Here is a 72089-nt window from a genome sequence, read left to right on the forward strand (position 1 = left end):
AAAAAGCTGAGCTGCGAGCAACTGCTCTTATAACAATACCAATTTGGCAACAAAAACAAACAAAAAAACGTGCTCCACATAATAACATAAAGCAAAGTATTGTATGTGAATCTATGTTTGTTTGTGTGTGTGTGTGTGTGTGTGTGCGTGTGTGTGTGTGTGTGTGCATGTGTGTGTGTGTGTGTGTATATATAGGCTACCTGTTTGCATGTGTATACTCAATCTATAGTGGAGACTTGGGCACATTTGCAGGATAAAGCTGTGGAGACTTACTTTAACAAACTCTTTTAACTCAACTCAACCCACAGTAACAAAAGAATAAAGACCTGACGCGTGTTAACTGTATTCCATGCACCAGAGACGTCGCAGGCATCAGGCCAAGGATTGGTCTGGGATGTCACCGTCATACGGAAGTACTTCTGTCGGCTACACAGACAGTTCCTCTGTGCATGGCGCTGGCGTCACGTACCTATCCTTAGCAGTGTTATTCCAGACCACAGCAGAAAGCTCTGCTGCGCTTGAGCTTTAGAAATGCTTTGGAGAATGTAGCTTTTTGGACGCTACCGCATTACTTGATCAATAAAACAGTGTCACTACTTAAAACGCTATTTGATAAAAACAGTGACGCTACCACCACGCTACTGAGAAATGTAGTTAAACTAGTAGCACCGCTACTTGTAGTGACGTTACTGCCCAACACTGTAATAACCAGCTTATCCAAACAGCTAGCATCCCTCTTAGTGATGTTCCTTCCCCAACACACACAGGCATAAAAAATGACACTAACCATAACACTTTGATAAAACATAAAAAGCAATTTGTTGCATACATTAAAAGACCTAAGTTTCCTAACAAAGTACAGCCTTCTCTGACCTTTTTTGTACGCTGCCTCTGTATTAACAGTCCAGTCCAGCTTGTTGTCAATGTGCACACCCAAGAACTTATCAGACTTCACAACCTCCACCTCAGCATCCTGAATGGAGACAGGTGTCACAGAGCTCTTTTTCCTTCTAAAGTCCAGAACAAGTTTGGTTTTTATTAACATATTTTTTTATTAGCAAGTTGCAAATGGTTGCAATGAACAAAGTCCTCAATGAGTTCCTGGTATTCCCCTTCCTCCCCCCTACTGATGCGTCCAACAATAGCTGTATCGTCTGAGTATTTCTGGAGGTGGCAGCTCCCAGTGTTGAAGCAGAAGTCAGAGGTATACAACGTGAAGAGGAATGGAGACAGAACTGTCCCTTGTGACGGTCCAGAATTACTAATCAACACATCTTTTGGCAAGAGCCAAGACAAAAAATTGGAACCAACTTTGATAAAGTTTGTTCCTTTCATGATGATATTTACTGATTTAGAGATGTGTTGAGGCTCTGGAAACTCTATCTCTATATTCTGCTGAAATCTCAATCATTTTTTACCTGTGGGTTAAATTTAACCCACATAGTCCCTTTGTACAGTGAACGTTCATTCTCCAGTTTCACCAACAGTAACTAAGACACAAGTGCAAACCAGTACTATCCTCCCTGCCTGTGAGGAGGAGTCAATGCAAAACTTAGGTGTCTTCCATCTCTACTTATCTGACTGCAGAGAGGATGACAGAGAACAGTGGCCACACAGTTTAACATGATGGGCTATAGGACAGGACTGCTGCTTTTAACTATCTGCTGGGCAGGTGAAGCTTTTGACTAATCTTGATTTGACGTTGTCTTCATTAAAGTTACTAACTTAACGCATTTGATGGTTTTCTTTGTTGTCTTGACAGGTGTTGATGGTCAGACTCTGACAGAATCTAAACCAGTGGTTAAAAAGCCTGCAGAATCCCACAGATTGACCTGTACAGCCTCTGGATTCACATTCAGCAGCTACCCGATGAACTGGATCAGACAGGCTCCTGGAAAAGGACTGGAGTGGGTTGCCACTATCAGATATGATAATGGTGAAATCTACTACTCTCAGTCAGTCCAAGGCCGGTTCACCATCTCCAGAGACAACAGCAGACAGCAGCTGTATCTCCAGATGAACAGTCTGAAGACTGAGGACTCTGCTGTTTATTATTGTGCTCGAGATCCACAGTGACTGGAGTTGGTTGAGCAGCTGTACAAAATCCTACAGTACTCATCCTTACTGGGCTGTTAGACCCCCTCTGTCTCACATGATTCATCTCTTAGCAAATCCATGGAAATTGTATCTTAATATATTTGTATGTACAGACTTTTACAAAAGTTAATCAATGCTCAGATATCTGTCTGACTAGCACTGAAGTATTACTTATTACTATAAGCACATTTCCTGAGATAGCAAGAACTAAGATCCAGGAATTACATTATACAAGAGTAGAATACATCAAAATGATAAATAAATAAAAAAAGCTTCATAAACACAATTCCTGAGTTAAGACGGTCACTGAACAATTAACAATGAAACACATCAATTAAAAAAAAATCTAAAATCTTGACTTCATCATTATCAATTTCTTACAAAACTGCCAAAGCCAATACAACACTCTGGTTGCTGAAATCATCATCCAAACAATAATTACAGGAAATTCTAGCTCTACAAATTTCAACCACAACCATCTCTATATGGGGAATCACAAGTTATTTATATTATGTTGAATATGTTACAGTTCCTCTTTCAAAACATTAGAGGAAAGTCTCTCTCTTCCATCTATAATGAGATGCTCAGCTCCGGTTTTCTCATTCATTTCAACTGACTGATACTGGAACCAAGTGGATATGAGCTGGCTGTTTAATACTCATACTGGTCATGGTAAAGGCCATACATTGGAAGTGGTGATAAGTTGTAATCTTTCACACATTTTGTAAAACTCAAACAAACAGATGGTTTGATATTATATTTCAGTCAATGAAAGACACTGACTGAGTCTGGACCAGTGGTTAAAAATCCTGGAGTATTAACTAACAGACCTGCACATGTTCTGGGTTCACTGGCCATTATTAAAATACCTGACTCAGACTGGCTCCTGGTAAAGGACTGGAATAGGTTTTTAAGTATTTCTTTTTTATATTAATGCACAAAGATAAACAAACACTTGAAACACACAAACCATTGTTCAGAAATTATTTTTTTTTTCTGTGGCAGGTCAACACAAGAGGATTTAGGCCAATGTTCATTCAGCTCAGTCTTGATCTCTCTGATCTTTACTTCTCACCAAAACATCTGACTGGTAAAGATGCAAATATGGACACTGAACCACAATCCCCACCCATTCTGCCTGTATAACATATAACCTTTGCTCTCTCAGTCTCCACATTAGCCTCTCTCGGTTGCAGACTCAGCAAATTTCCCACCATGACAATTGTAGAAAGTGTCTTCCTCTTGGCTCTCATTTCAGGTGAGTGAAGTGCACTTGTCTGTATCCAGTGGAGGAAAGAGGAGAGGAGCTTTGATTGTCTGCTGGCTTCCCATCATCTAAACTCTGTGTGTCTTTTTCAGCTGCTCAGAGCCAGTCCCTCACCTCCTCAGAGCCGGTGGTCAAGAGAGCTGGAGAATCAGTCACACTGTCCTGTAAAGTGGACGGACTTTCTCTTGCTTGGCTGCATTAGATTCGTCAGAAACCAGGGAGAAGATTGGAATGGATTGGGCGCATTAATGATGGAACTGGTACAATATTTACCCAAACTCTCCAAGGCCAGTTTACCATCACCAAAGACAGTTCCCAAAATGCAGTGTACTTAAAGGTGACGAGTCTGAAACCTGAAGACTCAGCAGTTTATTATTGTGCTCGAGAGCCACAGTGACACAGGAGCCTGCAAAGCTGTACAAAAACTGATCCACACTGATCTCTGTTTGAGAAGCACTGGAGCATGTCAGGGCTTTAAAGTCCATATGTGTAGAATATTAACCTCAGTATATCATTCTCAAAATCTGACAGCTGTTGTTAAATACTATCACTCAGGGACTCAAGGGGGCGCCAAAGTCAACAAGTTTCAAATTCTACTGTCAGAATTGCTTTAAAAACACATTTCCCAAGAATGGATGACCACTGAACAATGAATCACATTACAAAATAAAATCCATTTGCCGATACACAGGATGTGATGTAACAACTCAAAAAACTCTGATATACTGATATCTCATGTGTTGATATCATATGTCATTAGTAAGTAAAATGCAGCTCATTAAAATCAACTGTGAAGAAAATACATTCAAAGTTTTTCCTCTACAAAGTGTTGTTTTTTTTTTGTAATAAAAAAAAACAGCACTTTTCAACATGAGTCCTGTATTTTAATACAAACCACCACATAATGAAAGCAATGCTGAAATTCCATTTTTATCATGATAATGAAATGTAGACTATCTTTATTCTTTTGTCTCATGATTCTTCTGAATCTGATGATACCTTCAAAAACACAGTCAAATTTAATCAATAAGCAGTGGTGCCATGGACTTTGCATCATTCACTGAATAGCAGTGTTAAGACTGTGATCAAAAAACAACTTTATATATATTGTGAATATGTAATGAAAAAAATCACATGTATGACACTTTTATGTTATTGTGAGGGAAGGATTAACATTTTACCTTTTAAGCTGTTCAATTCATTCAAATATAATTCAAGTAATTAAAATATCCTCACCAATATGCAAATTAATCTCATGTATTGACACATAAGGAAGAGAAGTGTCTGTCTCTCTATCACTCAGAGGACAGAAGAGCTCACATCAGTCCAGCTTCAACATAAACCATGTTCTCTGTAGCTCTGATACTGCTGCTGGCAGCTGGATCCTGTGAGTAGCTTTCAGTGGATTAATACTAATAAACACATTATAAACACTGAAGAGTGAGATGAATGATCTAGATCATCTTGATTTGTGTTTTCACAGGTGTGCACAGTATTGATCTCATCCAGCCAGACTCAGTGGTTGTGCAGCCTGGTCAGTCTTTGACCGTCACCTGTCAGGTCTCTGGCTATGCCTTGACTGATAACAGCTATGCAACAGCTTGGATCAGACACTGTAAAGGAAAACCAATGGAATGGATTTTCCATCAATGGGGTGGAAGTGGAGGCAGCTTTTATCAAAATAATGCTCTGAAAAACAAATTCAGCTACAACAGAGACACTTCTAGTGGAACGGTGACTATAAAAGGACAGAATCTGCAGCCTGAGGACACAGCTGTGTATTACTGTGTACGTCGCCCCACAGTGATACAAACCACCAGCAGACCTGCACAAATACCCAGTACCCCATATGACTCAACCACACACACACACGCACGCACGCACGCACGCACGCACGCACGCACGCACGCACGCACGCACGCACGCACGCACGCACACACACACACACACACACACACACACACACACACACACACATATGTTATACTGGGCCTAAACCTGAATATCAATCAAAACAATACTTTTTTGCTGATTTGTGTAAGAATGACTGCTGGTGTGATTTCCTCCAATAGGAGATTTCATTGGTCTTGTCCTCAGTGTGGCCAGTTAGTCCCTGATATATAGAGGGATGAGTGATGTGAGAGTATTTAAGTTTGTTGTTCATCTCATTTGACAGCATGGTGAATTCACTTGTAGCCTACATGAATACATAAGTATATTTTGAGAAACTTGTTTTTCTCATTTAAGAAGGAGGTATATATTATATAATTGTTGTGTTTGTGCTTCTGTTTTCACTGGGGAGCCATGGCTAGAGAACATGTGGAAAGACTATTTTCTGTGTCCTGGAATGAGATACGCAATAAAGTTTTCCGAATATAAATCTGACCAAAAAGTAATGTCACAGGCAGAAGTGACATCACATATATGCATTTCTTGCAATAATTGACATTTTGCTAATTTGGCCACAATTGAAAACTACCTGTAAACTGATTTTGCATGATATTAACATCTCTGAAAATGAGTATCTTTTTTCCCTACACAACCATACCCACAAACAAAGATGAAATTCAGACAATGTTCACAAAACAACAGTTTTTGAGTTGAATTTAGGATTAGGATTTGGAAAATATCTGTCCAAGTTGCATCCAAATGTTTTCCAATACAATGGCTTTGTTGTCGAGCATTAGGTATTCTTCAGTGTTTTTTGCTCTTATTGTTGAAATGAGTTACTTATGTAAATCTTTCCTCAACCATTGAAGTACAACTGTCATTAAACAGCAGTCAAACTACATCTGTGTTACATGTTCCCTATTTAAACCTGTAGAGGGCGGTCTATGCAAAGTCTTCCTTCCTTATAAACACACCATCAGCACCACTCAAATCATTTGTGGCAGAATAATTGGGACGGTTTAATAAACCTCAGAAAGACATTGATCAGAAAGCACTGAATTGCAGTGTGTATTACATAATGGAACATACGATTGCCTGGAGTTTATTTTTAGTAGTCACTATACATGGTAAGAAAAGCAATTGGGCTGTTACACACTTTTCCTTGGTAAATGTCTAACATGAGATTTAGATGTCTGATGACTGATGATCACCTTTTCTTTGTTTACAGGAGTGTGGAGTGAGATCAAACTGGACCAGTCTCCCTCTCAGGTGAAAAGACCAGGAGAGACAGTGAAGATGTCATGTACCACATCTGGGTTTGACATGACAAGCTACTATATGCACTGGGTACAGCAGAGGCCAGGGGAAGCTCTGGAGTGGATTGGGAGAATGAACGCAGGTTCAAACTCTGCTGTCTATGCCAGCTCCTTTCAAAGCCGTTTCACCCTGACTGAAGATGTGTCCAGCAGCACTCAGCACCTCGAGGCCAAGAGCCTGAGAGCAGAAGATTCTGCTGTTTACTTCTGCGCTCGAAGAAGCACAGTGACTGAAGACGGTGGAGCAGCTGTATAAAAACCTCCACAGACAACATGCATCAATGAGATCTCAATGACATCTGCAGGCTTTTTCTCACACTCACCATATTCACAGAGTATAAGGCCTACATTTATGAACAGATTACATTTCTTATTGTATGTATAACAGCCAAAATAGCCAATTTGTCATTTTGGCATTGTCTCTGTTTTGGTGATTTTGCTGTCAACAGTTACAAGGGAAACAAGCTGCACAAAGGCTTTGTGTGAGAAGATGGTGCAGATGGATCCAGTTTACTGAATGACCACACAGCATCACAGTCAATAGTTTCTACTCAAATAATTTGCTGTAATTTAATATACAATATCTTTCTCATTTGTTGTTTGCAGAAGAGATTAATCTCAGAATCAGATACATGTTTCCCATGTGGCCCTAATCCTCTTCCGTAGCAGTTATATCTGACTTTTTTTTTTTCAACCATCCACAACTACCTTCACCTGATTTACATTTTTATCCCATTTTCACCTGAAGAGAACTACACATGGTGGTTTGGTGTCAGCATCAAGCCAGCTAACTTGCCACTCATCCATTCACTCACCATCACCTGCTAGAACAACCTTGAGCTGACATTGCTAACCTCAGCCCACATGGCTGATGGTAACTTTGTTGCCAGTGTAGCCAACACAAATCTGGGAAAGATGCATACGAGTATCTGTGTCTCATGAGTGTCTCGCTGACCCTTTCTAATGTATGTTTTTATGTTTTAATTTTTTTTGCATTTGTTTTTCTGGCCCTGCTTATTTTATTGTGTTGTATCTACCACACTTTGTAACCCTACTTACCCTTATTTTATTGTATTTTATTTTTTATTTATTGTATTTTATTTTAATGCTGAATTATTTTTATTCTGCTGTGTTTTTATTTTGCTTTGTGCTTGTAAAGCACTTTGTAACTATGTTACAAAAAACAATGTTATATAAATATAGTTTATTTTCTTATTATTATTCTTTTGTGTATAATGCTCTGGCTTCCCACTGCCTTCCCTTCACCATCGGGTGGATTTCTGCCTCGTCAACAAACTCAGTGCAGCTCAATTCGAGCCTACTGGCGACTGGTCGGGTTACGATTGCTTCTTCCACCATCTGGAACTCCCTCATGAGATAGTCAACCATGTTTCTGCCCTACTGATACCCATAGAGAGATATGAGATTTCCACACTCGACAGTGGAGGGAGCAAGGAGGAGAACGAGGGGGGCGTGAAAGAAATGCAAAGTCTTGTTTTACTTAATTTTGAGCTCAAGTCCTTACTTATGCTATAAGTCTGTTTCTAGAGAGCACATAATGAATAGTTTGTATAAAACCACTCACGAGGGAGACATGGAGGAAATGCATTGTGTTGAGGAGGGAAAAGATGAGGCCGATAGAGAGGTCAGAGAGTCTCTCAACAACGCATCTACCACAAATAATTTCTTGAGGTCACCAAGCTAGACCTCAGAGGCCCCTTCCCCTCTGTCCTGACATTAAAGCTGAACTGAGATATTCTTGGGGAAAGCCAATGTGGACCAAGTCTCCCGTTCAAGGCTTCGGTCTTGTCCCGTCTCAAATCGATCTCCTTCATAAAGAAACAGATGGTTGACAGTTCACCCATGCAATATCTTAAATACATTCCTTACACTTGTGTGCTCCAGCCCTCTGAAATGTGCTGCTCTCTATAGTGAAGTTTATAGCTGAGTTGGGATGACAGTAATGCCTGGATACATCCTAAAACAACCTGCTGTTAACATTTACCTCCTTGTAAATGTAAAAAAATAAATAAATGTGGGCTATAAAAGTAATACGTAACATTCATACATAGACACTTATTTTATACGACTGCAACAAATTCAGGTGAATTCTGTAATTTACATTGGGGGAATGAATTAGATGCTTGGAGCCAGAGGGGTGAAAGTAAGTTTTGGCAAACTTTACAGGAGAGCTAGGACAAAAAGTGAAGAAAAAAAGTAGACCTATCCTTAATCAACTGGGGTATATTTTAATGATAATGATACTCACACAAATACACAAATAAAGAAATTACGAAATACTTCTCCTCAAGAGCTATTACTCAATATACAGATCTCATTTGCCCAAAATGCAACTTACGCCAGTCTGGCTCCAAGTCCTTTGAATGGTAAGATTCAGCCATTTTCCAGATGATAAAATTGTTTGATTTCATATATGATAATTACTTATGAAAATATTTTAGGAGGTGAGGTGATGGTGTCACCACCTCAGCACATGTGGGGTAGAAGGCAGATTTAGAGGTGTGTTGAGGCTCTGGAAACTTTATCTCTATATAAATAAATATATTATAAATATTTATAAATCTCAGTTCAAAAATCATTCTTTACCTGTGGGTCAAATTCAACCTAAATAGTCCCTTTGTACAGTGAACATTAATTCTCCAATTTCATCAAATAATAATTAAGAGACAAGTCCCTGTGAGGAGGAGTCAATGCAAAACTTAGATGTCTTCCATCTCTACTTATCTGACTGCAGAGAGGATGACAGAGAACAGTGGCCACACAGTTTAACATGATGGGCTATAGGACAGGACTGCTGCTTTTAACTATCTGCTGGGCAGGTGAAGCATTTGACTAATCTTGATTTGACGTTGTCTTCATTAAAGTTACTAACTTAATGCATGTGATGGTTTTCTTTTTTGTCTTGACAGGTGTTGATGGTCAGACTCTGACAGAATCTGAACTAGTGGTTAAAAAGCCTGCAGAATCCCACAGATTGACCTGTACAGCCTCTGGATTCACATTCAGCAGCTACTATATGGCCTGGATCAGACAGGCTCCTGGAAAAGGACTGGAGTGGGTTGCTGCTATCAGCAGTGGTGGTGGTAGCAGCACCTACTACTCTCAGTCAGTCCAAGGCCGGTTCACCATCTCCAGAGACAACAGCAGACAGCAGGTGTATCTCCAGATGAACAGTCTGAAGACTGAAGACTCTGCTGTTTATTATTGTGCTCGAGATCCACAGTGACTGGAGTTGGTTGAGCAGCTGTACAAAATCCTACAGTACTCATCCTTACTGGGCTGTTAGACCCCCCTCTGTCTCACATGATTCATCTCTTAGCTTCAAGTACATGGAAATGATATGTCAGTATGGAGAAAAGAAAAGAAGACACACACACACACACACACACACACACACACCTACACACACACACACACACACACACACACACACACACACACACACACACACACACACACAATCACACAAATGTACAACAAGTGAATCACCATTCACATATATCTCTGTGTAGCACAGAAGTATGACTGGGCTGAAAGAGCAAGAACCAAGAACAAAGAATTACATTCCAAGAGTAGAAAACATCATATTAGTAAAATAAACAAAACTACCATTTTATTGGGTGATATATGTATATGGGTATATATATGTTTTTAGGAAGTTTAAGTAACACGGTTGCTAAATTGCACAAAGTGTAACTTGGAATTTGTTTTACACATTATATTATTTTTCACCATTAATTTAATTATTTTCAAGTGTTTTGTGATTTTCCAGTGTCAACTGGTTGTGACTGCAGTGCTCTAACCTCGTCACCGAATGCATGAAAATTGTTTGAATTAATAGACACATTTTCTTTAACATGTATCTTAATGAACATTAGGAATTAGGAATAAAATTATCTTCACCGAATGCATGAAAAAAAAAGACTTAACCTTGAAGAGATTGTTTGAATTCATAAACACATTTTCTTTAATATGTATCTTAATTAAGGAATTAGGAGTCAAATTCTCTTCAACCCTTGAATGCTTGTAATAGGACAATCCCTCCTCCTTTTATAGCATGTCAGTGTCCTATTCTATGCAAAGTTGACTTCCTTACAGTCTGCTATAAACAGTTCATGTCACGCTGTCAGTTGAGGCAGATGAAGAGAAGCTTCAACACCAACCATGTTCTCTATAGCTCTGCTGCTGCTGCTGGCCGCTGGATCCTGTAAGTCTCTTTGAGGGAGAAACACTAACAGTTTGATCTCAGTACACCAGTTGTTCATTCTTACTACACTGTAAAACATTGAAATATTCAATATGTTTTCCTCCACAGGTGTGAAATGTGAAACGTTGACACAGCCAGCCTCTCTGACTGTCCAGCCAGGTCAACCTCTGACCATCACCTGTCAGGTCTCTTATTCTGTTGGCTATTACACAGCTTGGATCAGACAGCCTGCAGGGAAAGGACTGGAGTGGATTGGAAGCAAATATACTGGAGCTGAATTCTACAAAGATTCACTAAAAAATAAGTTTAGTATCTCCTTAGACTCTTCCAGCAAAACAGTGACTCTAACAGGACAGAATCTGCAGCCTGAAGACTCTGCTATGTATTATTGTGCCAGACATCCACAATAACACAAACCATCAGTAGACCTGTACAAAAACCCCTCAGTCCCTGAACACTTGTAACATGAAGCCACCAGAGGAGGCGCCATCAGCTCACTAATAAATTCAAGGCCAGTTCTCTGAGAAAGAGGAAAAATAATAGAATACATATAGAACTGACAAAGTGGAATGGATATTAAATAAATCCTAGATTCTCTAAATAAATATTTTCCTGACTGATAATAATAGACATCCAGCTAATCTGGATTACTGATCTCATCCAAATGTATAAATCACTCAGTGTGTGGAAAGATTTTGCTCAGATATTATGTCAAAACCATAGATAGATAAATAGATTGTGCAAAGATATAACCTTGTTGCAAGCAAAAGTCTCAAGATAAATCCTAAATTTAACAGCAATCAATAAAGTGTAAAAAAAAAAATGTTCATGTCAGCAACTATTTTATGTGAGACAAGTTTCTCTTTAGTGCTGCTGCTGATCATTAATGTAATTTTCCTTCATGTCAACAATTACTTTGTAAGAGAAGGTTGTGGTGTATGAGAAACAAGAGGCCATGATAGCAAATATTGTGTTTACTAAAGGTTCAACAGAGTGCTGTGAGTTGTTCAATACCTAATTGATGGATGCTGATTGGCTGCGCTTCAGGTCAGCGCTAGGTCAAGCCCAATCAGAGAGCCAGTTCCAAATGGCATCTGAAAGCGAGTAGACATTTTGGAAAATAAAGCAGTGTTAAACTAAATAGCTCGGATCGTGTGTTGTTTTGGTACCTGAATCTGTCTAAACATATTCTGTTCGGACATAACAAAGGTGAGATTTATTTCAACATAGTGGATAGGCTGATCTTATTTTGGAATGAAACTCTCCATATTTTAGCCCTCTGAAGTTCCCACCAGTTCAGCTAAAACACCAACAAGTTTCTCTGTGCTGCTGCTGGTATCCAGATCCTGTCGCTACTGTAACTTCACAGACATGAGGACTAGATAAGATGCATTCTTAGTGTATGATAATATGCCTAATCTATTTTTACTCTGCTTTGTCAGCTGTGTTCAACCAGGTAACACTGACCCAGCCAGACTCTGTCACCCTGCAGCCTGGTGTCTGACCTTCTTCTGTCAGTCTCAGGATATTCTATCATCAATAATAGTTTCTGTCCAGATTGTAATAGACCACCTACAGGGAAACCATGAGTGGATTTGAGGGATGTGTGGCAGCAGTAATGCACATTATAATGACAAGCTGAGAACATTGTTTAGTATCACCAGAGACATCCAGTGCAACAGACACTTAGAGGACAGAGTCTGTGGACTGAAGATGCAGCTGTGAGTTTCTGTGGCCAAGAGACTCTGTCCCCTAGAGACACAGTGGTACAAACAAGAGGCACACATGTAGAGAGAAGATCAGCCCACACATGCAACAAGATCATATTCATGTCTATAAGAGGGAAGCCAGTTTAACAAATATGTAATTCAACAAATGCACATTGATCAAGAAAATGTACTATGATTGCATGTAAGTTAGAACAAGAACATGTATTTTAACAAGTAAATTTTGGGCAAAGAAATCTGTCAGAACATTAAATAAAAGAATATATAATAATAAATTAATCAGAAATTAACTCAACTCATCATTGTTGTGATGGAGGTAAACATGTCATAATAAACTATGCTGAGTGTTGAACTGTATAAAACCCATCTTACTTTGTACTGTGTTCCTAACTTTGAATTTCATGACAAATACTGAAACTGATGGAAGGAGCTTACAGTAAGCAAATTCTGAGCGGCAGTGATCAGCAGTCTGAGCAGCGTAGCAGCAGCATGGCAATGCGAGAGAGAGTGAGCAAGTGCATTTGGTAGCTTAAATAGACCGCCTTATTGCGAGGGGGGCGCTTGATATGAGTTGCCATGAGTATTGAGTGTATCACGTGTCTTGCAGCGCGATTCTGGTTGTCTCCCTGAACTAGCTTTGCAGGCTTTACTTCATTTAAACTCATGTAAACAGATTATTGGGAATGAATGCAAATAAAGATATAGATATAAAGTCCAGTATGGCGTCTAGGGTCTGATCTTGTCACTCCCTACAAGCATACACCTAAGTGAGCCAAAATAGAACAGGGATAGGGACGAAAGGGAACTTCCCCACCCAAAGCCACACCAGATACAGAGCCAGACACCAGCTATTCAAATTTCAGGTGGAGCACCCACCATGTCCCGTATCCCAAATGCAAGCTATGCATCTTAGGATCAAGCAAGGTCATTCTAACATTATGGGGAACCTTCTATGTGTGGGCCACGCCATTCCCCTACTAGGCACCAACAACCATTGAGAGGAATATACTGTACTATCTAGTGAAACCTTCTGGTGAAACATTCTTTGTGCGGGTCAGGCACTAGCCGCCATGTGGCCATTCCCCTATAGGCACCATGGGCCATCAAGGGGAATATAGTATCTAGTGAAACGTTCTATATGTGGACCAGGCACTAGCTGATGTGTGGCCATTCCCCTACCAGGCAACTCCAACCATTGATGCATATATATATATATATATATACATAATAATTGACATTCAAGTCCAATCCAGTACTTTCCTCCCTGCCTGTGAGGAGGAGTCAATGCAAAACTTAGATGTCTTCCATCTCTACTTATCTGACTGCAGAGAGGATGACAGAGAACAGTGGCCACACAGTTTAACATGATGGGCTATAGGACAGGACTGCTGCTTTTAACTATCTGCTGGGCAGGTGAAGCTTTTGACTAATCTTGATTTGATGTTGTCTTCATTAAAGTTACTAACTTAATGCATGTGATGGTTTTCTTTGTTGTCTTGTCAGGTGTTGATGGTCAGACTCTGACAGAATCTGAACCAGTGGTTAAAAAGCCTGCAGAATCCCACAGATTGACCTGTACAGCCTCTGGATTCTCATTCAGCAGCTACGGGATGCACTGGATCAGACAGGCTCCTGGAAAAGGACTGGAGTGGATTGCCTATATCCATAGCGGTGGTAGCAGCACCTACTACTCTCAGTCAGTCCAAGGCCGGTTCACCATCTCCAGAGACAACAGCAGACAGCAGCTGTATCTCCAGATGAACAGTCTGAAGACTGAAGACTCTGCTGTTTATTATTGTGCTCGACAGCCACAGTGACACAGGAGGGGGCAACGCTGTACAAAAACTTAACAAGTCAAACCAAGTCAGAGAGTTGCTTTCTGCACTTCATTTTCACAGAATCAACTCCGTTATACGACAATATCAACACACTTAGAGAGACACAGTCTCAATAAAAACACTACTTTATTGTCTCTGACATGTTTTTGTGAATAGCCTTGAATAAAGTTTTATATGCATACTTAAAGTATATTTAATAAACAAAATATCTTTGTGGGGTTTCCCTCTCTGTGAGGAGGCGTTGAGGCAAAACTGTGATCTCTTCCATCTCTGTGGTTCATATATCTGTAGTCCTGTGGTACTGTACAGCTCAGTGAGTAGAGCATGGACCTAACCTCACCAAACTTAGGCATCTGATTCCCACTGGGGCAGTCCATGCTAAGAATGCATGCACTTATGGTACTGTAAAGCACTTTGGATAAAACTGTCTGTCAAATGGCATATGTTATATCTATATGCAGATTGGAGGAGTGACTAAAGGTTGGCCAAATTTATCTTGAATAAAACAACAAAGGTTCTTAATAAAAAATAAATCAAGCTAACAATATACAACACCTAAATATCTCTTGTTTCATTCAACGGTCAATAAAACATATTCAAATGGTAGAGGAGTTAATCTGAAAAACAATGATCCAACCCCATGTTTCTATCATGTATATTTCAAAAGTTATGACTGATAACATCTTGGCATATTTAAGTGAAGTGATGGAATTAATTGCATTGCTACCTGTAATGAAAAGGTGCTCATTTACCTGCTACAGTGTAAAACCACAAATAGAGACATTTAGGAGTATCTTCTAAACTATCCATTAGTACACAAACCAATATACAGTATCATTCTATTCAGCTCTTAAACACATATTTCAATAATATATGGACAAACTAATCTTCACACTGAAAACCAATGATAGAAATATGAAAAATAAAGTCATCCTCACAACTGACATACTATGTACAGCAGTCTACAAATAGACCAGTTCCCTGATTAAATGAAAACAAACTAAATATAAAAAAAACCCAAAATGGATTAAGAGCAGTGATGAATTTAAATATTAAATATTATTAAAAATGAAGTAAAATAAAATATTTTACAATATAATTTTTGTGACAAAATTTTTTTCATTCATTTTCCCTTTATATGGCAGATTAGCGGTTAGGAAAAAAACAGGATGTGTATATACACACCTATACACAAACACTATAAAAACCTACATACACATATACTGTATATGCACACATACCGGTACATTAAATCATTTGCTAACCTCCCTTTCTCCCTCAATCTCCCAACCCAGGCCCTCTACTCCTCGAAACTTGAATTCAATAGAAATGTCTTTCCAAAGCTTACCATGGTATTTTAGCTCACTCATTCTATCAATTCATGGTTTAAACTTTAAACTTCAAACTGAGCCTAGTTGTCTGGTTGTAAATCCTGGACAGTCTTTCACCAGACAGACATATAAATAATCTGTGGCAAGATCTGCTGATGCTTGTATGATTATTACCAGAGAACCAAACTAAGCATTCCAGTGTTACCTGGTGCTCTAAAGTCTTCAGTGAAACATATGAATGCAAAAAAAAAGACTTCACCATTAAGAAATAGTTTGAATTAATAAACACATTTTCTTTAATATGCATCTTAATGAATATTAGGAATTAGGAATCAAATTCTCTTCAACCCTTGAATGCTTGTAATAGGACAATCCCTCCTCCTTTTATAGCATGTCAGTGTCCTATTCTATGCAAAGTTGACTTCCTTACAGTCTGCTATAAACAGTTCATGTCACGCTGTCAGTTGAGGCAGATGAAGAGAAGCTTCAACACCAACCATGTTCTCTGTAGCTCTGCTGCTGCTGCTGGCCGCTGGATCCTGTAAGTCTCTTTGAGGGAGAAACACTAACAGTTTGATCTCAGTACACCAGTTGTTCATTCTTACTACACTGTAAAACATTGAAATATTCAATATGTTTTCCTCCACAGGTGTGAAATGTGAAACGTTGACACAGCCAGCCTCTCTGACTGTCCAGCCAGGTCAACCTCTGACCATCACCTGTCAGGTCTCTTATTCTGTTGATAGCTATTACACAGCTTGGATCAGACAGCCTGCAGGGAAAGGACTGGAGTGGATTGGAATGAAATTTACTGGAGCTGAATACTACAAAGATTCACTAAAAAACAAGTTTAGTATCTCCTTAGACTCTTCCAGCAACACAGCGACTCTAAAAGGACAGAATCTGCAGCCTGGAGACTCTGCTGTGTATTATTGTGCCAGACAGCCACAGTAACACAAACCATCAGTAGACCTGTACAAAAACCCCTCAGTCCCTGAACACTTGTAACATGAAGCCACCAGAGGAGGCGCCATCAGCCCACTAATAAATTCAAGGCCAGTTCACAGAGAAAGTGGAAAAGCAATCTTTGGATAGATATAGCACTGACAAAGTGGAAAGGATATAAAATAAATCCTAGATTCTCTAAATAAATATTTTCCTGACTAATAATAAAAGACATCCAGATAATCATGATTAAGTCACTCAGTCTGTGGTTTTTGCAAGCAAAATTATTAAGGTGAATCCTAACTTTAACAGCAATCAATAATGTGATTTTATTTCAAGTTGTTGTGTTTGTGTACTTGTGTATCTCTAAACTGTTAACGACCTAAAAAAATAAATGAAAAATAAATTCCCTGCACCACCAAACCCACAAACAGAGATGAAATTCAGACAGTGTCATAGTTGCAAGTGTTTTTCAGTTGAATTGTTTTATGCTGTTATAGTTTGCAACACCATGGATCCACTTGGAATTGCTGGCTTTGAAAAATATTTTATGCCGTGGCCACGATTTACTGTAATGTGCGCACGATATGCAATTCGAGCTCTCGTTTTCTTTTTTCGTGCGCACGAGATACAATTCGTTCCCTCGTTTTCCTCTTTACATGCGCACAAATTGCCAAAACGCGACCTCGAAATAGTGACATCGTGCTCTCGATATACAATACATGCGCTCTTCACAAGCTTATAAAGAGTCAGTGCACATATTGGTGATTATGTTTAAATGTGGCGCTGTGCTGGGTGTGTTGCAGCCACCTGATTGTGTTTATATGGCCTGAAGGTTAAGTGGCTAAATATGTTGCAATATTTGGGGGATATGCCTATTCAGTGTAAACAGACAATGGATATTAACATACCAAATCCTTACTAGGCCTATCTGCAATACCTAAAACGTACCTTTTAAGTTGCATTTTTTCCTAAACTACACAGTTTAACGAAATCGAGGGAACGAATTGTATCTCGTGCAAAACGTGCTCGATATAACTTTTTTTCTCTCCCAATGGTAACTCCCGGGCTCCGTAGTCATCTTTGACTGTGTTATTGAAAAAGGCGTCAACATTGTACAATGGAAAGCACAGAAAAATACAAATGAATGAATGAGGTGCTTGGAGCCACAGGGTGAAAATAGGTTTTAGCAAGAGCCAAGAGAAAAAAGTGTAACGAACTTTGATTAAATTTGTTCCTTTCATATATGATGATAATTACTGATGACAATATCTTAGGAGGTGACGTGATGGTATCTCCACCTCAGCACACGTGGGCTAGAAGTCAGATTTAGAGGTGTGTTGAGGCTCTGGAAACTCTACCCCTATATTCTGCTGAAATCTCAATCATTCTTTACCTGTGGCTCAAATTTAACACAAATAGTCCCTTTATACAGTGAACATTCATTCTCCACATTCATTCAAGCACAGCTAGTTCTCCTATCTACTACTCCCAGTCAGTCCAGGGCAGATTCACCATCTCCAGAGATGACTCCAGCAGTAAGGTGTATCTACAGATGAACAGTCTGAAGACGGAGGACACAGCAGTGTATTACTGTGCCAGAAGAGACACAGTGAGAGACAGTAATAGGAAAGACATACAAAAACTACTTCCTCTATTTACCGCCACCCGTAGACTCAGTTCTTCCTGGTGACACTGGGAGCATTCAATTCTCTCAGGATTGTTTTGTGTACTGATTTTAGTGAATATATCATTCAGTATCCATTCCACTAACAACTATCCATTTTCAGAATAGTAATTTTTAGGTTAGCAATAACCATCCAAATCCTCCACTGCTACCGTTTAAATGCTAGTCTTGAAAATCTAATCTTTACTGTAAATTCCATAAAGGCTGAATACAAATTCAAAGTCAAACCTATATCTATAAATATACAAATTAAATGTTTCGTAACAAAATCCAGTACTTGAAGGAAACACGTAGTGTTGAGGAGGTAAAAGATGAGGCTGATAGAGAAGTCAGAGTCTCGACATAGAGAGTCTCTCAACAGGGCGTCTATTACAGAGAATTTCTTGAGGTCACCAAGCTAGACCTGTCATGGCCGGACCCTCCTCCTCCTCCCACATCCATGCTTCCTGGTCTCATCTATGACAGCAACAGCTTCGCCTCAGAGGCCCCTTCCCCTCTGTCCTGACATTAAAGCTGAACTGAGATATTCTTGGGGAAAGCCAATGTGGACCAAGTCTCCCATTCAAGGCTTCAGCACCTGGTCCAGTCTTGTCCCATTTCAAATCGATCTCTTTCATATAGAAACATATGGTTGATAGTTCATCCATGCAAAATCCAAAATACATTCCTTAGATTTCTATGCTTCAGTGCTCTGAAGTTTGCTGCTCTCTTCATTGAAGCTTATAGGAGTTGTGATGACAGTAATGCCTGAATATGACCTAAAATAACCTGCTGTTAACATTTACCTCCTTTTAAATGTAAAAATAAATAAATGTTGTCTGCAAAAGTAACATTAAAAATTCATACATAGACATTTATTTGAGACGTAGCATGATATATTAACAATGGCTGCACCTCAGCACATGTGGGGTAGAAGGCAGATTTAGAGGTGTGTTGAGGCTCTGGAAACTCTATCTCTATATTCTGCTGAAATCTCAATCATTCTTTACCTGTGGCTCAAATTTAACACAAATAGTCCCTTTGTACAGTGAACATTCATTCTCCAGTTTCACCAAACAATAACTGAGAGACCAATCCAGTACTACCCTCCCTGCCTGTGAGGAGGAGTCAATGCAAAACTTAGATGTCTTCCATCTCTACTTATCTGACTGCAGAGAGGATGACAGAGAACAGTGGCCACACAGTTTAACATGATGGGCTATAGGACAGGACTGCTGCTTTTAACTATCTGCTGGGCAGGTGAAGCTTTTGACTAATCTTGATTTGATGTTGTCTTCATTAAAGTTACTAACTTAATGCATGTGATGGTTTTCTTTGTTGTCTTGACAGGTGTTGATGGTCAGACTTTGACAGAATCTGAACCAGTGGTTAAAAAGCCTGCAGAATCCCACAGATTGACCTGTACAGCCTCTGGATTCACATTCAGTGACTACTGGATGGCCTGGATCAGACAGGCTCCTGGAAAAGGACTGGAGTGGGTTGCCTCTATCTATAGTAGTAGCAGCATCTACTACTCTCAGTCAGTCCAAGGCCGGTTCACCATCTCCAGAGACAACAGCAGACAGCAGCTGTATCTCCAGATGAACAGTCTGAAGACTGAAGACTCTGCTGTTTATTATTGTGCTCGAGATCCACAGTGACTGGAGTTGGTTGAGCAGCTGTACAAAATCCTACAGTACTCATCCTTACTGGGCTGTTAGAGCCCCCTCTGTCTCACATGATTCATCTCTTAGCTTCAAGTACATGGAAATTATATGTCAATATCTTTGTATGTACAGACCTTTACAAAAGTCAATCATTGCTCAGATATCTGTATGAGTAGCACTGAAGTATTACGTATTACTGTTTTTTAATTTCCTGAGACAGAAAGAAATAAGATCAAGGATTTACATTACACAAGAGTAGAATACATACAATTCATAAAATGAATAAAACTTGTTTATTCCATGACACAGCTTCATGAACACAATTCCTGAGTTAAGACGGTCACTGAACAATTAACAATGAAATACATGAACAAAACAAAACATCTATATTCTAAATCTCATGATGATCAATTCCTCAAAAAACCACCACAGCCAATACAACACACACACTGAAATCATCACCCAAACTATAATTAAAGGAAATTCTAGCTCTGCAAATTTCAACCACAACCATCTCTATATAATATGGGAACATGGGAATCACAAGGGAGTTACATTCTGTTGAAGCAGAAAATATGTTACAGTTCCTCTTTCAAAACATTAGAGGGTAGGCAATGCAAAGTCTCTCTCTCTTCCATCTCCTTAATGAGACGTTCAGCTCTGGTTTTCTCAATCATTTCAACTGACTGATACTGGAACCAAGGAGATATGAGCTGGCAGGAGTTTAATACTCATACTGGTCATGGTAAAGGCCATACATTGGAAGTCGTGATAAGTTGTAAACTTTCTCACATTTTGTAAAACTCAAACAAAACAGATAGTTTGATATTCAATTTCAGTCAATGAAAGACACTGACTGAGTTTGGACCAGTGGTTAAAAATCCTGGAGAATCCCACAAACAGACCTGCACATGTTCAGTGGCCATTATTAGAATACCTGGCTCAGACTGGCTCCTGGTAAAGGACTGGAGAAGGTTTTTAAGTGTTTCTTTTTTATATTAATGCACAAAGATAAACAAACACTTGAAACACACAACCATCGTTCAAAAGTTTAATGTTGTTTCTAGGTGGCAGGTTTTAGAGGATTTAGGCCAATGTTCATTCAGCTCTTGATCTCTCTGATCTTTACTTATCACCACAACATCTGACTGGTAAAGATGCAAATATGGACATTGAACCACAATCCCCACCCATTCTGCCTGTATAACATATAACCGTTGCTCTCTCAGTCTCCACATTAGCCTCTCTCGGTTGCAGACTCAGCAAATTTCCCACCATGACAATTGTAGAAAGTGTCTTCCTCTTGGCTCTCATTTCAGGTGAGTGAAGTGCACTTGTCTGTATCCAGTGGAGGAAAGAGGAGAGGAGCTTTGATTGTCTGCTGGCTTCCCATCATCTAAACTCTGTGTGTCTTTTTCAGCTGCTCAGAGCCAGTCCCTCACCTCCTCAGAGCCGGTGGTCAAGAGAGCTGGAGAATCAGTCACACTGTCCTGTAAAGTGGACGGACTTTCTCTTGCTTGGCTGCATTGGATTCGTCAGAAACCAGAGGATTGGAATGGATTGGGCGCATTGATGATGGAACTGGCACAATATTTGCCCAAACTCTCCAAGGCCAGTTTACCATCACCAAAGACAGTTCCCAAAATGCAGTGTACTTAAAGGTGACGAGTCTGAAACCTGAAGACTCAGCAGTTTATTATTGTGCTCGAGAGCCACAGTGACACAGGAGCCTGCAAAGCTGTACAAAAACTGATCCACACTGATCTCTGTTTGAGAAGCACTGGAGCATGTCAGGGCTACCCGGTACCGGGTCCACCCCACCCCCCTAGTCACGAAAAATCGCGATGGAAGATGGTCTATTAATAGAAGATATGAATGTTATACTGTTTTGAAAACATGGGGACTTCAGCTTTCAGAATCCATAAACCAATTGTATGTTGTCCAAACTATGTCTTATTACTAAGTATTTAACAATAAAGTCGTACAAATATAAACTTCGTAAATATAAGAGCAAGTTGTGATCAAAAGATCCGTGATAATTTTCTCGTCAGTCTACAATAACATGCTTGGTATCGCTGGACATTAGAAATTCCGAGCTTTCCAATGACCCTGAACGCACCACAAATGGAACGCTACAACGTCCACTATTTCCGGGGAAACATCATTTACAGTCATACTGACAAAAATCTATCTTCTTGCCAAAATATTTCACCAAGGCTTATGTTATTTTCGCCAAAAACTGCAGATTTTAGTTACTCACGTTTCTACCATAAATTTGAGACTGTTTCTGACTCATAGCGATCTTCCGGGGATTTTCACCAGACATTTCAGTCCAGACAGACTGGAGCTCTATGGTGCGAGCTCTGGCTCTTTGTCGTCATCTGGTGGCTGTATCGAAGTACTGACACCAATGAGCCTTATACCATTCTCTTTCTCTGACTCAGACGAAACTGAGGATAGGTTACATGGCACTGAGGACCCTTGCATTCTCCATTAATCTGCCTGTATAGCATGGAACTCTTCAGTCATATATGAATATTGATCAATATTCATTGTGTTTATTACTATTTCAATGTTTTTGGGAGATGTATGTTATTTGTAACATGGCTATATGGAAATAAATAGTGTTTTGAAGTAAAACTCCCAGTAAACAGTCAACATGTAAACAGTAAACATGGCCAAAACATGGAGACCGCCTGAGTATATCTTTATAAATTGTATCATAAATGTTGTATTTTAGTATATTTTCATCAAATTTACAGTTACAGTTATAGTCAAAGAGTAGGAGAAGACATTCAGTTACATCATTATCCATGGGATCTTGGTTATAATGGTGATATTGCCTTTGAAATTTAGATTATATGCTAGGCAAGGATGAAAATCTTATGTTTTCCTTTATTGCATCTCCATTTACTCTGGAATGGTAATAGATATAGGTTTACTTACAATGGATTCATATTCCTTAGCTTCTTACCTATCAAAGGAGACCAGGAATATGCATATAAGCCTTATGGTTGAGGAGCTATTCCTGATTAATTTTGGGTATGTTACTTTAGGCGTTTTTTCCTAGGGCTAGGGCTAGGGCTTAACAGGTTAAAGTCCATATGTGTAGAATATTAACCTCAATATATCATCCTTAAAATAATTTTGAGTCTCATTGCGACAGCTGTTGTTAAATACTACCACTCAGGGACTCAAGGGGGCGCCAAAGTCAACAAGTTTCAAATTCTACTGTCAGAATTGCTTTAAAAACACATCCCAAGAATGGATGACCACTGAACAATGAATCACATTACAAAATAAAATCCATTTGCCGATACACAGGATGTGATGTAACAACTCAAAAAACTCTGATATACTGATATCTCATGTGTTGATATGATATGTCATTAGTAAGTAAAATACAGCTCATTAAAATCAACTGTGAAGAAAATACATTCCAAGTTTTTCCACTACAAAGTGCTGTTTTTTTATTATTGCTATATTTTCAACATGAGTCCTGTATTTTAATACAAACCACCACATAATGAAAGCAATGCTGAAATTCCATTTTTATCATGATAATGAAATGTAGAAATGTATCTTTATTCTTTTGTCTCATGATTCTTCTGAATCTGATGATACCTTCAAAAACACAGTCAAATTTAATCAATTAGCAGTGGTGCCATGGACTTTGCATCATTCACTGAATAGCAGTGTTAACACTGTGATTAAAAAACAACTTTATATATATTGTGAATATGTAATGAAAAAAATCACATGTATGACACTTTTATGTTATTGTGAGGGAAGGATTAACATTTTACCTTTTAAGTCTGTTCAGTTCATTCAAATAGAATTCAAGTAATTAAAATATCCTCACCAATATGCAAATTAATCTCATGTATTGACACATAAGGAAGAGAAGTGTCTGGTTCTCTATCACTCAGAGGACAGAAGAGCTCACATCTGTCCAGCTTCAACATAAACCATGTTCTCTGTAGCTCTGATACTGCTGCTGGCAGCTGGATCCTGTGAGTAGCTTTCAGTGGATTAATACTAATAAACACATTATAAACACTGAAGAGTGAGATGAATGATCTAGATCATCTTGATTTGTGTTTCCACAGGTGTGCACAGTATTGATCTCATCCAGCCAGACTCAGTGGTTGTGCAGCCTGGTCAGTCTTTGACCGTCACCTGTCAGGTCTCTGGCTATGCCTTGACTGATAGCAGCTATGCAACAGCTTGGATCAGACACTGTAAAGGAAAACCAATGGAATGGATTTTCCATCAATGGGGTGGTGGCAGCTTTTATCAAAATGATGCTCTGAAAAACAAGTTCAGTTACAGCAGAGACACTTCTAGTGGAACGGTGACTATAAAAGGGCAGAATCTGCAGCCTGAGGACACAGCTGTGTATTACTGTGTACGTCGCCCCACAGTGATACAAACCACCAGCAGACCTGCACAAATACCCAGTACCCCATATGACTCAACCACACACATACAGATATGTTATACTGGGCCTAAACCTGAATATGATTAATTTCCTCCGGCAAGATACTCCTTGATGTATAGAGGGATGAATGATGTGAGAGTGTTTAAGTTCATTATTCTCTCATTTGACAGCATGGTGAATTCACTTGTAGCTACATGAATACAGAAGTACATTTTGAGAAAGTTTTTTTTATCTTCTAAGAAGAAGGATGTGTTTAATGTAGAATTGTTGTATTGTATAGAGAACATGTGAAAAGACTATTTTGTGTTTCATGTAATGAGACAGGAAATAAAGTTGTCTCAATAGGAATCTGACCAAAAAGTAGCTGCATCTCTTCATAAGCAGAAGTAAATCCACATAAAGAGTGCATTTCTTGCAACAATCTACATTTTGGCAACTGGCCAAGTATAAAAAACTACCTGCAAATTGCTTCTGCGTGTTATTCAAGTTAAAACCCTAGAAAATTCAGTGTCATACTTTCAAGCGTTTAATTGAGAAATAATTGATAGTCCAATCCAGTACTATCCTCCCTGCCTGTGAGGAGGAGTCAATGCAAAACTTAGATGTCTTCCATCTCTACTTATCTGACTGCAGAGAGGATGACAGAGAACAGTGGCCACACAGTTTAACATGATGGGCTATAGGACAGGACTGCTGCTTTTAACTATCTGCTGGGCAGGTGAAGCTTTTGACTAATCTGGATTTGATGTTGTCTTCATTAAAGTTACTAACTTAATGCATGTGATGGTTTTCTCTGTTGTCTTGACAGGTGTTGATGGTCAGACTCTGACAGAATCTGAACCAGTGGTTAAAAAGCCTGCAGAATCCCACAGATTGATCTGTACAGCCTCTGGATTCACATTCAGCAGCTACTGGATGAATTGGATCAGACAGGCTCCTGGGAAAGGACTGGAGTGGGTTGCTACTATCAATGAAGGTGGTGGCAGCACCTGGTACTCTCAGTCAGTCCAAGGCCGGTTCACCATCTCCAGAGACAACAGCAGACAGCAGCTGTATCTCCAGATGAACAGTCTGAAGACTGAAGACTCTGCTGTTTATTATTGTGCTCGAGATCCACAGTGACACAGGAGGGGGCAAAGCTGTACAAAAACTTAACAAGTCAAACCAAGTCAGAGAGTTGCTTTCTGCACTTCATTTTCACAGAATCAACTCCGTTATACGACAATATCAACACACTTTGAGAAACACAGTCTCAATTAAAACACTACTTCATTGTCTCTGACATTTTTGTGAATAGCCTTGAATATAGTTTTATATGCATACTTAAAGTATATTTAAAAAACAAAATTGTGGGTTTCCCTCTCTGTGAGGTGACGTTGAAGAAAAACTGTGATCTCTTCCATCTCTGTGGTTCATATATCTGTAGTCCTGTGGTACTGTACAGCTCAGTGAGTAGAGCATGGACCTAACCTCACCACACTTAGGCATCTGATTCCCACTGGGGCAGCCCATGCTAAGAATGTATGCACTTATGGTACTGTAAAGCACTTTGGATAAAAGTGTCGGCCAAATGGCATATGTTATATCTATATACAGATTGATTGGAGGAGTGACTAAAGGTTGGCCAAATTTATCTGGAATAAAACAACAAAGGTTCTTAATAAAAAAATAAATCAAGCTAACAATATGGTGTCTACCTAAATATCCCTTGTTTCATTCAACGGTCAATAAAACATATTCAAATGGTAGAGCAGTTAATCTGAAAAACAATGATCCAACCTCATGTTTCTATCATGTATATTTCAAAAGTTATGACTGATAACATCTTGGCATATTTAAGTGAAGTGATGGAATTAATTGCATTGCTACCTGTAATGAAAAGGTGCTCATTTACCTGCTACAGTGTAAAACCACAAATAGAGACATTTAGGAGTATCTTCTAAACTATCCATTAGTACACAAACCAATATACAGTATCATTCTATTCAGCTCTTAAACACATATTTCAATAATATGTGGACAAAGTAATCTTCACACTGAAAACCAATGATAGAATATGAAAAATAAAGTCATCCTCACAACTGACATACTATGTACAGCAGTCTACAAATAGACCAGTTCCCTGATTAAATGAAAACAGACTAAATATAAAAACACCCCAAAATGGATAAAGAGCAGTGATGAATTTAAATATTAAATATTATTAAAAATGAAGTAAAATAAAATATTTTACAATATAATTTTTGTGACTAAACTTTTTTCATTCATTTTCCCTTTACATGGCGGATTAGCGGTTAGGAAAAAACCAGGATGTGTATATACACACCTATACACAAACACTATAAAAACCTACATACACATATACTGTATATGCACACATACCGGTACATTAAATCATTTGCTAACCCCCTTTCTCCATCAATCTCCCAACCCAGGCCCTCTACTCCTCTAAACTTGAATTCAATAGAAATGTCTTTCCAAAGCTTACCATGGTATTTTAGCTCACTCATTCTATCAATTCATGGTTTAAACTTTAAACTTTAAACTGAGCCTAGTTTTCTAGTTGTAAATCCTGGACAGTCTTTCACCAGACAGACATATAAATAATCTGTGGCAAGATCTGCTGATGCTTGTATGATTATTACCAGAGAACCAAACTAAGCATTCCAGTGTTACCTGGTGCTCTAAAGTCTTCAGTGAAACTTATGAATTCAAACAAGATTTAACCTTTAAGAAATAGTTTGAATTAATAAACACATTTTAATTAATATGCATCTTAATGAATATTAGGAATTAGGAATCAAATTCTCTTCAACCCTTGAATGCTTGTAATAGGACAATCCCTCCTACTTTTATAGCATGTCAGTGTCCTATTCTATGCAAAGTTGACTTCCTTACAGTCTGCTATAAACAGTTCATGTCACGCTGTCAGTTGAGGCAGATGAAGAGAAGCTTCAACACCAACCATGTTCTCTGTAGCTCTGCTGCTGCTGCTGGCCGCTGGATCCTGTAAGTCTCTTTGAGGGAGAAACACTAACAGTTTGATCTCAGTGCACCAGTTGTTCATTCTTACTACACTGTAAAACATTGAAATATTCAATATGTTTTCCTCCATAGGTGTGAAATGTCAAACGTTGACACAGCCAGCCTCTCTGACTGTCCAACCAGGTCAACCTCTGACCATCACCTGTCAGGTCTCTTATTATGTTGGTAGCTATTACACAGCTTGGATCAGACAGCCTGCAGGGAAAGGACTAGAGTGGATTGGAATGAAATTTACTGCAGCTGAATACTACAAAGATTCACTAAAAAACAAGTTTAGTATCTCCTTAGACTCTTCCAGCAACACAGTGACTCTAAACGGACAGAATCTGCAGCCTGAAGACTCTGCTGTGTATTATTGTGCCAGAGATCCACAATAACACAAACCATCAGTAGACCTGTACAAAAACCCCTCAGTCCCTGAACACTTGTAACATGAAGCCACCAGAGGAGGCGCCATCAGCCCACTAATACATTCAAGGCCAGTTCACAGAGAAAGAGGAAAAATATATCACTGACAAAATTGAAAAGATATAAAATAAATCCTAAATAAATGTTTATCTTAAATAAATAATAGACATCCAAATAATCATTACTGACCTTTTCCATTCATAAATCATCATAGTACAGAAAAATAGAAATGAATGACTGAGGGGCTTGGAGCCAGAGGGGTGTAAGTAGGTTTTGGCAAGAGCTAAGACAAAAAAGTGGAACCAACTTTGATAAAATTTGTTCTTTTCATATATGATGATAATTACTGATGAGAATATTTTAGGAGATGAGGTGATGGTATCACCACCTCAGCACATGTCAGATTTAGAGGTGTGTTGAGCCTCTGGAAACTCTATCTCTATATTCTGCTGAAATCTCAATCATTCTTTACCTGTGGGTCAAATTTAACCAAAATAGTCCCTTTGTACAGTGAACATTCATTCTCCAGTTTCACCAAACAATAATTGAGAGACAAGTCCAATCCAGTACTAGCCTCCCTGCCTGTGAGGAGGAGTCAATGCAAAACTTAGATGTCTTCCATCTCTACTTATCTGACTGCAGAGAGGATGACAGAGAACAGTGGCCACACAGTTTAACATGATGGGCTATAGGACAGGACTGCTGCTTTTAACTATCTGCTGGGCAGGTGAAGCTTTTGACTAATCTTGATTTGATGTTGTCTTCATTAAAGTTACTAACTTAATGCATGTGATGGTTTTCTTTGTTGTCTTGCAGGTGTTGATGGTCAGACTCTGACAGAATCTGAACCAGTGGTTAAAAAGCCTGCAGAATCCCACAGATTGACCTGTACAGCCTCTGGATTCACATTCAGCAGCTACAACATGGCCTGGATCAGACAGGCTCCTGGAAAAGGACTGGAGTGGATTGCCTTGATCAGCACTGATGGCAGCAACACCTACTACTCTCAGTCAGTCCAAGGCCGGTTCACCATCTCCAGAGACAACAGCAGACAGCAGCTGTATCTCCAGATGAACAGTCTGAAGACTGAAGACTCTGCTGTTTATTATTGTGCTCGAGATCCACAGTGACTGGAGTTGGTTGAGCAGCTGTACAAAATCCTACAGTACTCATCCTTACTGGGCTGTTAGACCCCCTCTGTCTCACACACACACACACACACACACACACACACACACACACACACACACACACACACACGCACGCACAAACACACACACACACACACACACACACACACACACCACACACACAGCAACAAATGAATAAAAGTGAATCAACACTCACAAATCTGAGTAGCACTGAATCATGACTGTGCTGAAAGAGCAAGAACCAAGAACAAAGAATTACAAGAGTAGAACACATCATATAATTCCTGTTTTCTGTTCTCTGTCTTTCTGTGCTTGTTTGTTATGTGAGTTTCTGTTCATGTCTAGGTCAATTTACCATATGTCTCATATTTTTTTCTTTACAGTTTTTTACAATTGCTTACACACTAAAATGACACATAAAGCACAATTATTGAAACTGACACTCAGAGAGCAAAACCTCAGCCCAGATCTGCACAACTATAAGCACATTCTCAGCCTCACACTTTTTGCAAAACACTACACACAGTGTTTTGCAAAACACTAAACACACTTCTTTATATTAGACACAGAAATCTAACATGATGTCACTTCTTTGCCATTTCAAGGCACTGCCTTTCAAAATACCACACCTATAACCAACTGACACGGCCATCAGGTGTACAGACACTTAGGTGCTTAATTGTAAACTCACCAATCAGGCGTAAGCACTATAAAAAGGCAACAGTTGAGTGTACCTGTCTTCAACAAAAACGGAAGGCAACGTTGCAGTGCTTTCTTTTTTGTCTCCACAAATGTTTTTGCTGTGTTTATGTACTATATTCTATTTAGAATATGTTCTGTTCTGATTTTCAGTGCAAAATGCAACCTTTGGAAATGCATGGATGTATTGACTGATTTTACAATGTGGAGAGAAATAAATATTTTCATCAGTGTTCAGCACTGGTCTTGTGTGTTGTGTTTGGTCAATAAATTCATGTACTTTACTCTAACAATATCTCTGAAAAAATCAAACCCAGACTATATCATTAGAAAAGTAGAAATGTTAAAAGTGTTTTAGATTGAGCACAGCAGTGTGTAACTGGTTCAAACAGAATCAGATCGTATGAACCATGTGTGTGCCATACGGTGACAAAATTGGGTTTTTATAAATTATTGTATAGTTTTATGTATCTTAATGGATATTAGGAATTATGAATCAAATTCTCTTCAACCCTTGAATGCTTGTAATAGGACAATCCCTCCTCCTTTTATAGCATGTCAGTGTCCTATTCTATGCAAAGTTGACTTCCTTACAGTCTGCTATAAACAGTTCATGTCACGCTGTCAGTTGAGGCAGATGAAGAGAAGCTTCAACACCAACCATGTTCTCTGTAGCTCTGCTGCTGCTGCTGGCCGCTGGATCCTGTAAGTCTCTTTGAGGGAGAAACACTAACAGTTTGATCTCAGTGCACCAGTTGTTCATTCTTACTACACTGTAAAACATTGAAATATTCAATTTGTTTTCCTCCACAGGTGTGAAATGTGAAACGTTGACACAGCCAGCCTCTCTGACTGTCCAGCCAGGTCAACCTCTGACCATCACCTGTCAGGTCTCTTATTCTGTTGATAGCTATTACACAGCTTGGATCAGACAGCCTGCAGGGAAAGGACTGGAGTGGATTGGAAGCAAAGCTACTGGAGCTGAATACTTCAAAGATTCACTGAAAAACAAGTTTAGTATCTCCTTAGACTCTTCCAGCAAAACAGCGACTCTAAACGGACAGAATCTGCAGCCTGAAGACTCTGCTGTGTATTATTGTGCCAGAGATCCACAATAACACAAACCATCAGTAGACCTGTACAAAAACCCCTCAGTCCCTGAACACTTGTAACATGAAGCCACCAGAGGAGGCGCCATCAGCCCACTAATACATTCAAGGCCAGTTCACTGAGAAAGAGGAAAAATAATATTTGAATAGATATAGCACTGACAAAGTGGAAAGGATATCTATCTATCTATCTATCTATCTATCTATCTATCTATCTATCTGTAAGGATGCCACAGGTCTGTCTATTTATTTGTTTGTTTGTTTACCCAACATGTTAAATCTATTATGTGCAAGCAGTTTTATTATAGTCAGCTTTCAGTCACAGTAAGTGTCATCATGAGCAAGAGGAAGGGTGGCAGTGACATTCGTCAGTTTTTTGGGCAGCCTCAGAAAAGAAGAAAAGTAAGTTGAGAGCAGTGAGAAAATGAGTACCAGTCAGATGATAGAAGTATACAGTAGTACAAGAGATGAGTCAATGTTTCTTGATATAATAATCATTGCCATTCAGATCAGAAATGGTTAGTAATCCATTCCTGAACATCATGGCAAGAAACACCACTTGTTTACTGATAATATTTCTTTCATGTTCACTCTGGTGCGTTCAGAGTAAAGAGAGAGAGGGAGAGAGAGAGCATGAGGATGCTGACAGGGCAGGGAGAGAGAGGGAGAGATGACTGGAGAGCAGAAAAGAGGAGAGACCTGAAGAGGAGAGGAGAGCTGAGGAAAGGAGAGGAGAGGAGAAGAGATGACTGGAGAGCAGAGAAGAGGAGAGACCTGAAGAGGAGAGGAGAGCCGAGGAAAGGAGAGGAGAAGAGAAGAGATGACTGGAGAGCAGGGGAGAGGAGGAGAGACCTGGAGAGGAGAAAAGACAGCAGAGGAAAGGAGAGGAGAAGAGATGACTGGAGAGGAGAGGAGAATATAGGACCACAGGAGAGGAGGAGAGAGGGCTGGAGAGGAGAAAATAGGACGAGAGGAGAAAATGAGAGGAGAGCAGAGCAGAGCAAACGCCCCTGCTGCCCACCCAAGTTTACTTGTAAATATGTAAATAAAAACAACAATTTGCTAAACCTTGGCCACAATATCTGGACTTGTCTTCATATAACAATGCATAGATTTCTGTTTATATGATTATGGTTATGGTTGTACTTTATTAATCCCTAATCTCTGCCATTACATTCAGTGAAACAAGAAAAGGTAAAAAAGAAAAAAGAAAAAACATAGCAATGTAATACAACACACTATTACACATTATTGTAAAAAATAAAAAATAAATAAAAAGTTCATCCCATGTGTAAGTGAATTTTTAGAATGGCAGGAAATTAGTTTTCAAATTTTGAATTTTTTCGGGGGGGGGGGGGGTTGCTGTTATTGTTGAAATAGTTTGCAACACCAGGATCCACTTGGAATTATTGGCTTTGATCAGTCATCTTTGACCTTGTCAGTGAAAAAGGCGTCAACATTGTACAATGGAATGCACAGAAAAACACAAATGAATGAATGAGGTGCTTGGAGCCAGAGGGGTGAAAGTAGGTTTTGGCAAGAGCCAAGACAAAAAAGTGGAACAAACTTTGATTAAATTTGTTCTTTTCATATATGATGATAATTACTGATGACAATATCTTAGGAGGTGAGGTACTATCCTCCCTGCCTGTGAAAAAAAAGGCTGAATACAACCTCAATGTAAAGTCGATAGGCATATATATAAATTAGACTTTTTCTTTTCAACAAAAGAGGAAACACACTACTTGAACAAACTGAAACCTTTTAGTAAATGCTAATTAGTAAGTTTCCAAAATATTAACACTTTTGATTCATGAAATCCCCCTCAAAAATGAAATATTAAGTAATGAATTTCAGGTAACCTGTTGTGTTGGTATGAATATTTATCCTTATGGAATAATGTGCTTCACATCCCTCAATGTAACAATATATCTACAATATTGGCACAAAAACAGGAAATTGAGCAGGAATCAGTTTGGAATAAAGTGAATTACACACCAGTCATTATTGCAAAATAAGCCCCAACTGGTTGATTCAAGACCCGGACATGAAGCAGAGCTGATTTCCAGGCAATGAGGAGTGTTTTCACTCTCTCCAGAGTTAATAGCAGTCAGCAGGTGTATTAAAGTGATTTGTCACAGTGAGACACAGTAGGGGGTCGTCAGACTCGTACCAATACTACTTCCTCTGTTTAGCTCCACTATTAAGTAGACCCACCTCAGTATGTCATATGTTTGATTCTACGCAAAGTTCCTGGTTCCTCTGCTATAAAGAGTTCGTATCACGCTGTCAGTTGAGGCAAAAGAGGAACAGCAGCTCCCAGCAGTTCAGCTTCAACACAAACCATGTTCTCTGTAGCTCTGCTGCTGCTGCTGGCAGCTGGATCCTGTGGGTCTCTCTGGATTTTACATCAAATGTACAAAATCAGCAGTTTGTCTAGTGCAATCTGACTGGATACTGGATATTTGTTACTAAAAGTTTCTACTTTCCACATGTGTGAAATGTGAAAATGTGAAATGTGAAAATGTGAAACATTTTTGAAAGCAAGATTTTTTATGATGAATCTTAACTTTAACAGTAATCAATAATGTGCTTTTCTTTCATGTGAGCAGCAAGGTGAGATTTATTTCAAATAGTGTATAGGTTTATCTTAGGCCTATCTTTTAGGCCTCTGATGTTCTCACACAAAGCAGCAGACCTAAGACACCAAAAGGTGTGTGTTGCAGTTATGTGCAGTTTCCTCGGCATGGGAAGTAATGCAACCCTGATCAATATGGAGCAATGGAACCTGTCTATGTTGTGGGAGCCTGGGCCAGCTTGGCCAAATGGCTTCCCTACCTAGTGGCCTATTTATCTGTGTGAGCCTCCCTCTTAAATGCTTATGTTACCATTCTCATTTGATGCATGTTAAGTTCAGCGGCTGCAGAGCAGAGCGCTCTCAAATGAACACATGGCAAGAAACGAACTTGCAGTATCTTGAATGAAGGGAAATATTCTACGTCACTTAATGTACCTAGCCCTAAGGCATGCTTTTCACTGAGGTGGCAGCCAGCAGCATGTCAGCATCTTCATTTACACTCTTCTAGCTCCACGTCCTCGAATGGCAAGATTCACACATTTTCCAGAGGATAGAATTGTTATTTTCATATATGATGATAATTACTGATGGCAGTATTTGAGGAGGTGAAGTGATACTATACCTCAGCACATGTGGGTAGAAGGCAGATTTAGTGTGTTGAGGCTCTGCATACTCTATCTCTATATTCTGCTGAAATCTCAATCATTCTTTACCTGTGGGTCAAATTTGACCCTACACACAGAACAATAATGGTGCGAATTGGAACTGAAAATGCTCCTTCGGAGTGATGCCATAGAAGAACCATTTCTGGTTCCACAAAGACTCTTTCAAGAACCTTTGAATATTCCAAATGATGGTGGGTGATTGCATAAATGTGGAAAATAACCAAACCCCTCCATAGTATATATTGTGCAATTACAAATGAGCCTATACAATGGCAGATAAAAACACAAAGCAGTCTAAGCAAAGGAGTGAAAAAATGGTTCAGTGACTACTGGATGGCCTGGATCAGACAGGCTCCTGGAAAAGGACTGGAGTGGATTGCTGGTATCAATTATGGTGGTGGCAGCACCTACTACTCTCAGTCAGTCCAAGGCCGGTTCACCATCTCCAGAGACAACAGCAGACAGCAGCTGTATCTCCAGATGAACAGTCTGAAGACTGAAGACTCTGCTGTTTATTATTGTGCTCGAGATCCACAGTGACTGGAGTTGGTTGAGCAGCTGTACAAAATCCTACAGTACTCATCCTTACTGGGCTGTTAGACCCCCCTCTGTCTCACATGATTCATCTCTTACCTTCAAGTACATGGAAATATATGGTATTGTCAGTATGGAGAAAAGAAAAGACCACCCACACACACACACACACACACACACACACACACACACACACACACAGACACAGAGCAACAAATGAACAAAAGGTAATCAACACTCACATATCTGTCTGAGTAGCACTGAAGTATGGCCTGGCTGAAAGAGCAAAAGCCATGAACAAAGAATTACATTAGAAGACTAGAACACATTGTATCATTTTTGTTTTCTGTTCTCTGTCTTTCTGTACTCAGTTATGTGAGTTTCTGTTTAGATCTCGGTCAATTTACTGTATGTCTTATATTTTTGTCTTTTTACAAAATGGTCAATAAAATACTCATCAGAAAAAAAGAACACATCATATTAGTAAAATAAATAAAACTTGTTTCTTCCATTTCATTTGGTGATATTCCAAGAAACGTGCAACTTACAGCTCTGGCGTCATCAGTTTTCTGACATTTCTTTAGATGGCTTCCTCACTTGTCTGTTGAAAGATTCAACAGCCAGATTGCCCAAAGTGTAATGAGGAATTTGTTTTACATATTCCATTATTTTTCACCATTACTTTCATTATTTTCGGGGGTGTTTTGTGGTTTTGCAGTTCCAGTGTCACCTGGTTGTGAGACTACAGTGATCTAAACTGTTTAGTGAATGAATGACAAAACAAGAAACTTTTAAGAGATTGTTTGAATTAATAAACACATTTTCTTTAATATGTATGTGACAGGTAGGACCTGCCCAATAGGTAATGATTGACAGTTAGGACCTTTCCACCAGCTAATCACTGTCACCTGTGAGCTAATGAGAGTATACAGCTGCCTGTTTCTGGCTGGCTTTTGGAAGTTGCATTTGTTTGGTGAATGCTGGGTATGTATAATGCATGTGAAGCAAACAGCCTGTTGTTGATTTAACTGGTGGCTGGAGCAGCAACCCAACTTAAGAAGTTGCCATACACTTAAGGTATGTTTGCAGCTACACATTTGCGTTTAATTTTTATTATGTTCTATGATTGTAATATATCCATAATTTTAGGTGATCAGTGTTCCAATTTCAGCAGTAGCACTGGGAAGGGTGAGAACCACATTTGAGGTAGGATGCCCTTATTGGATATTGCTGTAACATATTGTTTGATTGGAGGCAAGTGATTCAACCTTATGTCATCTTTAGGACTTCCCAGACATGCCAACTATGGTGCCTGCCTTGTGAGGTGTGTGAGTGTTCATGTGCGGTGCATAAGAAGTAAATGTAACATTGTTAGGGGTATTTGTAGGGGAGTGGTCTACCTGAGGTATTGTACTACAGGAAATTAATCTTTAGTCTGGAGGTAAATGTTGATTTTCATTTGTATTGTTTGTTGTGTTGCAGGAAAGCCTTGTCGTGGCTGAGGCTGCCAGCCACTGTTTGTAGCTACATGTAATATTGTAATCAGGTTGATGCAATAACATAGCTTTTTGTAGTATTATTTTTTTATTGTCCTACATCCCCTCTAACGCTTTTGGTTGGTTTCAGGCCCATTACCGGAGGGGAATCATTCTCTACTGGTCCACCGGTGTGAGCGGGAGATAGTATCTGTGTTTAGTGTAATTCACACTTGGGTTCAGGTTTGGTTGTTCACTGCTGGTAAGTATTAATTATCACCTATTGAATCACTATAAATTCACTTGATTGACTTATGATCACTAATGCGTGTAGATTGTTTTGCAGTGCACTGAGTTCTGTTCACCGGCCACTCCCTTATACTGGTGATAGCAGAGCCCCGTTACTCCAGTGGGTCTGAGCCTCCTGTCCCTCTCCCCTTAATGATTTGACTTTTAACAAAACCAATAAGACTGATATTAATGAAAATAAAGCAACCATTCTATCTAGTGAAACCTTCTATATGTGGACCAGGCACTAGCTGATGTGTGGCCATTCCCCTACCAGGCAAGTCCAACCATTGATGCAAATATATATATATATACATAATAATTGACATTCAAGTCCAATAGAGTACTATCCTCCCTCCCCTGTGAGGAGGAGTCAATGCAAAACTTAGATGTCTTCCATCTCTACTTATCTGACTGCAGAGAGGATGACAGAGAACAGTGGCCACACAGTTTAACATGATGGGCTATAGGACAGGACTGCTGCTTTTATCTATCTGCTGGGCAGGTGAAGCTTTGGACAAATCTTGATTTGATGTTGTCTTCATTAAAGTTACTAACTTAATGTATGTGATGGTTTTCTCGTTTTGTCTTGTCAGTTGAATGTTGTGTCTAATGTAGAGAACGAGAGAACACTACACATTACTGTGTGTAGTGTTTTGCAAAAAGTGTGACTGAGAATTGCAAACTGACTGAAAAGCAGAAAATGTGCTTGTAGGTTTGCAGACTTGGTTTAGGGAATTTATTCATGAGTTTCAGGTTTTAGTGATTGTGTCCCAAGTTCCATTTTTAGTGTGTTAATTAGTGTGTGTAATCTGTAAACAGATTCAACCTTTAAACACATTTTCTTTAATATGTATCTTAATGAATATTAGGAATTAGGAATCAAATTCTCTTCAAGCCTTGAATGCTTGTAATGCAAGCACCCTTGCTGTTGGCCCCCGACAGCATCCTAGTTATAATATTCTAATTACAGTATAATTTTTTACTAAATTTTTATTCAGTCATTTTCTCGTTACAGGGCAGATTAGAGGTTGAAAAAAACAAAAACAGGATGCATATATACACACACCTACAGTATATACACATGACCTCCTTTCTCCCTCAATCTCCCAACCCAGGCCCTCTACTCCTCGAAACTTGAATTCAATAGAAATGTCTTTCCAAAGCTTACCATGGTATTTTAGCTCACTCATTCTATCAATTCATGGTTTAAACTTTAAACTTCAAACTGAGCCTAGTTTTCTAGTCTGAACTTTCACCAGACAGACATATAAATAATCTGTGGCAAGATGTGCTGATGATTGCATGATTATTACCAGAGAACCAAACTAAGCATTCCAGTGTTACCTGGTGCTCTAAAGTCTACAGTGAAACTTATGAATACAAAAAACAAGACTTAACCATTAAGAAATAGTTTGAATTAATAAACACATTTTCTTTAATATGCATCGTAATGAATATTCGGAATCATGAATCAAATTATCTTCAACCCTTGAATGCTTGTAATAGGACAGTCCCTCCTCCTTTTATAGCATGTCAGTGTCCTATTCTATGCAAAGTTGACTTCCTTACAGTCTGCTATAAACAGTTCATGTCACGCTGTCAGTTGAGGCAGATGAAGAGAAGCTTCAACACCAACCATGTTCTCTGTAGCTCTGCTGCTGCTGCTGGCCGCTGGATCCTGTAAGTCTCTTTGAGGGAGAAACACTAACAGTTTGATCTCAGTACACCAGTTGTTCATTCTTACTACACTGTAAAACATTTAAATACTCAATATGTTTTCCTCCACAGGTGTGAAATGTGAAACGTTGACACAGCCAGCCTCTCTGACTGTCCAGCCAGGTCAAACTCTGACCATCACCTGTCAGGTCTCTTATTCTCTTAGTAGCTATCACACAGCTTGGATCAGACAGCCTGCAGGGAAAGGACTGGAGTGGATTGGAATGAAATATACTGGAGCTGAATACTACAAAGATTCACTAAAAAACAAGTTTAGTATCTCCTTAGACTCTTCCAGCAACACAGTGACTCTAAACGGACAGAATCTGCAGCCTGAAGACTCTGCTGTGTATTATTGTGCCAGACATCCACAATAACACAAACCATCAGTAGACCTGTACAAAAACCCCTCAGTCCCTGAACACTTGTAACATGAAGCCACCAGAGGAGGCGCCATCAGCCCACTAATACATTCAAGGCCAGTTCACAGAGAAAGAGGAAAAACAATCTTTGAATAGATATAGCACTGACAAAGTGGAAAGGATATAAAATAAATCCTACATTCTCCAAATGAATATTTTCTTCACTTATAATAATAGATATCCAAAATCCAAAACTACAGATGATTCAATTTGCAGAAACAAAACGTTTTTGCAAGCAAAATTCTTAAGGTGAATCCTAACTTTAACAGCAATCAATAATGTGATATTCTTTCAAGTTGTTGTGTTTGTGTGCTTGTGTACCTGTAAACTGTTAACAACCTACAAAATAAATGAAAAATAAATTCCCTACGCCACCAAACCCACAAACAGAGATGAAATTCAGACAGTGTCATAGTTGCAAGTGTTTTTCAGTTGAACTGTTTTTTGCTGTTATTGTTGAAATAGTTTGCAACACCAGGGGCCTATACTACAAAGCAGGATTTGGGGTTAGCGAGGTAACTTCAGGTTTAACCCTGGCTTTTCGGTCTCACGAAGGTGGTTCACTTTTAACCGGGGTATAACACCATGGTAACTTATGCTGCACGGCTAACCTGCTCCGGAGCAGGTTAAGTTCAGGGTAACCGATCAAAACGTATGAAAGGCCCGCCTTCTGACCAATCAGCTCTCTGGAAACAGGGAGTCACCATTCCTACAGGATCCCGATATGGACAAATATACAAATGAAAATCCCAATAAAAAACTGAAACCTGTTATTTTTGAATGAACAGACAGTAAGAAGTGCTGTTCGCAGGGTGACGTGTTTACAGACCAGTAGAATCACGTTGTTTTCCATGATAAGGTATTATATCGGAGATATAGCAGGTAGGCTACTTAACTGACGATATTATTAATGGATTAAAGTTACTGTTGCATATATTAATTGCGCTGACTATATTTAATTGGATTCCCGACAATGTTTGGTTCAACGTCGGCTATTCATATTCCATTACCGCAGCCTTGAAGAACAAGAGACCGACTTTATGAATAGAAAATCTTTTTACAGCCTCAATGTGTCCACAAACTATTTTATTAATGAGAAATATGCCCACTGTGTCCTAATGACGGGGCAGTTCCTCCAGTAATCCTCTCTAGCCTTGGAAGAAGAAACAACTTTTACTTTTCGCGGTTATGTTTTGTAATGCTGACAGTTATTCATTATAAGAATTTGTTCTTCTTGAGAGAAGAACCCAATGTTAGTAGCTATCCATTTCTTTCCGATACCCATGTGTTGAAAATGTCAGCAGGAAATATTAGGGCTTATATCATCCTATAATTAGGTCTATTGTTTATGGCTTTTATTGTTTGATTAGCCTATTTTATTATTTTCGCCTATTTTTAGGCTATTACTTATTTTTATAGTTTTGCGCTTATAACCTATGTCCTTTTCCCCACTGAATCATATTACTTTTGCTGCACAACTATCTTATTTCCCCACGGGGATCAGTAGTTTCATCTTATCTTATCCGAATTGTCTGATCTGGATCTGTCCATGTTGCAAGTGATTGGCTATTTGTTACAAACCCCGCCTCTTTCATGTGAACGCGCTCATAGCTGGATAGGTAAATCCTGGGTTGACAGAGCCAGTTGATAACCAGCTATGTGAGACCGGTTATCTGGATCGCCAATGTTAGGTTTAGTGAAGCCGGCTAACTCAAACATACCCTGACTTTGTTGAACTTGCTTCGTAGTATAGGCCCCAGGATCCACTTGGAATTGTTGGCTTTGATCAGTCATCTTTGACTGTTTTATTGAAAAAGGCGTCAACATTGTAGAATGGAAATGACAGAAAAATACAAATGAATGAATGAGGTGCTTGGAGCCAGAGGGGCAAAAGTAGGTTTTGGCAAGAACCAACACAAAAAAGTGGAACCAAGATTGATTAAATTTGTTCTTTTCATATATGATGATAATTACTGAAGAGAACATTTTAGGAGGTGAGGTGATGGTATCACCACCTCGGCACATGTGGACTAGAAGGCAGATTTAGAGATGTGTTGAGGCTCTGGATATACTCTATCTCTATATTCTGCTGAAATCTCAATCATTCTTTACCTGTGGGTCAAATTTAAACCAATCAGTCCCTTTGTACAGTGAACATTCATTCTCCAGTTTCACCAAACAATAATTGATAGACAAATCCAATCCAGTACTATCCTCCCTGCCTGTGAGGAGGAGTCAATGCAAAACTTAGATGTCTTCCATCTCTACTTATCTGACTGCAGAGAGGATGACAGAGAACAGTGGCCACACAGTTTAACATGATGGGCTATAGGACAGGACTGCTGCTTTTAACTATCTGCTGGGCAGGTGAAGCTTTTGACTAATCTGGATTTGACTTTGTCTTCATTAAAGTTACTAACTTAATGCATGTGATGGTTTTCTTTGTTGTCTTGACAGGTGTTGATGGTCAGACTCTGACAGAATCTGAACCAGTGGTTAAAAAGCCTGCAGAATCCCACAGATTGACCTGTACAGCCTCTGGATTCACATTCAGTGACTAAAGCATGAACTGGATCAGACAAGCTCCTGGAAAAGGACTGGAGTGGATTGCCTATAGTGGTGGCAGCACCTACTACTCTCAGTCAGTCCAAGGCCGGTTCACCATCTCCAGAGACAACAGCAGACAGCAGCTGTATCTCCAGATGAACAGTCTGAAGACTGAAGACTCTGCTGTTTATTATTGTGCTCGAGATCCACAGTGACTGGAGTTGGTTGAGCAGCTGTACAAAATCCTACAGTACTCATCCTTACTGGGCTGTTAGACCCCCCTCTGTCTCACATTCATCTCTTAGCTTCAGCTACATGGTTAATATATTTGTATGTTTGGATTACAGTAAAGACCAGACACACGCACGCATGCACACACATACCTACTTGCAACAAAAATGCACAAAAGTTAATCAACACTCTGAGTAGCAATGAAGTATGACTGTTTAAAAGACATTTTTTTTGATAGAGCAAGAACCAAGAACAAAGAATTACATTACAAGAGTAGAACACATCATATTAATAATATAAATACAACTTCTTTCTTCAACAGTTTTCTGAACTTTTCTTGAGAGGAATACAGTATTTTGGCAGAAAGGTAATAACTGTTTTGTCTGTTGATTCAACAGACAAAACAGTTATTACCTTTCTGCCAAAATACTGTATTTAGGAAGTTGAAGTAACACAGATACCAGACTGCAAAAAGTGTAATTAGGAATTTTTTACAGTGTTTACATATTCCATTATTTGTCACCATTATTTTAATTATTTCTGGGTGTCTTGTTTTCCAGTTCCAGTGTCGCCTGGTTGTGAGACTACAGTGATCTAAACTCTTCAGTGAATGAATGCAAAAAACAAGACTTAACCTTGAAGACATTGTTTGAATTAATAAACACCAGAGGAGGTGCCATCAGCCGACTAATAAATTCAAGGCCAGTTCTCTGAGAATCAGGAAAAATAATAGAATACATATAGAACTGACAAAGTGGAAAGGATATAAAATAAATCCTATATTCTCTAAATAACTCTTTTCCTGACTGATAATAATAAACATCCAGCTAATCTGGATTACTGATCTCATCCAAATCTATAAATCACTCAATGTGTGGAAACATTTTGCTCAGACATTATTTCAAAACCACAGATGATTCTATCTGCAAAAATATAACCTTGTTGCAAGCAAAAGTCTCAAGATAAATCCTAAATTCAACAGTAATCAATAAAGTGCAAAACTTTCTTTCATGTCAGCAACTATTTTATGAGAGACAACATGTTTCTCTGTAGTGCTGCTGCTGTTATCCAGATCCTGTCACGACAGCCGACAGCCCCCTTATAATAACCATATACCACGGCCTGTCGTGAGCTATTGCTTAAATAAATTGTATTGTAGTGTACATTGTGTAATGTACGGATTGTATTTATTGCGTATTGTAGTTCTTATATTTTGTACTGTATTGAGTAAACCAGGACAATTACAGTTACTACATTTCAAGATATAACTTGTAAGCCTAATTCTGAGGAGAGTAGGCAACACAAATATATGGTCAATCTGTCTTTTCATTGTCCCATACAAAAATGCTTATACAGTTTCACTCATATTTCAAGTACACTCAGCAATCACTGACTGACCCAAGGGTGGAACTACATCACTGGTGGGGGACAACATGTTTACTATTTGCTTGTTTAACGATGTAAAGATACAGGTGAAACTGACAGCACAGAGAGATGTAGCAGGGCAGCGGGGCAGAAAAGCAGATTTCTCTGTAAAAGGGGCCTCATATCTATTCTTCTGTACCTTGTAGACAGGACAAGCAAGCAACAAACAGAACAGTAGTATAGTATAGTTATTTGTTTGACAAATGGAACTATTTAAAATGGAGGACATTAGATCATTTTTCAGTCATCCAGGTAATGGGATCCTTTATTGATAACAACCTATATATTGACAATAATACAAGAATAAAAAGGCCCTTAGCCAGCCAGCCAGTGCTATTTAATAACAAAGGAATAGACTGCAGAGATGATGCACAAAGATGGACATGCGCTGCCTGTGATAGGCTTTTTACTCCCAGTCCCAACCATTTGGCTTTGTTAAGACAGAAGAATAAGCCATGCTTAATTTCAACATAACCTTGCCGATTTTTGGTTTTGGAAATAGAACACCACCCTTGGCCCGGCCCAAAGAGTATTTGCTCTGTGCGAATTTGGCCCCAGGTGAAATCTATTTGATGACCCCTGGACTAGAGCTTGCAGCAAACATGCCACAGCAAGAAGGTAAACAAACAAAACCTCCTAAACTAAAGAATAACAGGCAGATGATCTCTCTCACACAAAGAGAGGCGGACAAAACCTTGCGGGATCTCGGCGGGCGTAGTCTGACATGATGAACTCCAAGACTCAGCAAGAATGGTCTGGAACCTGCTGGAACACAAACGGTTATATAGCACGCAAAGCAGGTGCAAACAATCACAAGCTGATCAGAATGAAGCAACTATTGGCTGTGATCTCCCGCTGGCAGTAAACCTACGTGCCTGTGGGATGCCACTTCAATATATAATATGTTTGATTCATGCAAAGTATACTCCCTGGTTCCTCTGCTATAAAGAGTTCATATCACGCGTCAGTTGAGGCAAAAGAGGAACAGCAGCTCCCAGCAGGATTATTGTAACATTTGACCTTTTAAGCTGTTCAGTTCATTCAAATAGAATTCAAGTGATTAAATTGTTCTCACCAATATGCAAATTAATCTGTATGTATTGACACATAAGGAAGAGAAGTGTCTGTCTCTCTATCACTCAGAGGACAGAAGAGCTCACATCAGTTCAGCTTCAACATAAACCATGTTCTCTGTAGCTCTGCTGCTGCTGCTGGCCGCTGGATCCTGTAAGTCTCTTTGAGGGAGAAACACTAACAGTTTGATCTCAGTACACCAGTTGTTCATTCTTACTACACTGTAAAACATTGAAATGTTCAATATGTTTTCCTCCACAGGTGTGAAATGTGAAACGTTGACACAGCCAGTCTCTCTGACTGTCCAGCCAGGTCAACCTCTGACCATCACCTGTCAGGTCTCTTATTCTCTTAGTAGCTATTTCACAGCTTGGATCAGACAGCCTGCAGGGAAAGGACTGGAGTGGATTGGAAGCAAATATACTGGAAACGAATACTACCAAGATTCACTAAAAAACAAGTTTAGTATCTCCTTAGACTCTTCCAGCAACACAGTGACTCTAAATGGACAGAATCTGCAGCCTGAAGACTCTGCTGTGTATTATTGTGCCAGACATCCACAATAACACAAACCATCAGTAGACCTGTACAAAAACCCTTCAGTCCCTGAACACTTGTAACATGAAGCCACCAGAGGAGGCGCCATCAGCCCACTAATACATTCAAGGCCTGTTCACTGAGGAAGAGGAAACTATTTGCACTGACAAAATTGAAAGGAGATTAAATAAATCCTGAATAAATATTTATCTTAAACAAATAATAGACATCAAAATAATAAATCCAAATTAATAAATCATCATAGCACAGAAAAATACAAATGAATGGATGAGGGGCTTGGAGCCAGAGAGGTGTGAGTATGTTTTGGCAGGAACAAAGACAAAAAGTGGAACCAACTTAGATAAAAAAATGTGTTCTTTTCATGATCATAATTACTGATGAGAATATTTTAGGAGGTGATGTGATGGTATCACCACTTCAGCACATGTGGGCTAGAAGGCAGATTTAGAGGTGTGTTGAGGCTCTGGAAACTCTATCTCTATATTCTGCTGAAATCTCAATCATTCTTTACCTGTGGCTCAAATTTAACCCAAATAGTCCCATTGTACAGTGAACATTCATTCTCCAGTTTCAACAAACAATAATTGAGAGTCCAATCCAGTATTATCCTCCCTCCCTCTGAGGAGGAGTCAATGCAAAACTTAGATGTCTTCCATCTCTACTTATCTGACTGCAGAGAGGATGACAGAGAACAGTGGCCACACAGTTTAACATGATGGGCTATAGGACAGGACTGCTGCTTTTAACTATCTGCTGGGCAGGTGAAACTCTTGACTAATCTTGATTTGACGTTGTCTCCATTAAAGTCACTGACTTAATGTATGTGATGGTTTTCTTTGTTGTCTTGACAAGTGTTGATGGTCAGACTCTGACAGAATCTGAACCAGTGGTTAAAAAGCCTGCAGAATCCCACAGTTTGACCTGTACAGCCTCTGGATTCACATTAGGCAGCTACACGATGGCCTGGATCAGACAGGCTCCTGGAAAAGGACTGCAGTGGATCGCATATATAGGCAGATCTAGTTCTCCTATCCACTACTCCCAGTCAGTCCAGGGCAGATTCACCATCTCCAGAGATGACTCCAGCAGTAAGGTGTATCTACAGATGAACAGTCTGAAGACGGAGGACACAGCAGTGTATTACTGTGCCTAGAAGAGACACAGTGAGAGACAGTAATAGGAAAGACATACAAGAACTACCTTCTCTATTTAGCTCCACGATTACAGTTTTTTTTTTATTGCTAAGACACATTTCTTGAAATTATGCTCCATTTCCCAAAACTCTAAACACAAATGCATAACTGCACACTCATCTTCACAAACTTCAAACTTCCATGTCAAAACCAAACTCTCCACTCAAAACCATGTAATCTTACATCTAAACCAAACTTTGCCTTCAGACATCACACAAAAGCCATCAAATACACATACACTACAAAACAGCCATTACACACTGGTGAGATCAATTCAAAACACTACCGTAAAAACCTGTTACTGCAATGAATAATGACGCTTATGGTTTTCCCCCCAGAACAACCTCTTTACATGATGAACACAATATAAAGACACAACACATGTATACATTTTCAAAATTTTTAATTCCTCAATGTACTGTAGTAAAATAAACTGAAATTGAGTGAAAAAGTAAATGTACTGTAGAAAAAAAAGAAACTGATAAAGAACGTAGAATACAGTAAAATAACTTCCATGTATTTACCAATATAAACCAATGAAAAAAAAAACAAAACAGTTTGTACATAAAGAAAGAAATCACATTTATTCTGCCTCAGCATCCCGTCTCTGGTCTGGGTCAGGCCAGAGATTCTCATCAACATCACATCACAAAACAAGTGAACTGACCCATGGCCCTTTAATCTATCTATCCTGAGCTTCTGATTGGTGTGTGAACAATTTTGACTCTTAGTGTTTGCACCTGGGGAATTGTGTGTTAATTGGGTTCAAGCTGTGATGACTTGAGTTAAAGATATTGAATGCCAGTGCTTTCTAAATGAGCACATGGTGCAGCCAGTGATATATGAAGGGATTTGTGTGTAGAGTTTTTCACAAAAAGTTCAACAAATCTGAATCATGTGTGGAAACAGGGGAATAGTGTTTATAGTTTTGGGAAATGTGTCTGTCTTTTGGTAGATGGCGTCATGGTTTGGGATGTTTAGTTAATAGGCCCAGTTATAGTGTGTAAGCGATCGAGAAAAACTGTAAGTAGACCCACTTCAATATATAACATGTTTGATTCTATGCAAAGTATACTTCCTGGTTCCTCTGCTATAAAGAGTTCATATCACGCTGTCAGTTGAGGCAAAAGAGGAACAGCAGCTCCCAGCAGTTCAGCTTCAACACAAACCATGTTCTCTGTAGCTCTGCTGCTGCTGCTGGCAGCTGGATCCTGTGGGTCTCTCTGGATTTTACATCAAATGTACAAAATCAGCAGTTTTTCTAGTGCAATGTGACTGGATATTTGTTACTAAAAGTTTCTAATTTCCACAGGTGTGAAATGTGAAACGGTGACACAGCCAGCCTCTTTGACTGTCCAGCCAGGTCAACCTCTGACCATCACCTGTCAGGTCTCTTATTCTCTTGGCTCTTACACAGCTTGGATCAGACAGCCTGCAGGGAAAGGACTGGAGTGGATTGGAATAGAAGATAATTTTAAACAGTCCGTGGAAACTTTTTGCTTGGTCATTATTTCAAAACCACAGACGATTCTATCTGCAGAAACATAACATTTTTGAAAGCAAATTTTTTATGGTGAATCATAACTTTAACAGTAATCAATAATGTGCTTTTCTTTCATGTGAGCAATTATTTTGTAAGAGTAGGTGAGATTTATTACAAATAGTGTATAGGTGTCACACTAACAGGAAAAAACCCCAAAGCAGACTCAGACAAGCACAGGTAAGTTTAAAGGTCTTTACTGAATCACAACGGCAACAAGACAAAGGCAATGGTCTGGCTGACAGGTGAAGTGACGACTTGGCGATTGGTGAGGCCCAGCGGAGGAGACGATAAAGGTGGAAGCAGGTTCAGGTAAGCAGGCAGATTCGGCAGATAAAGAGCAGTGTGGAGCAGGCAAGGCAAAGTATGGCAAATCAATACCGGCTAGAGTGCTGAAGCAAAGCAGGCAATGAACAAGCATGGAGAAACTAGCAAGGCTGGCGGCTGGAAGCAAGGACTGAAGTCAACAATCTGGCAGAGACTGGGAAAATGAGCATGGCTTATATACTGTAGGGTTGATTGGTAATTGATTGCAGCTGCCGTCTCCCTGTGCCACTCGCCTACAATTAAGTGGTGAGAGAGAGGGAGCAACCAGACCAACACACCCACACAAACACACACCATACATTCACACAGAGCAGGGTCTAGCCTGGTGCTGTGAAAATAGGCTTATCTTATTTTGAAATGAAACTCTTATATAAACTCTTATATCATATTTTAGGCCTCTGATGTTCTCACACAAAGCAGCAGACCTAAGACACCAAAACGTGTGTGTTGCAGTTATGTGCAGTTTCCTTGGCATGGGAAGTAATGCAACCATGATCAATATGGAGCAATGGAACCTGTCTATGTTGTGGGAGCCTGGGCCAGCTTGGCTGAATGGCTTCAATACCTAGTGGCCTATTTATCTGTGTGAGCCTCCCTCTTAAATGCTTATGTTACCATTCTCATTTGAGGCACGTTAAGTTCAGCGGCTGCAGAGCAGAGCGCTCTCAAATGAACACACGGCAAGAAACGCACTTGCAATATCTTGAATTAAGGGAAATATTCTATGTCACTTAATGTACCTAGCCCTAAGGCATGCTTTTCACTGAGGTGGCAGCCAGCAGCATGTCAGCATCTTCATTTACACTCTTCTGGCTCCACATCCTCGAATGGCAAGATTCAACAACATTTTCCAGAGGATAGAATTGTTATTTTCATATATGATGATAATTACTTATTATGAGAATATTTGAGGAGGTGAAGTGATGTTATCACCAACTCAGCACATGTGGAGTAGAAGGATTTAGAGGTGTGTTGAGGCTCTGCATACTCTATCTCTATATTCTGTCGAAATCTCAATCATTCTTTACCTGTTGGTCAAATCTAACCTACATAGTCCCTTTGTACAGTGAACATTCATTCTCCATTTTCACCAAACAATAAGTGAGAGACAAGTCCAATCCAGTACTATCCTCCCTGCCTGTGAGGAGGAGTCAATGCAAAACTTAGATGTCTTCCATCTCTACTTATCTGACTGCAGAGAGGATGACAGAGAACAGTGGCCACACAGTTTAACATGATGGGCTATAGGACAGGACTGCTGCTTTTAACTATCTGCTGGGCAGGTGAAGCTTTTGACTAATCTTGATTTGACATTGTCTTCATTAAAGTTACTAACTTAATGCATGTGATGGTTTTCTTTGTTGTCTTGACAGGTGTTGATGGTCAGACTCTGACAGAATCTGAACCAGTGGTTAAAAAGCCTGCAGAATCCCACAGATTGACCTGTACAGCCTCTGGATTCACATTCAGCAGCTACCATATGAACTGGATCAGACAGGCTCCTGGAAAAGGACTGGAGTGGATTGCCTTTATCTACACAGATGGTAGCGGCACCTTCTACTCTCAGTCAGTCCAAGGCCGGTTCACCATCTCCAGAGACAACAGCAGACAGCAGCTGTATCTCCAGATGAACAGTCTGAAGACTGAAGACTCTGCTGTTTATTATTGTGCTCGAGATCCACAGTGACTGGAGTTGGTTGAGCAGCTGTACAAAATCCTACAGTACTCATCCTTACTGGGCTGTTAGACCCCTCTCTGTCTCACGCACACACACACACACACACACACACACACACACACACACACACACACACAGCAACAAATGAATAAAAGTGAATCAACACTCACATATCTGAGTAGCACTGAATCATGACTGGGCTGAAAGAGCAAAAACCAAAACAAAGAATTACAAGAGTAGAACACATCATATAATTTCTGTTTTCTGTTCTCTGTCTTTCTGTGCTTGTTTGTTATGTGAGTTTCTGTTCATGTCTCGGTCTATTTACCATATGTCTCATATTTTTTTCTTTAAACAAAATGGTCAATAAAATACTTATTACAAAAAAAGAACACATCATATTAGTAAAATAAATAAAACTTGTTTCTTCCATTTTATTGGGTGACATTCCAGGAACTTACAGCTCTGGCTTCATCAGTTTTCTGGCATTTCTTGAGAGGGCTTCCTCACTTGACAAGTCTGTTTAATTCAACAGACAGATTGCACAAAGTGTATTTAGTAATTTGTTTTACATATTCCATTATTTTTCACCATTACTTTCATCATTTTTGGGGGTGTTTTGTCGTTTTGCGGCTCCAGTGTTGCCTGGTTGAGACTACAGTGATCTAAAGTCTTCAGGGAATGAATACAAAATAAACAGACTCAACCTTTAAACATAATATGTATCTTAATGAATATTAGGAATTAGGAATCAAATTCTCTTCAACCCTTGAATGCTTGTAATAGGACAATCCCTCCTCCTTTTATAGCATGTCAGTGTCCTATTCTATGCAAAGTTGACTTCCTTACAGTCTGCTATAAACAGTTCATGTCACGCTGTCAGTTGAGGCAGATGAAGAGAAGCTTCAACACCAACCATGTTCTCTGTAGCTCTGCTGCTGCTGCTGGCCGCTGGATCCTGTAAGTCTCTTTGAGGGAGAAACACTAACAGTTTGATCTCAGTACACCAGTTGTTCATTCTTACTACACTGTAAAACATTGAAATATTCAATATGTTTTCCTCCACAGGTGTGAAATGTGAAACGTTGACACAGCCAGCCTCTCTGACTGTCCAGCCAGGTCAACCTCTGACCATCACCTGTCAGGTCTCTTATTATGTTGGTAGCTATTACACAGCTTGGATCAGACAGCCTGCAGGGAAAGGACTGGAGTGGATTGGAAGCAAAGTTACTGGAGCTGAATACTACAAAGATTCTCTAAAAAACAAGTTTAGTATCTCCTTAGACTCTTCCAGCAACACAGTGACTCTAAACGGACAGAATCTGCAGCCTGAAGACTCTGCTGTGTATTATTGTGCCAGAGATCCACAATAACACAAACCATCAGTAGACCTGTACAAAAACCCCTCAGTCCCTGAACACTTGTAACATGAAGCCACCAGAGGAGGCGCCATCAGCCCACTAATACATTCCAGGCCAGTTCACAGAGAAAGTGGAAAAGCAATCTTTTAATAGATATAGCACTGACAAAGTGGAAAGGATATAAAATAAATCCTAGATTCTCTAAATAAATATTTCCCTGACTGATAATAAAAGACATCCAGATAATCATGATTAAGTCACTCAGTATGTGGAAACGTTTTGCTTGTTCATTATTTCAAAACCACAGATGATTCAAATAGCAGAAACAAAACCTTTTTGCATGCACAATTCTTAAGGTGAATCTTACCTTTAACAGCAATCAATGTGATTTTCTTGTTATTGTGTTTGTGTGCTAGTGTTTTTTTTTTTTGTTTTTTTTTACTGGGAAGCCATGTATAGAAAATGTGTGAAAAGACTATTTTGTGTTTCATGCAATGAGATTGGCAATAAAGTTTTCTGAATCTGATGAAAGAGTAGATGCATCTGCTAATAGGCAGGAGAAAAAACACACATATAATGCATTTCTTGCAAAAATCTACATTTGGTTATTGGCCACTATAAAATAAATAAATTCCCTACACCACCAAACCCACAGAGATGAAATTCACACAGTGTCATAGTTGCAAGTGTTTTTCAGTTGAGTTAAAAGTTACAATGAATACAATGCCTTTGTTGACAAGCATTATGTATTTACTTGTTTTTTGCTGTTATTGTTGAAATAGTTTGCAACACCAGGATCCACTTGGAATTGTTGGCTTTGATCAGTCATCTTTGACTGTGTTAGTGAAAAAGGCGTCAACATTGTACAATGTAATGCACAGAAAAACACAATTGAATGAATGAGGGGCTTGGAGCCAGAGGGGTGAAAGTAGGTTTGGGGAAGAACAAAGATAAAAAAGTGGAACCAAGTTTGATTGAATTTGTTCTTTTCATATATGATGATAATTACTGATGACCATCGGTGCAGTGCAGTGGTCGTCGGCGCCGGCCTCGGTCCCATCCCTGATGCTGCTCCCACCTATCGTGTCTCTGACCCTGTGTGTTCTGTGTGCAGCTATTTTCTCCCCTTCCTCTGTATGTGTGTGTGTGTGTCTGGGTGTGTTGTGTGTGTGTGTACGCGGCTTCCTCTCTCTCCTCTTCTCTGACTCCAGTGCAGTGTTCTACCTGGCAGTGACGGGTGCTGCCCTGGCTCTTCGTCGTCAGTGCTGGCCTTGCTCTTCCCTGCAGCTGTTCCCACCTGGACGCTGAATTACGACTGCTGCCCTCGCTTCACTGAATTTTTAGCGCTGGCCTCAGCCCCTTCTCATCGCCGCATGCCGCTTCTCCTTCTTTTTGTCTCTCTCTGTTTTCTTCTGTCATTATTGTTGCCCATGACTCTGTCAATGTTTTGCCCGGCACCGATTGCATGCTAAGCTGTCCGGGGGGGATCCCTATTTGCCTCAGCCCGCCCAAGGTTTCTTCCAAGTTTTCCTACTTAGGTTTTTCCTGGGAGTTTTACCTTGTGTGCATTTAGGGTCTAAAGCTGGGGTGCCGGGTAGGTTAGGCTATGTAGAGTAGGTAGATTATTTATCTTGCTAAATCTGCTCTTGCCTACCTTGTGTTTTTCGCTATGTTTGTCCTACATAATTTTGTTCACCACTGATTGTGTTTAGCTAGACCTAGCTAGACACATTATCTGTAAAGTCCTCTGGGACATGCTTGTGATAAATAAACTTGACTTGACTTGACTTGACCATATTTTAGAAGGTGATGTGATGGTATCACCACCTCAGCACATGTGGGCTAGAAGGCAGATTTAGAGGTGTGTTGAGGCTCTGGAAACTCTATCTCTATATTCTACTAAAATCTCAATCATTCTTTACCTGTGGGTCAAATTTAACCCAAATAGTCCCTTTGTACAGTGAACATTCATTCTCCAGTTTCACCAAACAATAACTGAGATAAAAATCCAATCCAGTACTATCTTCCCTGCCTGTGAGGAGGAGTCAATGCAAAACTTAAATGTCTTCCATCTCTACTTATCTGACTGCAGAGAGGATGACAGAGAACAGTGGCCACACAGTTTAACATGATGGGCTATAGGACAGGACTGCTGCTTTTAACTATCTGCTGGGCAGGTGAAGCTTTTGACTAATCTTGATTTGACTTTGTCGTCATTAAAGTTACAAATTAATGCATGTGATGGTTTTCTTTGTTGTCTTGACAGGTGTTGATGGTCAGACTCTGACAGAATCTGAACCAGTGGTTAAAAAGCCTGGAGAATCCCACAGATTGACCTGTACAGCCTCTGGATTTACATTCAGCAGCTACCATATGAACTGGATCAGACAGGCTCCTGGAAAAGGACTGGAGTGGATTGCCTATATCAGCACTGATGGCAGCAGCACCTACTACTCTCAGTCAGTCCAAGGCCGGTTCACCATCTCCAGAGACAACAGCAGACAGCAGGTGTATCTCCAGATGAACAGTCTGAAGACTGAAGACTCTGCTGTTTATTATTGTGCTCGACAGCCACAGTGACACAGGAGGGGGCAAAGCTGTACAAAAACTTAACAAGTCAAACCAAGTCAGAGAGTTGCTTTCTGCACTTCATTTTCACAGAATCAACTCCGTTATACGACAATATCAACACACTTAGAGAAACACAATCTCAATAAAAATACTGCTTTATTGTCTCTGACATGTTTTTGTGAATAGCCTTGAATACAGTTTTATATGCATTAAAGTATATTTAAAAAACAAAATTGCGTGTTTTGTCGAGGTAAAACTCTGATTTCTTCCATCCCTGTTCGGTAACACTTTTTTTTACAGCCCACTAATTACGGTGTAACTAGTTTGTAATTACGGGGTACTAATAAAATAACAATGCTGTAGTTACAGGGTAATTAAGTCAAATGTAATAAAAAGCCATTCAATAATCACACAATAAGACTCCAGGGTAAATCGTCCCAATTATATTGGTTGTATGTCCCAACTATTTTTATTTCTCTCCCTAATAATAAAGGGTATGTACCTTAACTATTTTTTTAACAGTCAATAATAAATTTAACTAATTAACTATTTTATTAATAATAATTGCAGAAAGTGAAAACTTCATACAAATCTCCATAATTGCCTGATCAATTCTCTTGACAAATTTCAATACAATATAATGCACCATTGGTGAGATATGGGTCCAAATAGCAGGAACATTAATTTAATCAGTTAATTAATAATAGTTATAATAATCATAAACACATCAAAATCAATAGAGTTCTTCCTCTAGGAGTCATCAATACCAAAGTTGAAAAGATTCTTATAAAAACTGTTCAAGTTATCGCGTTCACATGGCGGACGCGGCGGCGGACGCGGTGAATCCATAATATCCCCGAAATATAATAATTACAGGGTACAATAAAAAACGTAATTAGGAGGGCAAAGCAAATGTTATTGGTGCTTGTTCCCTGTAGTTATGGAGTAAGTACAAGGTGTGTGGGCTGTAAAATAAAGCAATGCTTGTTCCCCTCTTGTTCACAGTAATTATAGGGTAAGTACAAGGTTGCCCCACAGTAAATACAGTTTAACAGAAAACCACATACGTCCATCTGACTACTTTGGTAATCGATGTTAGGAGAGGAGACCCTAGACCAGCTGTTTGGTGACATTTCTGTAACAATATACTATACACAAAAAATATGGAACTTCAACACAGACTTAATTAAACATACAAGAACTTTATTCTCCTGCAGCCATCCGCGCGCACTCGACACGGAGTGTGGCTGAGTCGACGGCACTGTTCAGTGGAACAGGTGTGGAGGAGATCTGCACAGCGGCGTCCTGGTCGACGCCCTGTCCATTCCTCTGGTTCTATCTGTCTGACGTGTCTGGGTCTTTCTCCGGTTCTGTACTCAGCACTGGTAAACGAGACCCGTGAAGAAATGACCTAATAGGCCCGAGTCTCTCCTGTTGTAGTTCGATGGAGACCGGCTGCTGGGTTGGCCACCGCTACACCTTACTGTTTGTCAACATGATTTAAGTGTAAGGTTGGTTTTTCACGCCCCCCATTCTATAGACATGGGTGTGAGCGGAACCATATCTGGCTGACCTATTGCATTGTTACAGTCAATCCAGGCTATGACACAGCATGTTGTGCATGTTGAATCCTGTGAGTCTCTCTGGATTTTACATCAAATGTACAAAATCAGCAGTTCTTCTAGTGCAAAGTAACTGGATATTTGTTACTAAAAGTTTCTACTTTCCACAGATGTGAAATGTGAAGCGTTAACACAGCCAGCCTCTCTGACTGTCCAGCCAGGTCAACCTCTGACCATCACCTGTCAGGTCTCTTATTCTCACAGTGTCACGATAAAGAATTCTACAAACTGCCCTGTACATATTCTGGTTGGTGGCTACGTCAATGTGGCTTGGATCAAACAGGCTCCAGGAGAAGGATTCAAGTGTTGCCTATTGTAACGAAGGCGCACTTCGTTACCAATCCTTTGCACTATTTGCACATTTATATTGTACACTTATTGTTTATTGAATAGTTTGCACAGCGTAATTTGCACAGTAACATTTGCACAGCATTAATAATTGCACACAGAGTCATGATTTAAAGTATTTTATTGAATATATATTTTACTAAACATTTTAAGTTTGTTAGTGAGTTATTTTATCTTGTCCTGCTGGATCAGCTACTCAGCATGGGCAACGATAAGCTCCACCTGTAGAAGCAAACAAATGTTCAGTACTTAACCTGACATGGAATGGGTTTTCATTGTTTGGTTGAATGTTATGATTTGGTATGGGCAAGTGCAATATTTCTAAGTGCAATACTACATTGGTGCAATGTAAGGGTTTTAATTGTTGGTTCATGCAATCACTTACCTGTGCTGTCTTGTACAGCACACCTACTGTATATATCTGGTCTAAGTGGTAGTAATATACATCAAGCTCACTCGGTCTTCTCATGGTCAGTTTACCATCTCAGAGTCAATATCAGACAGTAGGTGTATCTGAATCAACAATCTGTAGACTGAAGACTGGTTTTTAGTGTGCAGGAGAGACACAGTAATTTGAGTTGGTTGAGCAATTAAATTTACAAAAAAAAATAATAATAATGCTGACATCTCATGTATTAATATATCATTAGTCACTTAGAGACAGCTCATTAAAATATGTGAAGAAATTACATTTCAATTTCTCCATCCTCTACAAAGTGGTTTTTTTTTAAACTATAGTTTCAACATGAGTCCTGTATTTTAACACAAACAACCTGATAATGAAAACAATGCTGAAATTTAAATTTTGTCTTAATGATGAAACACAGAATCTATTCTGACAACAATCTAATCTAACACAGAATCTTTCCATTGATTTGTTTCATGAGTCTTCTGAATCTGATAATACAGTCAAAAACAGTAACAGTCAAATAACCAATAAGCAATGGTGCCACTGACATTGTGTCATTCAATTCATAGTTCCTTTGTACAGTGAACATTCATTCTCTAATTTCATCAAATAATACTTTACATTCAAGTCCAATCCAGTACTATCCTCCCTGCCTCTGAGGAGGAGTCAATGCAAAACTTAGATGTCTTCCATCTCTACTTATCTGACTGCAGAGAGGATGACAGAGAACAGTGGCCACACAGTTTAACATGATGGGCTATAGGACAGGACTGCTGCTTTTAACTATCTGCTGGGCAGGTGAAGCTTTTGACTAATCTTGATTTGACATTGTCTTCATTAAAGTTACTAACTTAATACATGTGATGGTTTTCTCTGTTGTCTTGACAGGTGTTGATGGTCAGACTCTGACAGAATCTGAACCAGTGGTTAAAAAGCCTGCAGAATCCCACAGATTGACCTGTACAGCCTCTGGATTCTCATTCAGCAGCTACTGGATGGCCTGGATCAGACAGGCTCCTGGAAAAGGACTGGAGTGGGTTGCTGCTATCAGATATGATAATGGTGAAATCTACTACTCTCAATCAGTCCAAGGCCGGTTCACCATCTCCAGAGAGAACAGCAGACAGCAGGTGTATCTCCAGATGAATAGTCTGAAGACTGAAGACTCTGCTGTTTATTATTGTGCTCGAGATCCACAGTGACTGGAGTTGGTTGAGCAGCTGTACGAAATCCTACAGTACTCATCCTTACTGGGCTGTTAGACCCCCCTCTGTCTCACATGATTCAACTCTTAGCTTCAAGTACATGGTTAACATATCTGTATGTATGGATTACAGTAAAGACCAGACACGCATGCACACACACACACACACACACACACACACACACACACACACACACCACACACACAGCAACAAATGAATAAAAGTGAATCAACACTCACATATCTAAGTCGCACTGAAGCATGACTGGGCTGAAAAAGCAAGAACCAAGAACAAAGATTTACAAGAGTAGAACACATCATATAATTTCTGTTTTCTGTTCTCTGTCTTTCTGTGCTTGTTTGTTATGTGAGTTTCTGTTCATGTCTCGGTCAATTTACCATATGTCTCATATTTTTTTCTTTAAACAAAATGATCAATAAAATACTTATTACAAAAAAAGAACACATCATATTAGTAAAATAAATAAAACTTGTTTCTTCCATTTTATTGGGTGACATTCCAGGAACTTACAGCTCTGGCTTCATCAGTTTTAATTCAACAGACAGATTGCACAAAGTGTAATTAGGAATTTGTTTTACATATTCCATTATTTTTCACCATTACTTTCATCATTTTTGGGGGTGTTTTGTTGTTTTGCGGTTCCAGTGTTGCCTGGTTGAGACTACAGTGATCTAAAGTCTTCAGGGAATGAATTCAAAATAAACAGACTCAACCTTTAAACACAATATGTATCTTAATGAACATTAGGAATTAAGAATCAAATTCTCTTCAACCCTTGAATGCTTGTAATAGGACAATCCCTCCTCCTTTTATAGCATGTCAGTGTCCTATTCTATGCAAAGTTGACTTCCTTACAGTCTGCTATAAACAGTTCATGTCACGCTGTCAGTTGAGGCAGATGAAGAGAAGCTTCAACACCAACCATGTTCTCTGTAGCTCTGCTGCTGCTGCTGGCCGCTGGATCCTGTAAGTCTCTTTGAGGGAGAAACACTAACAGTTTGATCTCAGTGCACCAGTTGTTCATTCTTACTACACTGTAAAACATTGAAATATTCAATATGTTTTCCTCCACAGGTGTGAAATGTGAAACGTTGACACAGCCAGCCTCTCTGACTGTCCAGCCAGGTCAACCTCAGACCATCACCTGTCAGGTCTCTTATTCTGTTGGTAGCCATTACACAGCTTGGATCAGACAGCCTGCAGGGAAAAGACTGGAGTGGATTGGGATGAAAGCTGGAAGCTCATCCTACTACAAAGATTCACTAAAAAACAAGTTTAGTATCTCCTTAGACTCTTCCAGCAACACAGTGACTCTAAACGGACAGAATCTGCCGCCTGAAGACTCTGCTGTGTATTATTGTGCCAGAGATCCACAATAACACAAACCATCAGTAGACCTGTACAAAAACCCCTCAGTCCCTGAACACTTGTAACATGAAGGCACCAAAGGAGGCGCCATCAGCCCACTAATACATTCAAGGCCAGTTCTCTGAGAAAGAGGCAAAATAATAGAATACATATAGAACTGACAAAGTGGAATGGATATAAAATAAATCCTATATTCTCTAAATAAGTCATTTCCTGACTGATAATAATAGACATCCAGCTAATCTGGATTACTGATGTCATCCAAATCTATAAATCACTCAGTGTGGAAAGATTTTGCTCAGATATTATTTCAAAACCATAGATGGATAAATAGATTGTGCAAAAATATAACCTTGTTGCAAGCAAAAGTCTCAAGATAAATCCTAAATTTAACAGCAATCAATAAAGTGTAAAATTTTCTTTCATGTCAGCAACTATTTTATGAGAGACAAGTTTCTCTGTAGTGCTGCTGCTGGTCATTAATGTCATTTTCCTTCATGTCAACAATTACTTTGTTAGAGAAGGTTGTGGTTTATGAGAAACAAGAAACAAATATTGTGTTTACTAAAGGTTCAATAGAGTGCTGTGAGTTGTTCAATACCTAACTGATGGATGCTGATTGGCTGCGCTTCAGGTCAGCGCTAGGGCAAGCCCAATCAGAGAGCCAGTTCCAAATGGCATCTGAAAGCGAGTAGACATTTTGGAAAATAAAGCAGTGTTAAACTAAATAGCTCGGATCGTGTGTTGTTTTGGTACCTGAATGTGTCTAAACATATTCTGTTCAGACATAACAAAGGTGAGATTTATTTCAACATAGTGGATAGGCTGATCTTATTTTGGAATGAAACTCTTCATATTTTAGCCCTCTGAAGTTCCCACCAGTTCAGCTGAAACACCAACAAGTTTCTCTGTGCTGCTGCTGGTATCCAGATCCTGTCACTACTGTAACTTCACAGACATGAGGACTAGATAAGATGCATTCTTAGTGTATGATAATATGCCTAATCTATTTTTACTCTGCTTTGTCAGCTGTGTTCAACCAGGTAACACTGACCCAGCCAGACTCTGTCACCCTGCAGCCTGGTGTCTGACCTTCTTCTGTCAGTCTCAGGATATTCTATCATCAATAATAGTTTCTGTCAAGATTGTAATAGACCACCTACAGGAACACCATGAGTGGATTTGAGGGATGTGTGGCAGCAGTAATGCACATTATAATGACAAGCTGAGAACGATTTTAGTATCACCAGAGACATCCAGTGCAACAGACACTTAGAGGACAGAGTCTGTGGACTGAAGATGCAGCTGTGAGTTTCTGTGGCCAAGAGACTCTGTCCCCTAGAGACACAGTGGTACAAACAAGAGGCACACATGTAGAGAGAAGATCAGCCCACACATGCAACAATATCATATTCATGTCTATAAGAGGGAAGCCAGTTTAACAAATATGTAATTCAACAAATGCACACTGATCAAGAAAATGTACTATGATTGCATGTAAGTTAGAACAAGAACATGTATTTTAGCGAGTAAATTTTAGGCAAAGAAATCTGTCAGAACATTAAATAAAAGAATATATAATAATAAATTACTCAGAAATTAACTCAACTCATCATTGTTGTGATGGAGGTAAACATGTCATAATAAACTATGCTGAGTGTTGAACTGTATAAAACCCATCTTACTTTGTACTGTGTTCCTAACTTTGAATTTCATGACAAATACTGAAACTGATGGAAGGAGCTTACAGTAAGCAAATTCTGAGCGGCAGTGATCAGCAGTCTGAGCAGCGTAGCAGCAGCATGGCAATGCGAGAGAGAGTGAGCAAGTGCATTTGGTAGCTTAAATAGACCGCCTTATTGCGAGGGGGGCGCTTGATATGAGTTGCCATGAGTATTGAGTGTATCACGTGTCTTGCAGCGCGATTCTGGTTGTCTCCCTGAACTAGCTTTGCAGGCTTTACTTCATTTAAACTCATGTAAACAGATTATTGGGAATGAATGCAAATAAAGATATAGATATAAAGTCCAGTATGGCGTCTAGGGTCTGATCTTGTCACTCCCTACAAGCATACACCTAAGTGAGCCAAAATAGAACAGGGATAGAGACGAAAGGGAACTTCCCCACCCAAAGCCACACCAGATACAGAGCCAGACACCAGCTATTCTAATTTCAGGTGGAGCACCCACCATGTCCCGTATCCCAAATGCAAGCTATGCATCTAAGGATCAAGCAAGGTTCTAACATTATGGGGAACCTTCTATGTGTGGGCCACGTCATTCCCCTACTAGGCACCAACAACCATTGAGAGGAATATGCTGTACTATCTAGTGAAACCTTCTGGTGAAACATTCTTTGTGCGGGTCAGGCACTAGCCGCCATGTGGCCATTCCCCTATAGGCACCATGGGCCATCAAGGGGAATATAATATCTAGTGAAACCTTCTATATGTGGACCAGGCACTGGCTGATGTGTGGCCATTCCCCCTACCAGGCAACTCCAACCATTGATGCATATATATATATATATATATATATACATAATAATTGACATTCAAGTCCAATCCAGTACTATCCTCCCTGCCTGTGAGGAGGAGTCAATGCAAAACTTAGATGTCTTCCATCTCTACTTATCTGACTGCAGAGAGGATGACAGAGAACAGTGGCCACACAGTTTAACATGATGGGCTATAGGACAGGACTGCTGCTTTTAACTATCTGCTGGGCAGGTGAAGCTTTTGACTAATCTTGATTTGATATTGTCTTCATTAAAGTTACTAACTTAATGTATGTGATGGTTTTCTTTGTTGTCTTGTCAGGTGTTGATGGTCAGACTCTGACAGAATCTGAACCAGTGGTTAAAAAGCCTGCAGAATCCCACAGATTGACCTGTACAGCCTCTGGATTCACATTCAGTGACTACTGGATAGCCTGGATCAGACAGGCTCCTGGAAAAGGACTGGAGTGGATTGCCTCTATCTATAGTAGTAGTAGCATCTTCTACTCTCAGTCCAGTCCAGTCATCTCCAGATGAACAGTCTGAAGACTGAAGACTCTGCTGTTTATTATTGTGCTCGAGATCCACAGTGACTGGAGTTGGTTGAGCAGCTGTACAAAATCCCACAGTACTCATCCTTAATGGGCTGTTAGACCCCCTCTGTCTCACATGATCCATCGCTTAGCTTCTAGTACATGGAAACGATTTGTCAATATCTGTATGTACAGATCTTTACAAAAGTCAATCAATGCTCATATATCTGTCTGAGTAGCACTGAAGTATTACATATTACTGTTTTTTAATTTCCTGAGACAGAAAGAAATAAGATCAAGGATTTACATTACACAGGAGTAGAATACATAACATTGATAAAATGAATAAAACTTGTTTATTCCATGACACAGCTTCATGAACACAATTCCTGAGTTAAGACGGTCACTGAACAATTAACAATGAAACACATGAATAAAAAACAACATCTACATTCTAAATCTCATGATGATCAATTCCTCAAAAAACAACCAAAGCCAATACAACACACACACTGAAATCATCACCCAAACTATAATTAAAGGAATTTCTAGCTCTGCAAATTTCAACCACAACTATCTCTATATATTATGGGGAATCACAAGGGAGTTACATTCTGTTGAAGTAGAAAATATGTTACAGTTCCTCTTTACATTAGAGGGCAGTCAATGCAAAGTCTCTCTCTCTTCCATCTCTATAATGAGACGTTCAGCTCTGGTTTTCTCATTCATTTCAACTGACTGATACTGGAACCAAGGACATATGAGCTGGCAGGAGATTAATACTCATACTGGTCATGGTAAAGGCCATACATTGGAAGTAGTGATAAGTTGTAAACTTTCTTACATTTTGTAAAACTCAAACAAAACAGATGGTTTGATATTCAATTTCAGTAAATGAATGACACTGACTGAGTCTGGACCAGTAGTTAAAAATCCTGGAGAATCCCACAAACAGACCTGCACATGTTCAGTGGCCATTATTAGAATACCTGACTCAGACTGGCTCCTGGTAAAGAACTGGAGAAGGTTTTTAAGTGTTTCTTTTTTTTTATTTTTATTAATGCACAAAGATAAACAAACACTTGAAACACACAACCATCGTTCAAAAGTTTAATGTTGTTTCTAGGTGGCAGGTTAATACAAGAGGATTTAGGCCAATGTTCATTCAGCTCTTGATCTCTCTGATCTTTACTTATCACCAAAACATCTGACTGGTAAAGATGCAAATATGGACACTGAACCACAATCCCCACCCATTCTGCCTGTATAACATATAACCTTTGCTCTCTCAGTCTCCACATTAGCCTCTCTCGGTTGCAGACTCAGCAAATTTCCCACCATGACAATTGTAGAAAGTGTCTTCCTCTTGGCTCTCATTTCAGGTGAGTGAAGTGCACTTGTCTGTATCCAGTGGAGGAAAGAGGGTGTGTGTCTTTTTCAGCTGCTCAGAGCCAGTCCCTCACCTCCTCAGAGCCGGTGGTCAAGAGAGCTGGAGAATCAGTCACACTGTCCTGTAAAGTGGACGGACTTTCTCTTGCTTGGCTGCATTGGATTCGTCAGAAACCAGGGAGAGGATTGGAATGGATTGGGCACATTGATGATGGAACTGGTACAATATTTGCCCAAACTCTCCAAGGCCAGTTTACCATCACCAAAGACAGTTCCCAAAATGCAGTGTACTTAAAGGTGACGAGTCTGAAACCTGAAGACTCAGCAGTTTATTATTGTGCTCGAGAGCCACAGTGACACAGGAGCCTGCAAAGCTGTACAGAAACTGATCCACACTGATCTCTGTTTGAGAAACACTGGAGCATGTCAGGGTTTTAAAGTCCATATATGTAGAATATTAACCTCAATATATCATTCTCAAAATGCCAACTGTCTGAATTGCTTTAAAACCACATTTCCCAAGAATGGATGACCACTGAACAATGAATCATATTACAAAATAAAATCCATTTGCCGATACACAGGATGTGATGTAACAACTCAAAAAACTCTAATATACTGATATCTCATGTGTTGATATCATATGTCATTAATAAGTAAAATACAGCTCATTAAAATCAACTGTGAAGTAAATACATTCCAAGTTTTTCCTCTACAAAGTGTTTTTTTTTATTACTATATTTTCAACATGAGTCCTGTATTTTAATACAAACCACCACATAATGAAAGCAATGCTGAAATTCCATTTTTATCATGATAATGAAATGTAGACTATCTTTATTCTTTTGTCTCATGATTCTTCTGAATCTGATGATACCTTAAAACACAGTCAAATTTAATCAATAAGCAGCGGTGCCATGGACTTTGCATCATTCACTGAATAGCAGTGTTAATACTGTGATTAAAAAATAACTTTATATATATTGTGAATATGTAATGAAAAAAATCACATGTATGACAGCTTTATGTCATTGTGAGGGAAGGATTAACATTTTACCTTTTAAGCTGTTCAGTTCATTCAAATAAAATTCAAGTAATTAAAATATCCTCCCCAATATGCAAATGAATCTCTGTGTGTATTGACACATAAGGAAGAGAAGTGTCTGTCTCTCTGTCACTCAGAGGACAGAAGAGCTCACATCAGTCCAGCTTCAACATAAACCATGTTCTCTGTAGCTCTGATACTGCTGCTGGCAGCTGGATCCTGTGAGTAGCTTTCAGTGGATTAATACTAATAAACACATTATAAACACTGAAGAGTGAGATGAATGATCTAGATCATCTTGATTTGTGTTTCCACAGGTGTGCACAGTATTGATCTCATCCAGCCAGACTCAGTGGTTGTGCAGCCTGGTCAGTCTTTGACCGTCACCTGTCAGGTCTCTGGCTATGCCTTGACTGATAGCAGCTATGCAACAGGTTGGATCAGACACTGTAAAGGAAAACCAATGGAATGGATTTTCCATCAGTGGGGTGGAAGTGGAGGCAGCTTTTATCAAAATGATGCTCTGAAAAACAAGTTCAGCTACAGCAGAGACACTTCTAGTGGAACGGTGACTATAAAAGGGCAGAATCTGCAGCCTGAGGACACAGCTGTGTATTACTGTGTACGTCGCCCCACAGTGATACAAACCACCAGCAGACCTGCACAAATAACCAGTGCCCCATATGACTCAACCACACACATACAGATATGTTATACTGGATCTAAACCAGATTATGATTAATTTCCTCCAAGGAAATTCTCTGGGAGAATCAGATTTTCTTCACTGGTCTTGTCCTCTGTATGTGCGGCAAGATACTCCCTGATGTATAGAGGGATGAATGATGTGAGAGTGTTTAAGTTCATTATTCTCTCATTTGACAGCATGGTGAATTCACTTGTAGCTACATGAATACAGAAGTACATTTTGAGAAAGTTTTTTTTTATCTTCTAAGAAGAAGGATGTGTTTAATGTAGAATTTTTGTGTTGTATAGAAAACATGGGAAAAGAGTATTTTGTGTTTCATGTAATGAGATAGGTAATAAAGTTGTCTCAATTAGAATCTGACCAAAAAGTAGCTGCATCTCTTCATAGGCAGAAGTAAATCCATATATAGAGTGCATTTCTTGCAACAATCTACATTTTGGTCGCTGGCCAAGTATAAAAAAAACTACCTGTAAATTGATTCTGCGTGTTATTCAAGTTAACAATCTAGAAAATAAGCACTGCAATTCCATACACCACAAAACCCACAAACACATACAATTCAGACAGTGTCATATTTCCAAGTGTTTAATTGAGAAATAATTGATAGTCCAATCCAGTACTATCCTCCCTGCCTGTGAGGAGGAGTCAATGCAAAACTTAGATGTCTTCCATCTCTACTTATCTGACTGCAGAGAGGATGACAGAGAACAGTGGCCACACAGTTTAACATGATGGGCTATAGGACAGGACTGCTGCTTTTAACTATCTGCTGGGCAGGTGAAGCTTTTGACTAATCATGATCTGATGTTGTCTTCATTAAAGTTACTAACTTAATGCATGTGATGTTTTTCTGGTTTTGTCTTGACAGGTGTTGATGGTCAGACTCTGACAGAATCTGAACCAGTGGTTAAAAAGCCTGCAGAATCCCACAGATTGACCTGTACAGCCTCTGGATTCACATTCAGCAGCTACTATATGAACTGGATCAGACAGGCTCCTGGAAAAGGACTGGAGTGGATTGCTGCTATCAGCAGCGGTGGTGGCAGCAGCACCTACTACTCTCAGTCAGTCCAAGGCCGGTTCACCATCTCCAGAGACGACAGCAGACAGCAGCTGTATCTCCAGATGAATAGTCTGAAGACTGAAGACTCTGCTGTTTATTATTGTGCTCGAGATCCACAGTGACTGGAGTTGGTTGAGCAGCTGTACAAAATCCTACAGTACTCATCCTTACTGGGCTGTTAGACCCCCCTCTGTCTCTCTCACACACACCACACACACATCAACAAATGAATAAAAGTGAATAAACACTCACATATCTGAGTAGCACTGAATCATGACTGGGCTGAAAGAGCAAAAACCAAAACAAAGAATTACAAGAGTAGAACACATCATATAATTTCTGTTTTCTGTTCTCTGTCTTTCTGTACTTGTTTGTTATGTGAGTTTCTGTTCATGTCTCGGTCAATTTACTGTATGTCTCATAGTTTTTTCTTTAAACAAAATGGTCAATAAAATACTTAAAATAAATAAAAAAAGAACACATCATATTAGTAAAATAAATAAAACTTGTTTCTTCCATTTTACTGGGTGATATTTCAGGAACATAAAGCTTTGGCTTCATCAGTTTTCTGGCATTTCTTGAGAGGGCTTCCTCACTTGACAAGTCTGTTTAATTCAACGGACAGATTGCACAAAGTGTAATTAGGAATTTGTTTTGCATATTCCATTATTTTTCACCATTACTTTAATCATTTTTGGGGGTGTTTTGTCGTTTTGTGGTTCCAGTGTTGCCTGGATGAGACTACAGTGATCTAAAGTCTTCAGTGAATGAATACAAAATAAACCGACTCAACCTTTAAACACAATATGTATCTTAATGAATATTAGGAATTAGGAATCAAATTCTCTTCAACCCTTGAATGCTTGTAATAGGACAATCCCTCCTCCTTTTATAGCATGTCAGTGTCCTATTCTATGCAAAGTTGACTTCCTTACAGTCTGCTATAAACAGTTCATGTCACGCTGTCAGTTGAGGCAGATGAAGAGAAGCTTCAACACCAACCATGTTCTCTGTAGCTCTGCTGCTGCTGCTGGCCGCTGGATCCTGTAAGTCTCTTTGAGGGAGAAACACTAACAGTTTGATCTCAGTACACCAGTTGTTCATTCTTACTACACTGTAAAACATTGAAATATTCAATATGTTTTCCTCCACAGGTGTGAAATGTGAAACGTTGACACAGCCAGCCTCTCTGACTGTCCAGCCAGGTCAACCTCTGACCATCACCTGTCAGGTCTCTTATTATGTTGGTAGCTATTACACAGCTTGGATCAGACAGCCTGCAGGGAAAGGACTAGAGTGGATTGGAATGAAATTTACTGCAGCTGAATACTACAAAGATTCACTAAAAAACAAGTTTAGTATCTCCTTAGACTCTTCCAGCAACACAGTGACTCTAAACGGACAGAATCTGCAGCCTGAAGACTCTGCTGTGTATTATTGTGCCAGAGATCCACAATAACACAAACCATCAGTAGACCTGTACAAAAACCCCTCAGTCCCTGAACACTTGTAACATGAAGCCACCAGAGGAGGCGCCATCAGCCCACTAATACATTCCAGGCCAGTTCACAGAGAGAGGAAAAATATAGCACTGACAAAATTGAAAGGAGATAAAATAAATCCTGAATAAATCTTTATCTTAAATAATAGACATAAAAATAATCATTACTGACCTTGTCCAAATGCATAAATATCCATAGCATGGAAAAATACAAATATATGAACGAGGTGCTTGGAGCCAGAGGGGTGAACGTAGGTTTTGGCAAGAACAAAGAAAAAAAGTGGTACCAGGTTTGATCAAATTTGTAAATATATATATATATATTATAATTATATACTGATAATTACTGATGTGAATGTTTTAGCACATGTGGACTAGAAGGCAGATTTAGAGATGTGTTGAGGCTCTGCATATACTCTATCTCTATATTCTGCTGAAATCTCAATCATTATTTACCTGTGGGTCAAATTTAAACCAATCAGTCCCTTTGTACAGTGAACATTCATTCTCCAATTTCAACAAACAATAATTGATAGTCCAATCCAGTACTATCCTCCCTGCCTGTGAGGAGGAGTCAATGCAAAACTTAGATGTCTTCCATCTCTACTTATCTGACTGCAGAGAGGATGACAGAGAACAGTGGCCACACAGTTTAACATGATGGGCTATAGGACAGGACTGCTGCTTTTAACTATCTGCTGGGCAGGTGAAGCTTTTGACTAACCTTGATTTGACGTTGTCTTCATTAAAGTTACTAACTTAATGTATGTGATGGTTTTCTTTGTTGTCTTGACAGGTGTTGATGGTCAGACTCTGACAGAATCTGAACCAGTGGTTAAAAAGCCTGCAGAATCCCACAGATTGACCTGTACAGCCTCTGGATTCACTTTCAGCAGCTACTGGATGAACTGGATCAGACAGGCTCCTGGAAAAGGACTGGAGTGGATCGCATATATCAGCACTGATGGCAGCAGCACCTACTACTCTCAGTCAGTCCAAGGCCGGTTCACCATCTCCAGAGACAACAGCAGACAGCAGCTGTATCTCCAGATGAACAGTCTGAAGACTGAAGACTCTGCTGTTTATTATTGTGCTCGAGATCCACAGTGACTGGAGTTGGTTGAGCAGCTGTACAAAATCTTACAGTACTCATCCTTACTGGGCTGTTAGACCCCCCTCTGTCTCACATGATTCATCTCTTACCTTCAAGTACATGGTTGCAACAAAAATGAACTAAAGTTAATCAACACTCTGAGTAGCACTGAAGTATGACTGGGTTTAAAAAGAACATTTTTTGATAGAGCAAGAACCAATAACAAAGAATTACATTACAAGAGTAGAACACATATTAATAAAATAAATAAAAGTTACTTCTTCATTAGTTTTCTGACATTTCTTGAGAGGGCTTCCTCACTTGACAAGTCTGTTTAAGGATTCAACAGACAAAATTACAACAGTTATTACCTTTCTGCCAACATACTGTATATACATATTTTTAGGAACAAAGTTACCAGACTGCATAAAGTGTAATTAGGAATTTGTTTTACATATTCCATTATTTTTCACCATTACTTTCATTATTTTTGGGGGTGTTTTGTAGTTTTGTGGTTCCAGTGTCAAAAACCCCTCAGTCCCTGAACACTTGTAACATGAAGCCACCAGAGGAGGCGCCATCAGCCCACTAATACATTCAAAGCCAGTTCTCTGAGAAAGATGAAAAACAATCTTTGAATAGATATAGCACTGACAAAGTGGAAAGCATATAAAATAAATCCTAGATTCTCTAAATAAATATTTTCCTGACTGATAATAAAAGACATCCAGATAATCATGATTAAGTCACTCAGTCTGTGGTTTTTGCAAGCAAAATTATTAAGGTGAATCCTAACCTTAACAGCAATCAATAATGTGATTTTCTTTCAAGTTGTTGTGTTTGTGTACTTGTGTATCTCTAAACTGTTAACGACCTAAAAAAATAAATAAAAAATAAATTCCCTGCACCACCAAACCCACAAACAGAGATGAAATTCAGACAGTGTCATAGTTGCAAGTGTTTTTCAGTTGAATTGTTTTATCCTATTATAGTTTGCAACACCATGGATCCACTTGGAATTGCTGGCTTTGAAAAATATTTAATGCCGTGGCCACGATTTACTGTAATGTGCGCACGATATGCAATTCGAGCTCTCGTTTTCTTTTTTCGTGAGCACGAGATACACAAAATTGCCAAAACGTGCCCTCGAAATAGTGACATCGTGCTCTCGATATACAATACATGCGCTCTTCACAAGCTTATAAAGAGTCACTGCACATATTGGTGATTATGTTTAAATGTGGCGCTGTGCTGGGTGTGTTGCAGCCACCTGATTGTGTTTACATGGCCTGAAGGTTAAGTGGCTAAATATGTTGCATTTGGGGGATATGCCTATTCAGTGTAAACAGACAATGAATATTAACATACCAAATCCTTACTAGGCCTATCTGCAATACCTAAAAGGTACCTTTTAAGTTGCATTTTTTCCTAAACTACACAGTTTAACGAAATCGAGGGAACGAATTGTATCTCGTGCAAAACGTGCGCACGTTACAGTAAATCGTGGACTCGATATAACTTTTTTTCTCTCCCAATGGTAACTCCCGGGCTCCGTAGTCATCTTTGACTGTGTTATTGAAAAAGGTGTCAACATTGTACAATGGAAAGCACAGAAAAATACAAATGAATGAATGAGGTGCTTGGAGCCACAGGATGAAAATAGGTTTAAGCAAGAGCCAAGAGGAAAAAGTGGAACGAACTTTGATTAAATTTGTTCTTTTCATATATGATGATAATTACTGATGACAATATCTTAGGAGGTGACGTGATGGTATCTCCACCTCAGCACACGTGGGCTAGAAGTCAGATTTAGAGGTGTGTTGAGGCTCTGGAAACTCTACCCCTATATTCTGCAGAAATCTCAATCATTCTTTACCTGTGGGTCAAATTTAACCCAAATAGTCCCTTTGTACAGTGAACATTCATTTTTCAATTTCATCAAATAATAGTTGAGCGACAAGTCCAATCCAGTACTATCCTCCCTGCCTGTGAGGAGGAGTCAATGCAAAACTTAGATGTCTTCCATCTCTACTTATCTGACTGCAGAGAGGATGACAGAGAACAGTGGCCACACAGTTTAACATGATGGGCTATAGGACAGGACTGCTGCTTTTAACTATCTGCTGGGCAGGTGAAGCTTTTGACTAATCTTGATTTGATGTTGTCTTCATTAAAGTTACTAACTTAATGCATGTGATGGTTTTCTTTGTTGTCTTGACAGGTGTTGATGGTCAGACTCTGACAGAATCTGAACCAGTGGTTAAAAAGCCTGCAGAATCCCACAGATTGACCTGTACAGCCTCTGGATTCTCATTCAGCAGCTACTATATGGCCTGGATCAGACAGGCTCCTGGAAAAGGACTGGAGTGGATTGCCTTTATCAGCACTGATGGCAGCAGCACCTCCTACTCTCAGTCAGTCCAAGGCCGGTTCACCATCTCCAGAGACAACAGCAGACAGCAGCTGTATCTCCAGATGAACAGTCTGAAGACTGAAGACTCTGCTGTTTATTATTGTGCTGGAGATCCACAGTGACTGGAGTTGGTTGAGCAGCTGTACAAAATCCTACAGTACTCATCCTTACTGGGCTGTTAGACCCCCCTCTGTCTCACATGATTCATCTCTTACCTTCAAGTACATGGAAATGACATGTCAATATGGAGAAAAGAAAAGACCACACACACACACGCACACACACACACCCACACACACACACACACACACACACACACCACACACACAGCAACAAATGAACAAAAGTGAATCAACACTCACATATCTGAGTAGCACTGAATCACGACTGGGCTGAAAAAGCAAGAACCAAGAACAAAGAATTACAGAGTAGAACACATCATATAATTTCTGTTTTCTGTTCTCTGTCTTTCTGTACTTATTTGTTATGTGAGTTTCTGTTTATGTCTCGGTCAATTTACTGTATGTCTTATAATGTTTTTCTTCTTACAAAATGGTCAATTAAATACTCATCCCAAAAAAAAAGAACACATCATATTAGTAAAATAAGTCAGTTCAGTTTTCTGACATTTCTTGAGAGGGCTTCCTCACTTCACAAGTCTGTTTAAAGATTCAACAGCCAGACTGCACAAAGTGTAATTAGGAATTTGTTTTAAATATTCCATTATTTTTCACCATTACTTTCATTATTTTCAGGGATGTTTTATAATTTTTCACTTCCAGTGTGAGACTACAGTGATCTAAAGTCTTCAGTGAATGAATGAAAAAACAAGAAACTTTTCAGAGATTGTTTGAATTAATAGAGTTATAGAGTTACAGAGTTATACAGGAAACTTTAGTAGAGATCTGTCTCTGGTAAGAGACTAGTTGATTGACAACAAACTGTCTTTACATCTGGGAAAGACAGAGTCCATTTCATTTGGCACTAACCACAAGCTTAAGAAAACCGATACAAGGTACAGTGTGAAGGAAATATTATTGAATCCAAAACCAGTGTCAAATACCTTGGAATCTCTCTTGACCAATCTGTCTCTGGGGAGGAAATTGCAGCTACAATCTTATCTAAAACTGCAAAAAAGCTTAAGTTTTTATATCGTTACACTTGTTTTTTAATATTAAGGTTAAGAAACTTTTAGTTGCCTCATTAATCCAGTGCCACTTCGACTATGCCTGCTCCGCATGGTATAGTGGACTTTCCCAAAAGCTTAAAAACAAAATGCAGGTAGCGCAGAATAATGTTATCAGATACATGCTCAATGCTCCTCCCAGGACACATATAGGACCTGTAGAAATGAAGGAAGTTGGATTATTACCCGTTGAAGATCGAGTTAAACAACTGAAACCTAACCATATGTTTGATATAATTCACAAAAGGGCCCCAGAATATATGAACTGTCAAATTGATATGGTTGGAAGCCAACATAATTGTAACACAAGAGCAAGCATTATGTCATGCAGTGTTCCTCGTGTTGAAGGTAAAATAGCAAGAAGCTCATTTTTCTATACTGGGATCTCCTTATGGAACAACCTGCCCCTGCATATTAAACAAAGCCAAACAAAGGCAGTTGGGGAGTGTTGATGGGTCACATTTAAGGGAGGGAGTTTGAACCATGGGCGAGGGGTTGCAAGGGGGACTAGTAGGTTTATCCTGTAATTTTGTTTGTTTCCTTCGAATTGTTTGTTTCCATGTATTGTGTTTGTTTGTTTCCATCGAGGACCACTTAGGAAATAAGTGTTTTTAGTAATGCTTTTAAGTGCTATCATCTGGGATTTTGTGTCATGATACTCCTTTGAGTTGTTGTGCTTT

General features: G+C 39.3%; 1 gene segment (V, D, J or C); it reads left to right on the forward strand.

Annotated features, from left to right (window-relative positions):
• The first annotated feature begins 21248 nt into the window (after positions 1 to 21248).
• On the forward strand, positions 21249 to 45494 carry LOC144539462 (immunoglobulin heavy variable 3-11-like). The segment is given in 3 exon segments: positions 21249 to 21291; positions 21393 to 21464; positions 45289 to 45494. Coding segments are annotated over 3 exon segments (321 nt in total).
• The last annotated feature ends 26595 nt before the right edge of the window (positions 45495 to 72089 follow it).

Source organism: Centroberyx gerrardi, chromosome 7 (assembly GCF_048128805.1).
Source record: "Centroberyx gerrardi isolate f3 chromosome 7, fCenGer3.hap1.cur.20231027, whole genome shotgun sequence".
NCBI classification, from domain to species: Eukaryota; Metazoa; Chordata; class Actinopteri; order Beryciformes; family Berycidae; genus Centroberyx; species Centroberyx gerrardi.